This window comes from Ranitomeya imitator, chromosome 2, assembly GCF_032444005.1.
Source record: "Ranitomeya imitator isolate aRanImi1 chromosome 2, aRanImi1.pri, whole genome shotgun sequence".
Classification (NCBI taxonomy): domain Eukaryota; kingdom Metazoa; phylum Chordata; class Amphibia; order Anura; family Dendrobatidae; genus Ranitomeya; species Ranitomeya imitator.
Window position 1 is genome coordinate 338,525,246 of NC_091283.1, and position 72,089 is coordinate 338,597,334.

The window sequence follows — 72,089 nt, forward strand, 5'->3', positions numbered from 1 at the left end:
AATATATACATGAAGACACAAAAGAGCACAGTAAAACCAAAAACACTCCGTTGCAAAAAAAAAAAATCACAGTAATCAGCAAGTTCTTGTAAAAAGATGTAAAAAACAGGGTATTTGGGTGATACGTTCTCTGCAAAAAAGGTATACTAAGCTATAATATATATGAATCGCCCCCCGACACAGGGCCACAGGTTACTCGGTACCGGTCCTTTCTGTCTCAGTTCTGGGGTTGTCACGGTGGCTGGACCCGGTCCGTGACCCTGCTAAGGGGCGTCCAATAAAAGGTGATAGGAGTCTGTCAAGGTTTCGTGACGCCACCTGTGGTGTTCGGTCAGGATGACCGACGCTGCTTGGGGCCCGCTGGGGTGATGGAATGGCAGCTAGATGGTATACCTTCCCACAGGTGAAGTATGTCCCCAGGGCTTCCCAGTGATGTAGATGGCGATGGTGTGAGGTGCAGACAATAACGAGGACACAAGGTTGCAGTCTCTTTACTGAAGACTTCAGGATCCGCAATCCAGAGCACAGTTAACAGGGCTGGCTGAGACCGGCCGGTCTGATGGCACATCCAGAGTTCCCTTTACAGGTGGAAATCGTTGCCTACCAATAGCGCCTGTGTGTTGTAGTGCTACCCTGCTGAGCATTCGGTATAGTCCTCACAACTTTTGTTCTAGTTCGTTCGTTCATTTTTTCTAGTTCTTTCTCTTTCTTTCTATTTCGTTCCAGATGTTACTAGTTTCTCGTCCCCCAGGTATGTTATGGCTAGGACGCACCCATATGACGGGAAGGCTCTGAGCTCTTCCGGGACCCTAGAGACGCCCCTCTCCACGCGTTGCCCCCTATGTCTTCGTAGGAAATTTAAGGAAGACAGCCAACCTATAATTAACTGTCCTGCGGAGTTTGAAGTAAGGCATAGAGTCAGTTACTTCCTCCGTGTTCCGGCCACCGGCTACGCGCCTCAGTAGGATGTTGCCGTTCTCAGGGCACGACTCCTACTGGATCTCCTTTGTGCTGATCTCATTTCTCACTGTTCCACAATATCCTTTGCTTCGTGTCTCTTTCTTAGGATACCGCTGCAAGGTAGTGCAGACGCGGTTCCGTAACGTTCTGTTCTGTTCGCTAGGTACCTGTCAGGTTCCCACGCCTGACAGGCACCCCCCTGAATCTTCTCCCTGCAACACCCCCTGCCATGGGATGTTGCCTGAATCCAACCCAGTCAGCTTCTGAATAACTTCCTATCCAACCCCTAGTTTTACCAGTGTGAGGAGTGGCCCAATAAATAAAGCCTTTTTTCCCCCTAGTGGCCGGAGTGTGAAGTGTAATGTGTGCTGGTGATACCTGGTCAGTAGAATTCCTTCAGTGCCATCAGACGTACCATCACTCCCCTTAGCGGCAGAGTGTCATACTGCAACGACCAGATCTCTGGGGCGCTGCATATACATGACAGCAGCCCGTACAGTCTGCATCTACAATAATATATACCTGACAGGAGGCCATACATTCTGTATCTACAATAATATATACCTGACAGGAGACACAGCCTCCCCCATAGAATATAATATACTCCCCCATAGTATATAACACAGCCTCCCCCATAGAATATAATGTACTCCCCCATAGTATATAATGTGCCCCCCATAGTATATAACACAGCCTCCCCCATAGAATATAATGTAGCGCCCCCCAATAGCGCCACAGTCCAGTACTCACGAATATATTGAAAAAAAAAAACAACAAAAAACACAATCCTCACCTCTCCTCATGCCCTGCACTGTTCGTGGCTCCGGTCTCAGGTGCTGTACTGCCCAGGCCCGGCACACAGTTGGTGCGCGATGATATGACGTCATCGCACACCCGCAGTGTCAGAGGCAGAGGGGAATGATGGGAGAGAGAGCGTCAGCTGACGCTCTCTCCTCCTTCATTGCTTTGAACTGTACCGGCGTCATTGATGTCGGTATAGTTCAATGCGGCGGCAGCGGCCCTGATGGTAGGTAATGGTCCATACACTCCAGACACAAGCTCTCTCTTATGACACAATAATGTTATTGAAAGCAGAAGGATCTATCTGCTGAGAAGGAAACAAACCCGATCTGCCTGCTATAGAAAGAAACCTTATCTGCAGCCCTAGCAGCCATAATGAGATGTAGAACTATGATAGAGGCCATGTTATACAGATACATCATTTCCTGGTAATATCTGGTCCCATCCGTATGTGACTGCACAGACAGATAACGGTAAATGTTTCTCTGATTAATCAGTTGTACAATCTCAGCATCCGGTGACTTGGTTTTCTGTGTAAAGTCACATATTTCATTTCTTTATTGGTTATTTCTTTGGATGAAATTATACATTGTGTCTGCTGCAGAAGGGAATAGTCTGAAATAACTACAAGGTAAGTGACTGGAAACATCATGATAAATAATTAGTTTACATAGAAATTATGGGTATAAATGTTATACCGTATAGAAATAGATTACACTGTGCTGCATATTTTCAAAAGTTGTCAAGATCAGTTATGAAATGAGCCATTTCTTAATGATCTTAAACTCCTGAAATTTTTTATTTGGCTCTTGTTGTTATGATTAGTCATGAGCGAATTTGTTCGAAAACGATTGCCAAACATAAATTCGGCACGAATATGGTATATGGCACACTCGGATTCATGATCGGAAATATGAGCAATATTTTATAAAATCAGTAAAAACGGCAATATTTGGTAAAAAATGCAGGAAAATATTTGCATTGCCACAAAAGTATTTTCAGCACATTAGCAACGATTATGGAGGTGTATCATGAGCGTTTTGCATGTGTTTGATGAGGGGGGGGGGTTTACAGAGCTCAGAGGCGCAGTGTTCTTGTAAAAAAAAATTCCCCTAACTTTATGTATACACATTGTGGCTAGCCAATCAGGGTGCAGGACACATCCACAATGTCCTGATACCACGGCTTGTGTCATTGGCTGCTGAAATTACATGTCCCTCTCCATGTAAAGAGCATACATCTTGTTTTAGTGCCATTTTGACACTGTAACAGCGCAGAGAGGCTGCTCCTGATGCTGGCACTGTTAGCAGCAAGATTTTAGCTATCTAGTGTCCAGTGTGGCTGTTAAATTTACCTTACAGCCTTTTTTTGGCCATTACTGAGGTCCATAGGGAAAGCCAGCAGGGCATATGTCCTACAAATGTGTTGTGCACTGCTTCTATTGTGCTCTATGCACGAGCATAGCATTCTAAATAATATTTTTTTTTTCAGGAGCTAAATGTGAAGCAGCCTGCTGTATCCCACCTTGTCATTTAGTGCTGTGGTGATATGAAACTGTCTGCAGACCTAATGCTCATTAAAAACAAAAAAATTTCTGTTGCAAAAAAATTTGTTCAGACCGCCGTATCACACTTTGTCATTTTGTTGGGTTGAAATTAAGCTGTCTGCAGATCTCATGCACATAACCAAAAATGTTTTCTGGTAATAATGGTCATACAGTAGGAGACCTGACTTTTAAATAGTTTGAAGCATCTAGTGTGTTGTGTGTTGTAGGCCTGATCCATAGGCCACAACAAATTATTCTGTTCCTAGGTCATACAGTAGGGGACATCTGACTTTCAAATTGTTTATAGCATAACTTTTGTCATACAGGCCTCATCCACACCAAATACAATTCTTTCTTCTGTGACTAATGCGATACAGCACGCCATATTTCACCTTGTAATTTACTGCCGCTGAAATTCAGTTGTTAGCAGAGGTAGTGCAGAGTTAAAAATCTAATTTTTTTAGTTGCTAATACTGTGCTCCTACCACATTATCTGAGCAACATGCCTGTAAAAAAGCGAGGCCATGGTGGAAGGGGAATTAGGCTTGCTGTTCAAGGTGTACGTTGGGTAAGTAGTAATGTTTGTGAAAGCACTAGCGAACCAACAATGTCATGTCCTATGCAAAGACAACTGACAACTTCTGTCACTGGGCGGGCTACTCCACTACCTTTCTTTGGCAGACACACAGCAGTACGCCTTCTTGATGAGGCCCAGAAAGAGCATGTGCTCGAGTTGATGGCAAGTGCAACTTCAAGTGGCCTCTCCTTCTCTTCCTCCACCTCAACATCATACCCAATACAGTCCACAGAGGTGTCACCCAAATTACCTTTGCTTTTCCCCGCGTCCCAACTTTCCAACCTTACAACTGACTGTACGGAACCACAGATGGGCGAGTCTGAAGAGCTGTTCACACATTCTATGCCATGGTCATCAGAAGTTTATTCAAAAGCTTCACCGTATGTCGCAGACACGTAGTGATGCAGCTACAACGAGCAATGGATCCTCAGCCACAACTGTGGCTGTGACCAGCAGCATTTGCGGGTCTGCAGCTCGCAGGAGTGGCAAGGGTTGCCTAGCTTGGGCCTTTATTGACAATGCAAAGGATGAGCCAACTCACATGATCTGCCAAATTTGCAAAATATAAAAAGTAATGAAGAGAGGTAAACAGTGTAATAATTTGACTACTACGTGTATGAACCTGCACATGCGCAATCAGCATACGTTACTCTAGGAATCCCACTGCACTAAATGCGGACCAGCGGACCTCAACAACCATCAGCCATCCCATCAATCGCATCTGCTGCTTCTCTGTTACCGTGCCAAACATTGAGTCGCAGGTCTTCAACTGCAGAACCTCGTTTCTTTACCAGGTCCAATCACGCTGACTGAGAACCTGCCGTCATCTGTAATGGAAGCAGACATGTCTGCTGTTTTTGACCGATTACAGAGAACAAGCACACTACAAGATTCTGAATCCACCCTAACAGCTCCGCCTGCACCTCTCTCACGGTCCAGCAATTTGTCCGGTTCATCATACTCCGCCCTCTCACAGCACTGCAGCCAGCCCAAGGTTCTGCAGTTGTGGTCACGTAAAAGATTGTTGAACTCCACCATCTCCAATATGTTGGCCATGGAAATGCTGCTTTTCTGCTTGGTAGATGCAGACGGCTTCCGAAACCTGATGGCCATCGCAGTCCCCCAGTACCAATTGCCCAATCGCCATTACTTTTCTAAGAAAGCTGTGCTTGTGCTACACCAGCATGTAGCAGACATCACCCGTTCCTTGACTAAATCGGTGTCTGCCATTGCATCTCACTGACTGGGCGCTGCTCCAGAAGTTTTGGAATCCCCATGGCTTTCAGGAAAAAACAGAGGAGCATAACTTTAGGATTATCAATATCTACTGTATAAGTTCTGGTCTGCTGTCTCACAGACAGTTGCCATGGGAGAAACAAATGGAGAAGGACCATGAAAAGGACAAGAAGGAAGAGGTGATGGAAGCGCAACAGTTGGGAGATGAAGACGTCTAAAAATGCAGGTTTTTTTTTTAGACGTACGGAGGAGTCGATCCTCACAAGACCTAAGACGACCAGAAGAGTTGGAAGAAAACATCACAAAAGACAAAAAAAAGAGAAAAAGAAAACAAGGGATGGACATTACCTATTAGACAGGCAGCGACAAGGAAATGAATCTTGTGGTAAATTTGTCATCTAAAAAACTTACTGATTGTGATCTATCCATCTTAAATAAGGGTCTGTCTTTTAACCCAAAAAAGCCATATTAACTGGTTGGAGATGGAACTATATAAGTTTTTTAGGAGTATAAAATTGAAACACTGGTACTCAACCAAATCCAATAAAAAAAACTACAGAGTAACACGGATTTTTAATTTGAGCAATTATTTCTTTCAAAAACTAGTAGTTTTGTGCCCCCCACTAATGTACCAGCAAATAGAAGCTTTCATTACTGCGGTTACTGAAGATATTGATGTGTTTAAACAAACTGTTAATAGACATGGCTATGACATACCAAATTTGACTTGTGAAGAAAATACTGTGCTGTGTGAACTGGCCCATGACGGCGACATCGCCATCAAACCTGCGGATAAGTGTGGTGGTGTTGTCGTCATGGATACTAAAGATTATATCTCTGAAATAGAAAACGTATATAAAAAACTTAATGGAGATCTAAAATTTAAAACTATGGCAAAGATTAAAACCATATTAGATGAAGCTGAGAGAGATGGAATTTTAGATGAGGACCTACATAATATCTACTTATTGAACATCCGGTGACTCCGGTCATATATGCCTTGCCTAAAATTCGCAAATGTTTAAATAAACCATCTGGACGTCCGATTGTATCAGGCAGTGACTTCATATTTAGTCTATTATCTATCTATCTATATATATATCTTCTATTATCTATCAATTATCTATCTATAGATCTATTATCTATCTATCATCTATCTATCTAAATATCTATCTATTATCACCTATCTATTATCTATCATCTATTATCTATCTGTTGTCTATCTATAATCTATCTACTGTATCTATTATCTATCTTTTATTATGTTTTTCTTACTGACAAGCAGTTTATTATTACAGTAATTTGCCCCTGATGGAATTTTCTTTCTAATAATTAATCTGTCGGCACAATTCTCCCAGCCCCCAGTCTGTGTATATGGTCGTGTTGTGTCTTTTCAGTATGGTCACAGAGGAACACGACCATATAAACAGTTGGGGAGAGGATTGTGCTGACAGATTCCCATGAGGCATCTCCAGAAGATTTTGCCCTGATTGGTTTGGGTGTTATGTCTCGTGCGACGAGTGATAATGATAAATCTGTAAGACGTCATTCCACAGCAGATAATGGTGTCTTTATTAGTGGTGGGATCCAACTTTTTAATAGCCGATTCCTTTACTTGGAGACCTGCTTGCTGCACATGATACAGGTAGATTTGTGGAAAATTGTCCCTGTCTGCCATAGAAAATAAGAAAATATTAATATTCTAAACATTTCTATGCTTTGCCCACCACCAATATTGTTGTATCCTGTTCCCAAGAACTATAACAATACAGCGTGCAGCTCATCTTACTCCAGCCGGCTTTATATAAACCCCCATAGTGTAAGCTGGAGACCGGGGTGATTACAGGAGCCTCCGATGTGGTTATTGTCCCCCTGTTAGCGATCAGTAATGTGTGTAGAGTGTATTCCATTACTTACCAGCCGCCGTCATCTGCCGTTCACAGCGCTGCTCCAGTCTACTGCGGCTCCACTCCACTTCTCTGTGGCCGAAGGTCACTTTTTCAGTATTAATCGTCAAGACGCAGAACGAGGAAAGGAAAGCTGAAAACGGTAAAAGACGGTGACTGGTCAGTAATGAAATACACTCCTTACACACATTACTGATTACTAACAGGGGGACAATGAGGAAACAATGGCTGGAGAGCGCATTCACCTCAAGAATCCTACTGATACGGTGATTACAAGGTCTGTATTATTATTACTGTAGGTGAATCCTCAGAATGGACGATGCCGCTGATAATCTGACCACATATAATACAACTCTGCGCTACAACGACCGGTAAGTTTATATTCCTAATTCTGTATTTCTCATGAGACATCAGTGCAAATGTAAGATTCTAGCAGGAACGCGGGATGCAGTGATGGACGGGGAGCAGGGGCGGCGTCAGCACCCGGCACAGCGGGCAAATGCCGGGGCCCTGGCAGAGAGGGGGGCCCACTCAGCTGTCATAGATACAGCTGGGAGAGCAGGAGATAACATGCTCTCTCCGCCTACAAAGTCACTGTTGGCTGCGTTCTCTTAACCCCTATGTGCCAGCTCTGACACAAGCATCTTATCACTCAGTGAGTGCAGCCAGGCAGGCACACATAGGGGTTAAGAGAAGGCAGCCAGTGTGACATTGTTTGTGGGGGGAGAGAGCACATTCTCTACTCTGCTCTCCGCCCCTGGCTGGCTGCTGTGCTGCTGAAGTTATGAGGCAGATTCAGGAGGAGCTCCTAGTCCTACCAGTGCATGAGTGAGTGGCGCTGCTATATACTATGTGGGCTGCGCTGCTATATACTACGTGGGCTGCGCTGCTATATACTACGTGGGCTGCACTGCTATATAATACGTGGGCTGCGCTGCTAAATACTACGTGGGCTGCTATATACTACGTGGGCTGTGCTATATACTACATGGGCTGCTATATGCTACGTGGGCTGCTATATACTACATGGGCTGCTATATACTACGTGGGCAGTGTTATATACTACATGGCTGTGTTTATATGCGTTCATGAATCGGGGTATGTGTTAAAGGGGGGGCCCACTGAGACTCTTTCGCCCGGGGCCCTCAAAAACCTGGAGCCGGCCCTGACGGGGAGGCAGAGCAAGGGTAAACAGATTTATTAACAAGGGAATACTCCACGCAGGGAGTGTAAGATAGCGCATAGCAACGGGATTCAGTCACACAGCCACGATTTTCTCCATTAAACAGTCCATGCGGTTTATTTACACGTTATAAACCACCATGTTATACATCACACACACAGTTCATAGTACACGGCTTCCTTTATTTGACACTACACCCGCCAGTCCTCTTCTGACCAGTTCCCGGGGTTGTCCATGCACTGTATCAATGTCTCTACTCACATAGCATTACATGACATTAGATTGCAGTCTCTAAACACACCGGACCTCACTTCGTCCAGTTCCCGTTGGAGTCCACACAGTTAATTAGCTTCCATGGAAAATCATAGGCACTAAGAGTCTGTTCCACTGGCAGATACTGGTTTGCCCATAACCCCCTTTATCTAGAGATACCTTACAGGAGCTCCTGCTCCACACGCTGACTCCTCGTCAGTCCTCTCTCCCTGGAAAACTGCCTTACTGGGATCACCGTCCCGGACCATGCCTTGCTCACAGGCCACCCGACAGTTCCATTTCCTCACCCCATGCTCTTCAGGAATCCAGTCCTACTCCCAAGACATGCCAACACAGAGGCCATTAAGGTCCACGGCCTCTCCATGTACTATTCAGGATGTCCGTCCTACTCCCAGGACCGCCCAACACACAGGCCTTCACGTACGCGGCCTCTCCATGTGCTATTCAGGGATCCGGTCCACACACAGGACCTCCCAACACACAGGCCTTCAGATCCATGGCCTCTCCATGTGCTCTTCAGTAATCCAACACACAGGCCATCCAGGACCTCACACTCCGACCATGTGACCAGACGTCAGTCACATTATATCGCCGTAGCCACTCCCATAGGTGGGAGGTGTGTGGTTATTCAGACCTGCCCAGCTCTCAGACTAATCCTGTAAGCCTCCCTTTGCAACTACACAAACTCTTGTGGGACTACAGAACAACAACATTACTGGCTTACAGGGCAGAGGATCTCCTCTGCGACACATACCGACCATCTATAATATAACGCTGGGAGCGTCACTCTGTCCGAAGCCTTTATAGACTGCGCCGGCGCAAGCGCCGGCGCAGTCTGGGCCTCACAGAGTGACGCTCCCGGGAGATCGCGGTGTGCGTTCACACTGAACGCACACCGCGATCTCCAACAGAGAAGCAGGGACCGCCAGGAGGGTGAGTATCGCCTATATTCACCTGTCCTGCGTTCCACCGCTGAGCGCCGCCATCTTCCCGGTCTTCGGCCTGTGACCTTCAGTTCAGAGGGCGCGATGACGCACTTAATGCGCGCCGGCGCCGCCCTCTGACTGAACAGTCACAGCCAGGAGACAGGGAAGATGGCGGCGCCCAGCGGTGGAACGCAGGACAGGTGAATATAGTAAGTGCTGGGGGGGCCTGAGCTGGCGGCGATACCGGCACCTGACCCCCACAGCGCGCCGGTGTCCCCGCCTGCTCAGGCCCCCGGATGGGTGCAGCACATAACAGGATGGGGACGCAGGATGGGTGCAGCACATGACAGGATGGGGATGCAGGATGGGGACGCAGGATGGGTGCAGCACATGACAGGATGGGGACGCAGGATGGGTGCAGCACATGACAGGATGGGGACGCAGGATGGGTGCAGCACATGACAGGATGGGGACGCAGGATGGGTGCAGCACATGACAGGATGGGGACGCAGGATGGGTGCAGCACATGACAGGATGGGGACGCAGGATGGGTGCAGCACATGACAGGATGGGGACGCAGGATGGGTGCAGCACATGACAGGATGGGGACGCAGGATGGGTGCAGCACATGACAGGATGGGGATGCAGGATGGGTGCAGCACATGACAGGATGGGGACGCAGGATGGGGACGCAGGATGGAGCAGCACATGACAGGATGGGGACGCAGGATGGGTGCAGCACATGACAGGATGGGGACGCAGGATGGGTGCAGCACATGACAGGATGGGGATGCAGGATGGAGCAGCACATGACAGGATGGGGACGCAGGATGGGTGCAGCACATGACAGGATGGGGAGGCAGGATGGGTGCAGCACATACCAGGATGGGGACGCAGGATGGGTGCAGCACATGACAGGATGGGGACGCAGGATGAGTGCAGCACATGACAGGATGGGGACGCAGTATGGGGACGCAGGATGGGTGCAGCACATGACAGGATGGGGGCGCAGGATGGGTGCAGCACATGACAGGATGGGGACGCAGGATGGGTGCAGCACATGACAGGATGGGGACGCAGGATGGGTGCAGCACATGACAGGATGGGGACGCAGGATGGGTGCAGCACATGACAGGATGGGGACGCAGGATGGGTGCAGCACATGACAGGATGGGGACGCAGGATGGGGACGCAGGATGGGGACGCAGGATGGGTGCAGCACATACCAGGATGGGGATGCAGGATGCGTGCAGCACATGACAGGATGGGGGCGCAGGATGGGTGCAGCACATGACAGGATGGGGACGCAGGATGGGGACGCAGGATGGGTGCAGCACATACCAGGATGGGGACGCAGGATGGGTGCAGCACATGACAGGATGGGGACGCAGGATGGGTGCAGCACATACCAGGATGGGGATGCAGGATGGGTGCAGCACATGACAGGATGGGGACGCAGGATGGGTGCACCACATGACAGGATGGGGACGCAGGATAAGTGCAGCACATACCAGGATGGGGATGCAGGATGGGTGCAGCACATGACAGGATGGGGACGCAGGATGGGTGCAGCACATGACAGGATGGGGACGCAGGATGGGGACGCAGGATGGGTGCAGCACATACCAGGATGGGGACGCAGGATGGGTGCAGCACGTGACAGGATGGGGACGCAGGATGGGTGCAGCACATACCTGGATGGGGATGCAGGATGGGTGCAGCACATGACAGGATGGGGACGCAGGATGGGTGCACCACATGACAGGATGGGGACGCAGGATGGGGACGCAGGATGGAGCAGCACATGACAGGATGGGGACGCAGGATGGGTGCAGCACATGACAGGATGGGGACGCAGGATGGGTGCAGCACATGACAGGATGGTTGCAGGATAGGTGCAGCACATACCAGGATGGGGACGCAGGATGGGTGCAGCACATGACAGGATGGGGGCGCAGGATGGGTGCAGCACATGACAGGATGGGGACGCAGGATGGGTGCAGCACATGACAGGATTGGCAGGATGGAGCAGCACATGACAGGATGGGGATGCAGGATGGGTGCAGCACATGACAGGATGGGGACGCAGGATGGGTGCAGCACATGACAGGATGGGGACGCAGGATGGGTGCAGCACATGACAGGATGGGGACGCAGGATGGAGCAGCACATGACAGGATGGAGACCATATACCAATATAAATGCTCGCCACCCGGGCGTAGAACGGGTTCAATAGCTAGTTTACAATAATGCTGGTCACTGTCTCACCATCACAGTTACGCCTGCGACTGCCATGCACTCCCATGGCCTCAATACGCTTCTGTGCGTATTCTGAGGAGAACATAAAGCGCCTGCAAGCTGTAACAGGGTCACTGCATCACAGGAAGTAATGGGTTCAATGGTATAAATGGGAATGGATGGAGGGAGGTAAAGGGTACACAGGGGAATAAAAAGTTTAAATGGTAAAGAATATGTGAGTAGAAGAATGATGTTTAAGGTAATGACAGTTCGCTGAGAAACACTAGTGTCAGGAGCTCCACAAACTGTAACTCCTGCTGGGAACTCAATAGCACCGGCAACGGCTGGCGCGATGTCTTTTCCAGGATGGTCCTGATGATGACGGTGGTCTGTCTTCTGGTAGCAATGGTTGGTCTCTGATACCTTACACTAGTCCATGAACTGCAGTGGCTGATAGAGGCACGGGCCACAGCCCTTTAAGAGCCCAACGTGTCTCTGCAATTATATTCACTGATGAAGTCAGGTCACAAGTGTCTAGGCAAATAGTCACTGGAAACATCTAAGCGCAAGTATCAGTCCCCTATGAGGTCACTCTTATATGGTACGTGTACTGTACTCACAGTCATGAAGCACACAGCACCTCAATCTGTCAGCTACCAGGCACGCTGCACTCTTCTCTCTATGTTGGGAACTGTCTGCTCCCGCCAAGACTGAAGCACTGACAACCACTGGCGCGCTGCTTCTCTGGTGGGGTACTGCACCCGATCTGTCTCTGGCAGCACGCTCTCAGTACTCATTGGTTACTGCTGTGCACTATCTGGCTCTGCATGGCTTCACTCTGCTCTGTGTGCACGGCTCTGCAGGCGATGGGGGCTCCTTCTATACTGCCCGTCGCCATGTCAGTACTCTCTAATGGGGGAAGCAGAGCATGCCGCTCACCGCTCTGCGGCTGCCCTCCGCACTGCTCGGCGGCAGCGCCAGATTCCCTTGCTTCGCACGCTTTTTCCTCTTATGCCTCTGACGCTGCATGACTTTTTTAGACTCTCCCCGCCCCTTTGTCAGGAGGAAGGTCCGGCTTACTCAGGCTTCCCTCCGGCAGCAGGGGAATGTCCGCCCCCTTCAAGCTTCTCCCCGGGAACAGATGATGCAGCCTTTCAAGTTCCGCACCTGGCATGCAGATACCCATGGTCCGGTCGACCTCCCTACATTCCCCTTCTCTTTTACCTTGCCATTCCACGGGCGAGAACTCTTCATACTCCAGTATAGTCTTCTGAGGACCGACAGATGCCCACAATTTTCGCAACCACTCCGGCCTCTCTGGTTCCATCTTCTGCCAGTATGGCTCGTAAGGGGTCACTCCAAACTTCGTGTGGAGTGGTAGAAAATGGGGGTTCATCCAGGTCTCATGGAGCAGCAATCTCCGAGGCCTGTTCATCTTCTGGTCGAGAGATTCTCCCTCTTAATATTCCAGAGCTGTCAGAGGTAATGTCTCAGGAACTTCTTCCTCTTCACAGGCTACCACTTCTGGCGGGGGTACCTCAGGGGCATCTTGTAACTCTTCCATTTGGTCAGAATCCCTTGGGCTGATGGGCGGCAAACTCTCCACTTCGGTAAATGGAGCAATCGGTTCTTTCGCCTCACAATCTGGAACCGTAGGATTGTGTGTTTCTGGAACACTTGGCACTTTCTCCCCTTCTTCAGGAACTTGTGGTAGGCAAGGTAGCGATACACTCCGGTGGACATCCCTTTGAACAGAGTCTCACAGACAGATCCTTCAGATCCAAGTTGGAAATTCACCAGACTCACCTACACACGCCTGACCAACACAGACATCTCACTGTAAACAGACGACACCTCCTCCACCTCTTCTCGGCGTCTGACGTTGTGGCTCTGTCTGGCTCTGGGTGCGGCTTCTCTCTTCTCACCGTACACTTTCTCCCAGGGGCGGCGTTCTCTCAAATTAGCAGAACCTTCGGAGGGGTGAGTGGATTTTCGCCGTCGGCTGTCTTGAGTACGGCAACTTCTAGACAGGTGTCCCACTCCTCCACACGTCCAGCACTCACTTCTGCGCCTGTCTGGTGGACGCTTTGGTCGGGATCGTCGTCCTCTGCGGGAAGCATACCTCTGCAACTCCACCCCACGATATGGGGTCGAATTCTGGAACCGCTGCTGAAGTGATCGGCATACTCCACACCTCTCCTCTGACTTTTTCTATACTACGCTGTGAATTGCCTCGGGGTATGACGTTGGGCTTCAAGACAACAGAAAGGGCTTTCTTAAGGCTTTCGACTTCTTCCCAAATTTTGTTGCATTCCTTTCTGTAATTGCGGAACCACTTCGACTCTTCGTCGTTCGGGGTGGGTACCTCGCAGCTCCGGACCATCCCTATCGAGGCTGTAATATCCTGCTCACCTATGCGCGCCTCTGCCCCAATGTCTGCAAAAGTCATGCGCGTGTTAGCTCGCAGGCACTCACACAAAGCCCATCCAAGAGGCACATCCTTAAGGCCCATCACTAACTGGTCTCGCAGCCCTATGTCGGGGGGGTCCCACACCTACACCGTCTTTCCTAACAATGGCAGCATGAATCTCCTGTAACACGTTCATGAAATGGATCACAGTCTCCCCTTCCCTTTGGACAAAGTGGAAAAGACACATGCGCAATTCTCCCACGTCCGTGGCGTCCCCATGCGTCTCCTCAAGTATCTGTAATACTTTGTCAAAGTTGACCCATTCTTTAGGGGGTCGTAGCATGATGAAATTTCTTGCTTCACCGTCTAAGGCCATCAGGGCAATTTCCGCCGCTAACGCAGGAGTCATGAGGTACATCCTCCCCTGACACGTTCAGTTCAGCTCCATAACAGAATGTTGCTCCCTGTAAACAGATTACTCAAAATTGTTACCAGAGGTATACTGGCCCTTGGAGCTCTCCCAACCGCTTAGTCTGCCACCCCAGCGACCGTAGAATGCATCCTGCCAACAATGCCAAGTGTAAGGTTCTAGAAGGAATGTGGGATGCAGTAATGGACGAGGAGGCAGAGCAAGGGTAAACAGATTTATCAACAAGGGAATAATCCACTCAGGGAGGTAATGGGTTAAATGGTATAAATGGGAACAGATGGTGGGAGGTAAAGGGTACACGGGGGAATAAACAGTTTAAATGGCAAAGGATATGTGAGTAGAAGAATGACGGTTCAGATAACGACAGTTCGCTGTGAAACACTAGTGTTTGGCGTTCCGCAAACTGTAACTCCTGCTGGAACTGTAACTCCTGCTGGGAACTCAATAGCGCCAGCAACGGCTGGCGCGGTGTCTTTTCCAGGATGGTCCAGGATGCTGTCTTCTGGCAGCAATGGCCAGTCTCCGGTACCTTTCACTGGGCCTAGTCCATGAACTGCAGTGGCTGATAGAGGCACGGGCCACAGTCCTGTAAGAGCCCAACGTGGCTCTGCAATTATATTCACTGGTGAAGTCAGGTCACAAGCGTCTAGGCAAATAGTCACTGGAAACATCAAGCGCAAGTATCAGTCCCCTATGAGGTCACTCTTATATGTTACGTGTACTGTATTCACAGTCATGAAGCACACAGTACCTCGATCTCTGTCAGCTACCAGGCACGCTGCACTCTTCTATGTTGCGCGCTGCTGCTCCAGCCAAGGAGGACTCTTGAGAACCCGTTGCCAACATCTGTACTCTGCAGAAGATTACTCAGTTACATCAGAGACACCCAGAGAAACCAGGCCAGGGATCGTCCGGAGGCTGTTGTTAAGGGGGGAGTAATGTAAGGACTCTGGATTCCTTGTTCATCTGTGGTGCTTTATTGCCATTTTCCAAGATGGCGTCTGCTGCCTTAAATTTGCTTATGTGATCTGACCTCCCTGTCTATGTAAGCCTGGTTTGCCTCCTACTCCTTGCTTGTGTATTCTGCCTGAATCCCTGGCTTGTGCTGCAAGAGACTTCCCCTCTTCAGATACTCCGGCTCCGCCTTCTCAGCAAACCTTCTCAGCTCGCAGAGGTTCTCATGCTACAAGCTGTTTTTGCCTGCATTACTCTGCATTCTTCTCCTGTCTGCTGGGACATGAAAGCTCATCCTACTACAACTAATCTTGTTTGGTATCCGTTGCTAGTTTATTTGACTGTTTCTGGACTCGTAGCTCTGCACTGCTTCCGAACTCTTTACTAGTACTGCCAGCCATGGTATGAACTGGGTCTTATGATCTGCATTTCCCCAGAAAGTGCTACATCCATAAGACTTTGCCTGCAGCAGAGCTGCAAATGAACTATTCGTAAGAAGGATCCTGTTTGCCATCCACTTGAACTGTTGTGCACGTGCTGCACCCATGTGCATTGGAATATTGACTTTGCCTACAGTGGAGCTGCAAGGAACTTATCCTGATTTCACCTTATTTGCTGTGTTTTTTAAATTGCTCACGCATTGCACCAGTGTTTGTTTTGAATAATAGACTTACACTTTACTTGGTCCTGCTGCCTTATTTGTCTCAAGCTAAGAGTTTCTTGAGTGTACCACTATAATTGTTACAGACAGCAATTCTGGACCTGGCATACAGGTACCCGCGGTCCAGTCGACCTCCCTACACAGACTCCATTCTCATCAATATCCGAGCCTCTGCCCCGATTACATCCATATTCATGTGGATAAATCAGCTGTCACCAAAACCCTGTCAAATGACAAATGCACAAGCATTATGCAGCAGGCCCCCACTGATAAAAGCTGGAGCAGCACAGGTGCAAGCTACTGATGACAACAACCACCCACTCACCTAAATAATGGAGGTGTTGGCTGCCTAGTAGCAAAAATGCACACAGATGGGGCTTGCATAAGACACAGGTAAGTGTGATGCACACCATTATTTAAGCGACTGGGTGGTTGTTCTCATCAGTGGCTTGCACCTGTGCTGCTCAAGCCTTTATCAGTGGGGGCCTGCTGCACCCTGCTAGTGCATTTGTCATTTGACAGGGTTTTGGCGAGTCTGCTTTTTATGATTTTTTTTTTTTAGTTTTTCCATGAAAGGCTAGTTTCATACTAGCGTTTATCCAGGCTGTGGACGTCCTCCGTGAAGCCCGCCCACTGCTGTGCCTCTTCGATCAGCTCCGCCTACGGCTGCATGCGCACCCTATCTTTAACATTGGGTACGCAGGCCATGCCGCTGCATGTGTCGTTTTGATGGTGCGGTATCTGCACGAAAACGCAACATGTTGCGTTTGGCACAGGTAGTTGCACCGTCAAAAGGACGCATGCGGCGGCATCCGCATACAGCGGCATGGCCTGCGTACCCAATGTTAAAGGTAGGGTCCACATGCAGCCATAGGCGGAGCTGAACGAAGAGGCGTGGCAGTGGGCGGGGCTTCACAGAGGAAGTCCGCATCTCTCTGCAGCCCGGATAAACGCTAGTGTGAAACTAGCCTTAGCTGTGATAAATCTGTTCTACCTGCAGTGTGATTATTCTTACCATAATGATGGAAACCCTGGAAAACCCATCAAGCCCCTCTGCCCTCAATGTCGCCCATCAGGGTCTGTGGGGCAGAGGATTCGGCTCTGCGTTGTGGCTCCAGTATAATAACAGATGTGACCAGAGCCGGACATAGAGAACCGCACTGCAATCATTTATTAGTTCCACCAATAAGCCCCCAAACCGCAGTGCTGGATGAAAGTGCTGTATATACATGATAGGAGGCCGAGTGCTGTATATACACGATAGGAGGTAGCGGAGGACCTCAGAGCTCCCTCTCTCCTTCCCACGTGGCCCTGTGCGCTTTGTGTAAAATATGTTATACACTACTATGTACTGGATTACAGTGTGCATATGTTATGCCTCATATGTTCATTATGTGACGTCATAGGTAAATATCAGTGGCGTAACTACAAAGTTATGGGCCCCGCTGCAAACTTCCAAATGCCCCCCCCCCCCCCCCATTCCAAAATATTTTCCACCCAAATTCATATTTTCCCTATTCATTTTGCACACTATAGCTTTGTTGCAATGCTGTATAGTCTGACTGCAGTGGTGTAACTATGTGGAGCCTCATCCTGGTATATATTTGTCTCCCGTACTGCTGTTGTTCTGTAATGTATCTCGTGTACTGTAGCCCCTTCTCATGTACAGCACCATGGAATTAATGGTGCTATATAAATAATAATAATGTATAAAAGAAAATAAACCATTATACTCATCAGGGGCTTACATGGAAGTCATGGGGATCCATATAAGAAATATAATGCACCCCTATAGTCTTCCATATAATATTATGAGTGTTGTGGGCAGATGCGGCCCACCGCCAGACCACCTATATGGCATTTGCTAGTATTTCCAGATGACCAGTCCGATGTTGATTGGATTGGAGCAGTGGTCTCTTGTGCGCTACCGCTACACCAATGTCTATGGGACTGAAGGAGGTAACCAATCACTTTTCTCGATGGGCTGCCCTGTGTTGAGGACCCCTAGTCTAGAGATCAGTGGGAACCTTGCGATCCCACATATGTCACTGTGTGGAGGGGAGATAGAGGTTACTATGGGCCCACCTTATTGAAACATCCAAAGGAGAATGAGTTACAATAAGGGTATGTTTCCACATTCAGGAAACCCAGCGCTTTGGATTCAACGGCTACCCCGCTCCGTCCAAAGCGCCACACCATGTTGTATGCGCGGTGATTCTGGATGTGTTCAGTGAACACATGCGGAATTACCGCATTGTATTCATAGGCTGTGTTATTTATCTTTGAGACGGAGCGTCGCCGCAAGATAAATAGACATGCTGCGGTGTGGAAAGACACGCCGCATGTCCGGTTACGCAGGGCTGCCGGATGAGGGCCTACACACATAGATAAGGCGGAATTTCATAAAATCCCCTCCACTATGCTGTAACATCTGGATGCTGTGGATTGGATGCTCCGGCTGTACTCAGCGTCCAATCCGCAGCAAATCCTGATGTAATCCGGCACGTGGAAACATACCCTAAGTCATCCCCAGCTCTAGTGAGAAAGGTGGTGACTGTGGAAAAAGGAACCTAGAACTCATCACCTACCATAAGACATAGAGCAACAGGGTCAGCATGCGCCAGGACCACCAGAGTGTGGCACACAGGGGCTTCATAAACATGGCATAAGGGCACAAGGCACTGGACCCCGGGGCTGCACTGCACTGTGTGAGCAGCAGATGGTGCCCTCTCCGCTCTGTTTTCACCTGCTGAGTGTGTGAGCGTTACACCGCCTGTGTGCTCATTACCGAGCCGCTACTCGCTTTACTTCCTGGTGGCACAACTTTGTCATCAGCTCAGCCCTGTCCCCCCTTGCTCTGCTGTAACAACAGCTGCAGGGGCAACTTGTGAAACTTTCCTCAAGGAGTCTGGGGCAGGGGGAGGAGAGGCCGTCACTCACCCCTGGCCAGGTGCCCGCTCTTCCGGCTCCATGTGTTTATGTCCTCTGGACAGGAACAAAAACCTTATAAGAGAAGTTGCTATAAGCCTGGACTATTCATGTCTTGAGGCAGAGGCTTAGCTAGTGCTTTGGTTCAGGGGGATGAAGCTTCAGAGTGGGCCCCTAACCAGGTAACCTTGATAACTGGGTGACGCCCCTAATAGTGAATGAGAACCTCAGCAGATGACCGCACTGTTGCTGAAAATAATATCTATGCAAAGACCCACATAGATATTACCGCCATATAGTCAGTGGTAGATACCAGCCCTACAGAACATGTAAGAGATCACGGCACAGTTACAGATAATGTCTTACCGCTGACGTCCTTTCTGATGGAATCGTTCACTTTTCCGGTCTTTCCCATCTGGCCCAGACCGACACACCTTCTTCCACCCAGGACTTGTCTACAGAGAAAACAAAGACACATTTCACTTCTCATATTTTCAGCATGTCGCCATCAATTCCCAACCTGCACAAACCCCTCATCCTGCTGATACCCCAATACTGAGCCGCTGCTGCCGTATGGGTCCCTATTACTGCACCTGCTGTGTGGTTCTCTGTGCCCTCTAAATACTAAAGCACCCCTCTATAATATAGTAATGCTCGGCATGCAAAAAATAAGCCCTCAACCAACCCCAGATCACGAAAAATGGGTGACGCTACGGTATCGGAAAATTGCGCAACATTTTTTTTGGGGGGGGGAGGTTTGGAATTTTTTTTCACCACTTAGATAAAAAATAACCTAGACATGTTTGGTGTCTACTAACTTGTAATAACCTGGAGAATCATAATGTCAGGTCAGTTTTAGCATTTAGTGAACCCAGCAAAAAAGCCAAAGAAAAAACTGTTGTGGGAGTGCACTTTTTTGCAATTTTACCACACTTGGAATTTTTTTTCCCCATTTTCTAGTACATGACATGGTAAAATCAATGGTGTCGTTCAAAAGTACAACTCCTGCAAAAAATAAGCCCTCACATGGCCATATTGAAGCAAAAATAAAAAGAGTTATGGCTCTGGGAAGAAGGGGAGCGAAAAACGGAAACACAAAAAGAAAAAGGCAGGGTCTCTAAGGGGATAGTGCACCCCCATTGGGCAGCCTGTATAGTATAATGCACCCGATTAAAAAAATAAAATAAAAAATAAAATAAAAAAACAACAATACTCACCTTTCTTCCTCCTTGTTCCCGCAGTGCTATGTCATCTCCAGACAGTGGGCGCCGGGTACTGATATCATCGCTATCCCCTGTCAGTGTCGACATCTATGATGTCAGATGCTGACAGGGGGATGATAGGAGAAGGAGAGTAACGCTCCCATCTCATCAAGCTGACCCTGTGATGACAGTCAAGGGGCCCACTACCGCCTCCTCAGGGGCCGCACAGCAGCCGGCAGAACAGGGAGATCGTGTCTCCCTGCTCTGCCGCAGAATGTAACTGTATCGCGCACTGTGCATGCCGATAGTTACATAGCGTAGCTCCTGGTGGGCCCCCTCAGAGTGCGGGGCCCTGGGCCACTGTAATAGAGTGCAGGGTAGACTGTCACCACGGAACAGACAGACCAACTGTTGAGGGGGGTTTATTAACAGGGGCGATATTCTCCTCGCAGGGAGAAAACAGTAGAATATAAACTGCAGAAATAACGGTGCAAAATATATGGGAAGCAGTATAACAGAAGTAAACGGAAGTTCCAGGGGAAAAACACTTATCAGTCTGATGAGGACTTGCTTGTAGGATCGTCTTCTCCAACGTAGGCGCCAGGAAACAGCGGCACTTTCCGTCCGTCTGCTATCCTGTGTAGTCTCTGGGAACCCGCAACCTGGGGTTTGAGGGGTTACTGTGGTGAGTAGAGGGGATGATAGGCAAACTGGGTCCCCTGTGCTCTGAGTCTTCTGCCTCAACAGTGCAGCCTATCTCGGGAGAACGATGCTCAGTCTATTATTGGGTCTCCCAACAGGAATTATGGGCTCTACACTAATGCCGTGGGTGCTAGGGGCCACTGTCTCTGCACGGGTCAATGTCTTTGCACGGGTCAATGTCTTTGCACGAACATTAGGGCGCACCTCTCCAGTCACAGCAGAGTCCGCTTTCACGTACTCACAAGATGTAGTCCTTCTGGACAATCTTCCTGTCTCAGTCCTCCGACCAGGAGCTCTCTCTCCTCCCCGGAGCGAAGCTGTATGCTGTTCTGTCCGCTGTATCCGCTGCACACTCTGTTCTCCCTGCTGTGCACGCTGCTCTAGCCCTGGAAAGCGCACCCCTTTTCTCTCTAAGCCCAGCTTCCTTCCTGTCCAGGCCTCTAAGTCTGCCCCCAAGGAAACCTGCTGCACAGTTAAGTGGTTCCAGGCACGGAGCAGAGGAGGTAACCCCCTTACACCACCGCACCCACGGTAGCTACTCTACTACTTGAAGGGCAGGTCTGTCTGTTGCGATGCAGGAGGAATCTCCTGCAGAGCAACAGATTTTTAATTTTTGCTTGTGTCGACGTGCATTTGACCCACCGGGCCCCTGATCAGCCCAGTCTGCGACCGTGGTAGTTACGCCCCTGGTAAATATGTTATCCTATTATGTAGTACTGTGTATTACCCTGCAAATATGGTCATATTATTTCATTGTGGGAAGTTCTCCTTTAAAATTGTCCATGAGATATATACGCTCACTATCTGTGTTGGGGACACTCACTTGACCGCGATATTCAGGCACACAGGAACGGTTACTCACTTAAGCAGGCAATCCGGTTTATTTAAATTTGGCATAAACCAGATAGAGTACAGATAGATAGAGTTCCTGGAGACTTACAGGGATCACTGTCCTTGTGACCAGGGCACTCCCGACAGTCCAGGCCCACCGAAGGTCAGTAGATCCCCAACACAGCGCCGTCACTGACTCTGCCCATAGACCACTCTGTAATGTCCAGCCTAGACACATGGAAGTCTGTCCATGTTGACAGACTCCCAGACAACTCCCCATGTGCCAAACATACCTCCTTTATGTAGCTTGTAACCACACACACAGGTGAGGTATGGATCACATGGGCTGGTCACGTGATTCTCACATCACTGCAGGTCCTCAAACACCCGCATTTTCAGCAGGAAAAAGGGGTACAGTGAGCACCCTCACCAAGAGGTGAGGAAAGTGGGTAGCCAGAGCCACCTGTCATGATTCCAATGGCAGGGAATCACAAAAGGACAAGCACCAACGAGCTCTAGGGTGATGGAACCTGAGCTGACCGCGACCCTAAACCTGAACACACAAATAACAATAGCCGGAGAACGTGCCTACGTTGATCCTAGACGTCTCGCACCAGCCGAAGATCTAACTTCCCCTATTAGAAGAAACACAGACCTCTCTTGCCTCCAGAGAAATACCCCACAGAAATAGCAGCCCCCCACATATAATGACGGTGAAATGAGAGGAAGGCACATACACAGTATGAAATCAGATTCAGCAAAATGAGGCCCGCTAAAACTAGATAGCAGAGGATACAAAAGTAAACTGCGCGGTCAGCAAAAAACCCTTCAAAAAACCATCCTGTAATTACTTGAACTCATGTTCCAACTCATGGAACATGAGGAGCAATTACAGCCCGCTAGAGCAACCAGCAGCAAAGAAACAATTATATGCAAGCTGGACAAGACAAAAATAAATCAAAACGTGGAACAAGAAAATCAAAAACTTAGCTAGTCCTGAAGATTACTGAAGCCAGAAGCTGAGGTAACAAAACACTCTGATAACCTTGATAGCCGGCGGGGAAATGACAAGAAAGCCCGGTTAAATAGGAAACTCCCAAATCCTAATAGAACAGGTGGACACCAGAGACAGCAGAACACAAATCACCCAGTACCATCAGTAACCACCAGAGGGAGCCCAAAAACAGAACTCACAACAGTACCCCCCCCCCTTGAGGAGGGGTTACCGAACCCTCACGAGAACCACCAGGGCGACCAGGATGAGACCTATGAAAAGCACGGACCAAATCATCAGCATGAACATCAGAGGCAACCACCCAAGAATTATCCTCCTGACCATAACCCTTCCACTTGACCAAATATTGGAGTTTCCGTCTGGAAACACGAGAATCCAAGATCTTCTCCACAACATACTCCAATTCTCCCTCCACCAGCACCGGAGCAGGAGGCTCAGGCGAAGGAACAACAGGTACCTCATACCTCCGCAACAACGACCGATGGAACACATTATGAATAGCAAACGATGCCGGGAGATCCAAACGAAACGACACAGGGTTAAGAATTTCCAAGATCCTATAAGGACCGATGAACCGAGGCTTGAACTTAGGAGAAGAGACCTTCATAGGAACAAAACGAGAAGACAACCACACCAAGTCCCCAACACGAAGTCGAGGACCCACGCGGCGACGGCGATTAGCAAACTGCTGAGCCTTCTCCTGGGACAACTTCAAATTGTCCACCACATGACTCCAAATCTGATGCAACCTATCCACCACCATGTCCACTCCAGGACAATCAGAAGGCTCCACCTGACCAGAGGAAAAACGAGGATGAAACCCCGAATTACAAAAGAAAGGAGAAACCAAGGTAGCAGAACTAGCCCGATTATTAAGGGCAAACTTGGCCAGCGGCAAAAAGGTAACCCAGTCATCCTGATCAGCAGAAACAAAACACCTCAAATAAGTCTCCAAGGTCTGATTAGTTCGCTCCGTCTGGCCATTCGTCTGAGGGTGGAATGCAGACGAAAAGGACAAATCAATGCCCATCTTAGCACAGAACGTCCGCCAAAATCTACACACAAACTGGGATCCCCTGTCAGAAACAATGTTCTCCGGAATCCCATGCAAACGAACCACGTTCTGAAAAAACAGAGGGACCAACTCAGAGGAGGAAGGTAACTTAGGCAAGGGTACCAGATGAACCATCTTAGAAAAGCGGTCACACACAACCCAGATGACGGACATTTTTTGAGAGACAGGGAGATCCGAAATAAAGTCCATGGAAATGTGCGTCCAAGGCCTCTTCGGGATAGGCAAAGGTGACAACAATCCACTGGCTCGAGAACAGCAAGGCTTAGCCTGAGCACAAACCTCACAAGACTGCACAAAAGAACGCACATCCCTAGACAAGGAAGGCCACCAAAAAGACCTGGCCACCAAGTCTCTAGTACCAAATATTCCAGGATGACCTGCCAACGCAGAAGAATGGACCTCAGAGATGACTCTACTGGTCCAGCTATCCGGAACAAACAGTTTCTCAGGCGGACAACGATCAGGTTTACCCGCCTGAAACTCCTGCAAAGCACGTCACAAGTCTGGGAAGACGGCCGACAAAATCACCCCATCCCTAAGGATACCAGTGGGCTCAGAATTTCCAGGGGAGTCAGGCACAAAACTCCTAGAAAGAGCATCCGCCTTCACATTCTTTGAACCTGGCAGGTATGAAACCACAAAATTGAAACGAGAGAAAAACAGTGACCAATGAGCCTGTCTAGGATTCAGACGCCTGGCAGACTCAAGGTAAATCAGATTTTTGTGATCAGTCAAGACCACCACACGATGTCTAGCACCCTCCAGCCAATGACGCCACTCCTCAAATGCCCACTTCATGGCCAAAAGTTCCCGATTACCCACATCATAATTCCGCTCAGCGGGCGAAAATTTTCTAGAAAAGAACGCACATGGCTTCATCACCGAGCAATCGGAGCTTCTCTGTGACAAAACCGCCCCCGCTCCAATCTCGGAAGCATCAACCTCAACTTGGAAAGGAAGCGAAACATCAGGCTGACGCAACACAGGAGCAGAAGAAAACCGGCGTTTAAGTTCCTGAAAGGCCTCCACAGCCGCAGGAGACCAATCAGCAACATCAGCACCCTTCTTAGTCAAATCCGTCAAAGGCTTAACAACACTAGAAAAATTAGTTATAAAACGACGATAGAAATTAGCAAAGCCCAAGAACTTCTGCAAACTCTTAAGAGATGCAGGCTGCGTCCAGTCACAAATAGCCCGAACCTTGACGGGATCCATCTCAATAGTAGAAGGGGAAAAAATATACCCCAAGAAAGAAATCTTCTGGACTCCAAAGAGACACTTTGAGCCCTTTACAAACAAGGAATTAGCTTGCAGGACCTGAAACACCTTCCTGACCTGCTGAACATGAGACTCCCAGTCATCAGAAAAAGCCAAAATATCATCCAAATACACAATCATAAATTTATCCAGATATTCACGGAAAATATCATGCATAAAGGACTGGAAGACTGAAGGAGCATTAGAAAGTCCGAAAGGCATTACCAAATACTCAAAATGGCCCTCAGGCGTATTAAATGCGGTTTTCCACTCATCACCTTGCTTTATTCGTATAAGATTATACGCACCCCGGAGATCAATCTTAGTGAACCATTTAGCCCCCTTAATGCGAGCAAACAAATCAGTCAACAAAGGCAAAGGATACTGATATTTTACGGTAATCTTATTCAAAAGACGATAATCTATACAAGGTCTCAAGGACCCATCTTTCTTGGCCACGAAAAAAAAACCTGCTCCCAAAGGGGACGAAGATGGACGGATATGTCCCTTTTCCAAGGACTCCTTAACATAATCCCGCATAGCAGTATGCTCTGGCACTGACAGATTGAACAAACGACCTTTAGGAAATTTACTACCAGGAATTAAATCTATAGCACAATCGCAATCCCTGTGAGGAGGAAGCGAACTGAGCTTAGGCTCCTCAAAAACATCCCGATAATCCGACAAAAATACAGGAACCTCAGAAGGAGCAGATGAAGCGATAGAAATCGGAGGTGCATCATCATGAACCCCCTGACATCCCCAGCTTAACACAGACATTGTTTTCCAGTCAAGGACTGGATTATGAGTTTGTAACCATGGCAGACCAAGTACTAGAACATCATGTAAATTATACAACACCAGGAAGCGAATCACCTCCTGATGAACGGGAGTCATACGCATGGTCACTTGTGTCCAGTACTGAGGTTTATTCATAGCTAAAGGTGTAGAGTCAATTCCCTTCAAAGGAATAGGGACTTCCAGAGGCTCCAGACTAAACCCACAGCGATTGGCAAATGACCAATCCATAAGACTCAGGGCAGCGCCTGAATCTACATAGGCATCGACGGAAATGGATGATAATGAGCAAATCAGAGTCACAGACAGAATGAACTTAAACTGTAACGTACTAATGGCAACAGACTTATCAACCTTTTTTGTGCGTTTAGAGCATGCTGATATAACATGAGCTGAATCATCACAATAAAAGCACAACCCATTTTTCCGCCTATAGTTTTGCCGTTCACTTCTAGACTGAACTCTATCACATTGCATTGTCTCAAGTGCCTGTTCAGAAGACACCGCCAAATGGTGCACAGGTTTGCGCTCCCGTAAACGCTGATCAATCTGAATAGCCATAGTCATAGACTCATTCAGACCCGTAGGCGCAGGGAACCCCACCATAACATCTTTAATGGCCTCAGAAAGGCCATCTCTGAACTTTGCAGCCAGGGCGCACTCATTCCACTGAGTAAGCACTGACCATTTCCGAAATTTTTGACAATATATTTCTGCTTCATCTTGCCCCTGAGAGAGAGCTAATAAAGCTTTTTCAGCCTGAATCTCTTGGTTAGGTTCCTCATAGGGCAAACCCAATGCCAGAAAAAACACATCCACATTAAGCAACGCAGCATCCCCTGGTGCCAATGCAAATGCCCAATTTTGAGGGTCACCCCGCAGGAAAGATATAATAATCTTAACCTGCTGAGCAGGGTCTCCAGAAGAGCGAGATTTCAAAGAAAGGAACAGCTTGCAATTGTTCCTAAAATTCAGAAAACTAGATCTATCTCCAGCAAAGAACTCTGGAATAGGAATTCTAGGTTCAGACATAGGAGCATGTACAACAAAATCTTGTATATTTTGAACCTTAGCAGCAAGATTATTCAAGCTGGAAGCTAAACTCTGGACGTCCATGATAAACAGCTAAGGTCAGAGCCATTCAAGGATTAAGAGGAGGAAAAAAAAAAAAAAAAATCAGCCAGGCTGCAATTAGGGCTAGGCAGCAACCTCAGAGGAGAAAAAAAAAAAAACTTCCTCAGACTACTTTTCCTCCTACTTCAGCCCAAACATTTTGGGCCGGCTATACTGTCTTGACTCCAATGGCAGGGAATCACAAAAGGACAAGCACCAACGAGCTCTAGGGTGATGGAACCTGAGCTGACCGCGACCCTAAACCTGAACACACAAATAACAATAGCCGGGGAACGTGCCTACGTTGATCCTAGACGTCTCGCACCAGCCGAAGATCTAACTTCCCCTATTAGAAGAAACACAGACCTCTCTTGCCTCCAGAGAAATACCCCACAGAAATAGCAGCCCCCCACATATAATGACGGTGAAATGAGAGGAAGGCACATACACAGTATGAAATCAGATTCAGCAAAATGAGGCCCGCTAAAACTAGATAGCAGAGGATACAAAAGTAAACTGCGCGGTCAGCAAAAAACCCTTCAAAAAACCATCCTGTAATTACTTGAACTCATGTTCCAACTCATGGAACATGAGGAGCAATTACAGCCCGCTAGAGCAACCAGCAGCAAAGAAACAATTATATGCAAGCTGGACAAGACAAAAATAAATCAAAACGTGGAACAAGAAAATCAAAAACTTAGCTAGTCCTGAAGATTACTGAAGCCAGAAGCTGAGGTAACAAAACACTCTGATAACCTTGATAGCCGGCGGGGAAATGACAAGAAAGCCCGGTTAAATAGGAAACTCCCAAATCCTAATAGAACAGGTGGACACCAGAGACAGCAGAACACAAATCACCCAGTACCATCAGTAACCACCAGAGGGAGCCCAAAAACAGAACTCACAACAGCCACCCAGCTCTCATAGCTACCCGCAACGCGGACCCAGATACACTAAATGACATCTTAGTGTTCATGTGCACCAAAGACAAAATACTCCGGGTTGCATTGCAGGGAGCAGCTCCCCATATCAAGTAAGGTTTACAGCGCAGAAGACCTCCTCCTCTGCGACACATACCGGCCATTCACCACAATGCCGAACACTCTCACTATCCCCATTACACCTCCATGCGTGTCCTGGGGAGCACATACAGCACCCCCTAGCTGTAACAGGGGTCACTGCATCACAATATATATAATGCTCTAAAAAATAAAGGGAACACTAAAATCCCAGATCCTAGATATCACTGAATAAAATATTCCAGTTGTAACTCTTTATTCATTACATAGTGGAATGTGTTCAGAACAATAAAACCTAAAAATGATCAACGTAAATCACAACTATTATCCCACGGAGGTCTGGAGTTGGAATGATGCTCAAAATCAAAGTGGAAAATGACAGTTACAGGCTGATCCAGCTTCAGTGGAAATGCCTCAAGACAAGGAAATGATGCTCAATAGTGTGTGTGGCCTCCACATGCCTGTACGATCTCCCTACAATGCCTGGGCATTCTCCTGATGAGGCGGCAGATGGTCTCCTGAGAGATCTCCTCCCAGACCTGGACTAAAGCATCCGCCAACTCCTGGACAGTCTGTGGTGCAATGTAACGTTGGTGGATGGTGCGAGGCATGATGTCCCAGATGTATTCAATCGGATTCAGGTCTGGGGAACGGGCGGGCCAGTCCATAGCTTCAATACCTTCATCTTGTAGCCAACCGCCCCAGCATATGATTTCACAAGGGGTCTGAGGATCTCATCTCGGTACCTAATGGCAGTCAGGCTACATCTGATGACCACATGGAGGGCTGTGTGGACCTCCAAAGAAATGCCACCCCACACTATTACTGACCGACTGCCAAACCGGTCATGCTGAAGGATGTTGCAGGCAGCAGATCACTCTCCACGGCATCTCCAGACTTTGTCACATGTGCTCAGTGTGAACCTCCTTTCATCTGTGAAGAGCACAGGGCATCAGTGGTGAATTTGCCAATCCTGGTGTTCTGTGGCAAATGCCAAGTGTCCTGCACAGTGTTGGGCTGTGAACACAACCACCATCTGTGGTCGTCGGGCTCTCAGACCATCCTCATGGAGTCAGTTTATAACAGTTTGTGCAGACACATGCACATTTGTGGCCTGCTGGAGGTCATTTTGCAGGGCTCTGGCAGTGCTCCTCCTGTTCCTCCCTCCTTGCACAAAGGCTGACGTAGTGGTTCTGCTGCTGGGTTGTTGCCCTCCTATGACCCCCTCCACGTCTCCTGGTGTACTAGCATGTCTCCTGGTAGCACCTCCATCTGATGGACACTACGCTGACAGACACAGCAAATCTTCTCACCACAGCTCGCATTGATGTGCCATCCTGGATGAGCTGCACTACCTGAGCCACTTGTGTGGGTTGTAGAGTCCGTCTCGTGCCACCACGAGTGTGAAAGCACAACTAACATTTAAAAGTGACCAAAACATCAGCCAGAAATCATTGGTACTGAGATGTGGTCTTTGGTCCCCACCTGCAGAACCACTCCTTTATTGAGTGTGTCTTGATAATTGCCAATAATTTCCATCTGTTGTCTATTCCATTTGCACAACAGCATGTGAAATTGATTGTCAAACAGTGCTGCTTCCTAAGTGAACAGTTTGATTTACTTGGAGTTATATTCTGTTGTTTAAGTGTTTGTTTTTTTTGTTTATATATACAGTATGTATGAATTGCACTGCATATGTCATGTAGTTTTAGTGTGCTGACTTCTGTGTTTGCATTGCTCCGATTGAAATATCCTGTGCTGTGTTTGCCCTGTTTTGCCATGTTCCGGTATGTGTCACTGTTGTAGAATTGGGGAAGGTAAGGAGTTAATGAATGGGCTGGATCAGCAGCAGAAAAGGCGTCAGGAAGCTGCTGCTCCCAGAGTCTAAAGGTACCGTCACATTAAGCGACGCTGCAGCGATATAGACAACGATGCCGATCGATGCAGCGCGCTTGTGTGGTCGCTGGAGAGCTGTCACACAGACAGCTCTCCAGCGACCAACGATGCCGAAGTCCCCGGGTAACCAGGGTAAACATCGGGTTACTAAGCGCAGGGCCGCGCTTAGTAACCCGATGTTTACCCTGGTTACCATTGTTAATGTAAAAAAAAAACCACTACATACTTACATTCCGGTGTCTGTCGCATCCCTCGGCGCCCGCTTCCCTGCACTGTGTAAGCACCGGCCGTAAAGCAGAGCGGTGACGTCACCGATGTGCTCTGCTTTACGGCCGGCCGGCGCTGACACAGGATGCAGGAGGAGTGCAGGGAAGCGGAAGCCGGGGGACGCGACAGACACCGGAATGTAAGTATGTAGTTTTTTTTTTTTTACATTTACAATGGTAACCAGGGTAAACATCGGGTTACTAAGCGCGATGTCACAGCAGGATCCTGATTGCTGCTGCGTGTCAAACACAATGATATCGCTATTCAGGACGCTGCAACGTCACGGATCGCTATCGTTATCGTTCTAAAGTCACTCAGTGTGAATGTACCTATAGGGTTTCCTGTAGTCAATCCATGCTGTGCTGATATGTCTGTCTGGATCTTGAGTCTTGAGTGACTGTTCTAGCTACCAGGAGCTGGTGCTTAGAACCTCTGGTGTCGTTCCCAATTTCTTTCGGAGCTGGATTCATGTACTAGTTCATATGGTTCTGTAGATTGGTGGCTATGATGCCTGACAGGAGTTTCCATGTTGTTGTAAGGCAGGCTATTGGGCAGTAGTCGGATGGAACTGTTCTTTTGTGAGGATCTTTCATGATCAGCACGGTTCTTCTTTGTGTTAGCCAAGATGGGTGGTGGCCAGCTTCTATATACCGTGGGTAAAAAAGTATTTAGTCAGCCACCAATTGTGCAAGTTCTCCCACTTTAAAATATGAGAGAGGCCAGTCATTGACATCATAGGTAGACCACAACTATGAGAGTCAAATATGAGAAAACAAATCCAGAAAATCACCTTGTCTGATTTGGCAAGATTTATTTTGCAAATTATGGTAGAAATTAAATATTTGGTCATTAACAAAAGTTAATCTCAATATTTTGTTATATATCCTTTGTTTGGAATGACAGAGGTAAAACACTTTCTGTAAGTCTTCACAAGGTTGGCACACACTGTTGGTGGTATGTTGGCCCATTACTCCATGCAGATCTCCTCTAGAGCAGTGATGTTTTGGGCCTGTTGCTGGGCAATACGGACTTTCAACTCACTCCAGATGTTTTCTGCAGTATGGGGTTGAGATCTGGAGACTGGCTAGGCCACTCCAGGACCTTCATATGCTTCTTACGAAGCCACTCCTTCTTTGCCGCAGTGGTGTGCTTGGGATAATTATCATGCTGAAAGACCCATCCATGTTTCATCTTCAATGCCCTTGCTGATGGAAAGAGATTTCACTCAAAATCTCACGATATATGGCCCCATTCATTCTTTCAGGTATACAGATCAGTCATCCTGGTCCCTTTGCAGAGAATCAGCTCCAAAGCATGATGTTGCCACCTCCCATGCTTCACAGTAGGTATGGTGTCCTTTGGATACAACTCGGCATTCTGTCTCCTCCAAACAAAAGGAGTTTTGTTTCCACCAAACAGTTCTACTTTGGTTTCATCAGACCATATGACATTCTCCCAATACTCTTCTGGATAATCCAAATGCCCACTAGCAAACTTCAGATGGGCCCGGACATGTACTAGCTTAAGCAGGGGGACACATCTGGCACTACAGGATCTGAGTTCCTGGTGGCGTAGTGTTACTGATGGTCACCTTTGTTACGGTGGTTCCAACTCTATGCAGGTCATTCACTAGGTCTAACCCCCCCCCCCCCCCTCTTGTTGTGGTTCTGGGACTTTTACTCATCGTTCTTGTGATCATTTTGACCCCACGGGGTGATATCTTGCGTGGAGTCCCAGATCAAGGGAGATTATCAGTGGTCTTGTATGTCTTCCATTTTCTTATTATTGCTCCCACAGTTGATTTCATCACACCAAGCTGCTTTTCTATTGCAGATTCAGTCTTCCCAGCCTGGTGAAGGGCTACAATTTGTTTCTGGTGTCCTGCGACAACTCTTTGGTCCCATAGTGGAGTTTGGATTGTGACTGTTTGAGGTTGTGGACAAGTGTCTTTTATAATGATAACAAGTTCAAACAGGTGCCATTACGACAGGTAATGAGTGGAGGACAGAGGAGCCGCTGAAAGAAGAAGTTACAGGTCTGTGAGAACCAGAAATCTTGCATGGTTTTAGATGACCAAATACTTAATTTCCACCATAGTTTGCAAAATAAATCTTGCCAAATCAGATAAGGTGATTTTCTGGATTTGTTTTCTCATTTTGACTCCCATAGTAGTGGTCTACCTATGATGTCAATGCCAGGCCTCTCATCTTTTTAAGTGGGAGAACTTGTAGAATTTGTGGCTGACTAAATACTCTTTTACCCGCTGTAAATCAGTTTTTATTGTCATGAGAACATAATAAAAAATACATTATTTACTTTATGGTTTTGGATTTATTTTAATACATAAATGGTTAGAAAAGGTGATTTTTAACTTTTATTAGGAAACTAGCTGAAGAGCCCGGCGCTGACTGGGCATAGTAAATATCTGTGGTTAGTTATAGCACCTCACTTCTCTTATTTTACCATCACGCCTCTCATTTTCCCCCTCACATCTCTCATTTTCTCCCTTACACCTCTCATTTTCCCCCTCACTCCTCTCATTCCCCCTAATACTTGTCATTTCAACCTCACATCTGAAATTTTCCAATCACTCCACTATTTTCCTTCACTCCTCTCATTTTGCACTCACACCTTTTCATTTTCACCTCACACCCCTCATTTTCACCTCACACCTCTCATTTTACCCTCAGTATATACATGTTTGTCATCTCCCTTATATATAGTATACACCTGTATGTCATCTCCTGTATATAGTATATACCTGTATGTCATCTCCCCTGTAAATAGTATATACCTGCTGTATGTCATCTCCTCCTGTATATTGTATATACCTATGTGTCATCTCCTCCTGTATATAGTATATACCTGTATGTTATCTCTTCTGTATATACTATATACCTGTATGTCATCTCCTATATATAATATATATACCTGTATGTCATCTCCTGTATATAGTATATACCTGTATGTCATCTCCCCTGTATATAGTATATACCTGCTGTATGTCATCTCCTCCTCTATATACCTATGTGTCATCTGCTCCTGTATATAGTATATACCTGTGTGTCATCTCCTCCTGTATATAGTATGTACCTGTATGTCATCTCCCCTGTATATAGTATATACCAGTGTGTCATCTCCTGTATATAGAAGATACCTGTATGTCATCTCCTCCTGTATATAGTATATACCTGTGTCATCTCTCCTGTATATAGTGTATATACCTGTGTGTCATCTGCTCCTGTATTTGCAAATTGCCTCTTCTGAGAAAAAGAGGACTTAAACTCTATACTTTTTCTCAGAAGAGGCAATTTGCATATTATATTTCCCAGAGGAGCATTGCACGGCGAATAAGCCTCCTTACCTTGACAAGCCAGAGATGGTATGTCACTCTCCATAAGGAGAAACGATACCCCTTATACAGTATTTGTAAGCTAAATTGGCAGCCTGATAAATCCCCAGCCAACAGGAAGCCCTCCCCCCTGGCAGAATATATATATTAGCTCACACATACACATAATAGACAGGTCATGTGACTGAATTGGAACGCGCGGGGTTAAGATTTCGCCTCACAACATAGCCTATGACGCTCTTGGGGTCCAGACGTGTGACTGTGCAAAATTTTGTGGCTGTAGCTGCGACGGTGCAGATGCCAATCCCGGACATACACACATACACACACACACATTCAGCTTTATATATTAGATACACCTGTAAGTCATATCCCCTGTATATAGTATATACCTGTATGTCATCTCCCCTGTATATAGTATATACCTGTATGTCATCTCCTCCTGTATATAATATATAGCTGTATGTCATCTCCTCCTGTATAAAGTATATACGTGTATGTCATCTCCTCCTGTATATAATATATAGCTGTATATCATCTCCCCTGTATAAAGTATATACCTGTATGCCATCACCTCCTGGCTGTCAATTTGCCTCCAACACTTTTCCTTTCACTTTTTTCCCCATTATGTAGATAGGGGCAAAATTGTTTGGTGAATTGGAACTCGCAGGGTTAAAATTTCGCCTCACAACATAGCCTATGACGCTCTCGGGGTCCAGACGTGTGACTGTGCAAAATTTTGTGGCTGTAGCTGCGACGGTGCAGATGCCAATCCCGGACATACACACATACACACACATTCAGCTTTATATATTAGATACACCTGTAAGTCATATCCCCTGTATATAGTATATACCTGTATGTCATCTCCTCCTGTATATAATATATAGCTGTATGTCATCTCCTCCTGTATAAAGTATATACGTGTATGTCATCTCCTCCTATATATAATATATAGCTGTATATCATCTCCCCTGTATATAGTATATACCTGTATGCCATCACCTCCTGGCTGTCAATTTGCCTCCAACACTTTTCCTTTCACTTTTTTCCCCATTATGTAGATAGGGGCAAAATTGTTTGGTGAATTGGAACGCGCGGGATTAAAATTTCGCCTCACAACATAGCCTATGACGCTCTCGGGGTCCAGACGTGTGACTGTGCAAAATTTTGTGGCTGTAGCTGCGACGGTGCAGATGCCAATCCCGGACATACACACACACACACACACACACACACACACACACACACACACACACACACACACACACACACATATACACACACACACATTCAGCTTTATATATTAGATTAGTGGAGGGATGTTCCTATTTCTGTTAGTCTATTACAGGGGTGGGGAACCTCAGGCCCCAGGGCCATTTACGGCCCTCGATTACCTTTTATTAGGCCCCGAGGAGATTCTCAGGGACCGCATTCTTGGGCAGGCAGCTATATTTTGATTGCCACAAGCTCATTAATTTCTTCTTGCCCTGTAAGCACAGACAGTGTTCACTACTGAACACTAAAGGGCATGCAATGAAAGATTACGTCCTGAAACCAGTGCCAGAGTCAGGATGTACTTTGTGGGCAGACTTTGTTCGGCCCCCGAAGAATGGTATAAATATCCAAATGGCCCTTTGCAGAAAAAAAGATTCCCCACCACTGGTCTATTAGGTAGGGGAGAGTAATGACAGAGAGCTGGAGTGGCATGAGAATTTCTGGCAGTTCTCCTCTGGGAGATGTCTGTGCTGTGTCTTCTCCTGTGATTACCTAGTGGCTGTGATGTGTATTGCAGCCTGTCAGGGATTTTCTGGCCTGGTGCAATGTTTTATTGTTTTATTACATTTATATTGTAGAATCTTTAAAGTTAATGGAAAGTTAAGAATGGAGACATATGTAGGCAGGGCTGGACTGGCCGTCTGGCAAATGCCAGAAGGGCCTGTCTGGTTGTGGGCTGCCTTGTTTGCTACGTTGTTAGCAGAATCTGTGTTCTCAAGACACTCATACTGTTAAGAGTTGTGATGGAGCACAAAGTTGCTGACTTCGTCACCTACCCTAGAGGCCACAGGTATCATTAGAAATATTGGTCTTGTAGGAAATCTTGCTTTCCACCATCCAGGGTAATATTAGTAATATATCCCATCTGGTGCTCTGGGGCGGGGACACCATGGGCCTGTGTGATTTCAAACGCCAGGGCTGAATTTCAGTCCCAGTCCGTATCTGTATGTAGGTACTCTCATGAATGTGTAGTTCCCAACCATCCCGGATTTGGCAAGCATTTCTGATTTGAGGGCTCAGTCCCACATCCAGTCACGTCACAAGCTTCTATACTCATTTATGACAGCTTCATTGCTCCCTCCCAGTGGCTCCTCCTCGGGGGGCTGGGCTGCACTCTGCATAAACTGAAGGAGATCAATCACAATGTTTCCCAGAGGCGTAGCTAGGGTTTTGGTCCAGGGGGGCAAAGCTTCTGAGTGGGCCCCTAACCAGGTAACCTTGATTACAACTCAGTGACGCGCCCTAATACTGTAGGAGAACCTCAGCAGATGACTGCACTGTTATTGAAGATAATCTCTATATAAAGACCCACATAGATATTCAGCGTCGGACTGGAGTACCTTGGGCCCACCAGAGAAAAATCATTCTTGGGGCCTACCTTGCAGTTATATAGAAATAATACCAATTATGTTAAAAAATGATGTAATATCAAACGTAGTGTTTATTAACCAATAAATAACCAATTTAACTTAATGTATAAGTAGCAAACTAAAGAAACACTCCAATACTTTGACAACAATACTTTCAAGGTACATTTCCTTAAAGTAGAAGTCCCACAAATGGAACTTGCATCTAATTTGAGCACGCGGCCCTGTCACACAGTGATGTAAGTGGTGAGGTAGTCAAAATTCTGGCCATCTCTCCACTAACCGCAAAACAGATGCCTGTTCCATTTGTGAGAACCACATCTACTATTCTGGCACATCCTGGAAATATGGGAGCACCCATTAAAGTGCAGTAACAAAAAATGAGTATTGTTTACTAGATAAAAATAAATATTATATAACACCGATTTTACTAAACAAAATGTATAATTCCCAAAGAAATAGGAATTTCACTTCTCCCAATTTTAAAAATTGGAAATCAAATTTGCCTACAAGCCATCTCAGCATATTCTTAGAATTTACTCAGTAATGCAAATAAGCAACATTAGCTCTAAGCATGATGAGAATAAGCTGGGAATCGGGAATCACCCAGCAGCACCATTGAAGCAGCACATCAAACTTGCCCCACTGGGAAACGGTTTAAAAATTATATGAACATTGTCAACTTTAGTTTTGCATGATTCCTATATTGCCCAGCCACGTAGTATATTGCCCAGTCACGTAGTGTATTGCCCAGCTACGTAGTATATTGCGCAGCCACGTAATATATTGCCCAGCCACGTAGTATATTGCCCAGCCACGTAGTATATTGCCCAGTCACGTAGTATATTGCCCAGTCACGTAGTATATTGCCCAGCTACGCAGTATATTGCCCAGCCACGTAGTATATTGCCCAGTGACATAGTATATTGCCCAGCTATGTAGTATATTGCGCAGCCACGTAGTATATTGCCCAGCCACGTAGTATATTGCCCAGTGATGTAGTATATTGCCCAGCCATAGTATATTGCCCAGCTACGTAGTATATTGCGCAGCCACGTAATATATTGACCAGTGACATAGTATATTGCCCAGTGATGTAGTATACAGCACAGAGCCACGTAGTATATTGCCCAGTGATGTAGTATATTGCCCAGCTACGTAGTATATTTCCCAGTTATGTAGTATATTGCCCAGCCACGTAGTATATTGCCCAGCCACGTAGTATATTGCCCAGTGATGTAGTATATTGCGCAGCCACGTAGTATATTGCCCAGTGACGTAGTATATTGCGCAGCCACGTAGTATATTGCCCAGTGATGTAGTATACAGCACAGAGCCACGTAGTATATTGCCCAGTGATGTAGTATATTGCCCAGCTACGTAGTATATTGCCCAGCCACGTAGTATATTGCCCAGCCACGTAGTATATTGCCCAGTGATGTAGTATATTGCGCAGCCACGTAGTATATTGCCCAGTGACATAGTATATTGCGCAGCCACGTAGTATATTGCCCAGTGATGTAGTATACAGCACAGAGCCACGTAGTATATTGCCCAGTGATGTAGTATACAGCACAGAGCCACGTAGTATATTGCCCAGTGATGTAGTATACAGCACAGAGCCACGTAGTATATTGCCCAGCCACGTAGTATAATGCCTTCCTCACTGTGTCACGTCACCTGATTTCCTGAGGACCCCTTCCCCACTGTGTCACCTAATTTCTTGAGGGCCCCCTGTGTGCCCCTTTTTGGCCCTTCCCCAGAGGTGAAATGGGGGGAGAGGTGACCCCACAGTAAATTAGGAGACAGTGGGGAAGGGGGACCACAGGAAATTAGAAATTTTCTATGGGGGCCGGACCCCCACCTTGTGTCACCTTTAGATTGCAGGGGGGCCTCCCATAATAACTGTCTCAGTGGCTGTGTAGAACTATGCTGCAGGGTGCAGGCTGCCTGCAGGCATATTTTACTGTAAGTTACACGTTACATTAGTGTTAGTGACAATGTACATTACATTAATTAATACTGACTCAGTAGTAATCAGCAAATGTCCGGACCCTCATCTCCAGCCTTTCCGACTCCGACTGTATGATATTGCAGACAGTGCGCCTGTGCTGCTTGGGCAGGACAGCCAAGCCGACCAATCACAGCACAGCTCATTGTCTGAGGTGTGCTGTGAGCCGAGGTCACACAAAGAAAACTAATGCTGATTGGCTGCATGTCAGCCAATCAGCATTAGAAAACCATAGTCCACACACAGTTTTGGATGATGAAGAGGAGGCGAGGCGGAGTCTAGGTCATGATGCAATGCATCATGGTATGGTTTGTGACTGGTGGTGGGTCTGCTGAGCGGCGAGCCTGAGCCAGTGTTGTGTGCTGTGCAGTGCGTGCGGTGCGTCCGTGTGTGTGCCAGTCTCTCTGTTCTCTCTCAGCTCAGCCTCACACAGTCAGGCTGCCGTCACACTAGCAGTATTTGGTCAGTATTTTACATCAGTATTTGTAAGCCAAAACCAGGAGTGGAACAATTAGAGGAAAAGTATAATAGAAACATATGCACCACTTCTGCATTTATCACCCACTCCTGGTTTTGGCTTACAAATACTGATGTAAAATACTGACCAAATACTGCTAGTGTGACGGCAGCCTCAGTCAGCTGTTCCTCTGACTGTCCTGGCTGGCTGAGAGGTCGGCATGCACACACCCGCACGCTGCGCACGGGCCGCTCCTATGAATGAACAATAGCAGGCTAGCAGCACTGTCTGTGGGCGTCGGCAGCAGAGCAAACAGCAGCAGGCATTGAGTGAGGTGATGAATCATGTGGTGAGTCATGTGAAGAAGGAGCTGCCGCGTGGCTGCACTTCTTCACATGATCACATTCACATCATTTCTTCCGTGCGCCGGGCCCCGGCTATTCAATAAAGTATGCACCGCTTGGTGCACAGTCAGACTCAGCTGTGAGCACACTATGCATGATGCAGCCTGGGCAGAAGCCAGGGACAAATGAAGGAGGCAGGCAGGGCCTGGGGGCGGGGCCCACCGGAGGATTCTCCGGTGTCCCGGTGCCCCAGTCCGACACTGTAGATATTACCGCCATATGGTCAGAGGTAGATACCAGCCCTACAGAACATATAAAAGATCACTGCACAGTTACAGATAATGTCTTACCGCTGACGTCCTTTCTGATGGAATCGTTATGGGGCAGCACCCCCATAGTCAAACCCTGTAATAAGGCAGCCCCCATAGTCAGACCCTGTAATAAGGCAGCACCCTGTTGTGAATTCTGTGGCAGAGCTCCCTCCTGTGGTCACAAGTGGTACTTTGGCGGATTCTCTCTGGGAGCTTCCGTTTGTGGAGGAAAGTGGTACTGCGGCTTCTGAGTTTCCTCCCTCAGGTGATCTGGTGAGGTCGTTAGGTGCTTCTCTACTTAACTCCACCTAATGCTTTGATCCTGGCTTCCTGTCAATGTTCCAGTGTTGGACTTGTTTTTCCCTGGATCATTCCTGTGGCCTGCTGCTCTGCATAGCTAAGTTCTTCTTTGCTATTTGTTTGCTATTTTTTCTGTCCAGCTTGTCTAATTATTTTTGCTGGAAGCTCTGGGACGCAAGGGTGTACCAAAGTGCCGTTAGTTCGGTACGGAGGGTCTTTTTGCCCCCTTTGCGTGGTTTTCTTTAGGGTTTTGTGTAGACCGCAAAGTTATCTTTCCTATCCTCGCTCTGTTAAGAAAGTCGGGCCTCACTTTGCTGAATCTATTTCATCCCTACGTTTGTCTTTTCATCTTAACTCACAGTCATTATATGTGGGGGGCTGCCTTTTCCTTTGGGGTGTTTCTCTGAAGCAAGGTAGGCTTATTTTCTATCTTCAGGCTAGTTAGTTTCTCAGGCTGTGCCGAGTTGCATAGGCAGAGTTAGGCGCAATCCACGGCTGCCTCTAGTGTTGTTTGGAGAGGATTAGGGATTGCGGTCTGCAGAGTTCCCACGTCTCAGAGCTCGTTCTATGATTTTGGGTTATTGTCAGATCACTGTATGTGCTCTGACCGCTATGTCCATTGTGGTACTGAATTGCATATCATAACAGTACAGGAAGCCAAAAGTACTAATGATTCTCAATAGAGGGAAAAAAGAAGTTCTGAGACCATTTTTTTTTCTTTGCACTGTGTTTTGCCTTTTTTTTCCCCTAGATATTTGGGTGGTTCAGGACACAGGTGTAGCAATGGACATTAAAGGTCTGTCTTCATGTGTGGATCAGCTCACGGCAAGAGTTCAAAATATTCAAGATTTTGTGGTTCAGAATTCTTTGCTAGAACCGAGAATTCCTATTCCAGATTTGTTTTTTGGAGATAGAACTAAATTTCTGAGTTTCAAAAATAATTGTAAACTATTTCTGACTTTGAAACCTCGCTTTTCTGGTGACCCAGTTCAACAGGTTAGGATCGTCATTTCTTTTTTGCGTGGCGACCCTCAGGACTGGGCGTTTTCTCTTGCGTCAGGAGATCCTGCATTGAGTAATATTGATGCGTTTTTCCTGGCGCTCAGGTTGCTGTACGATGAGCCTAATTCAGTGGATCAGGCAGAAAAAAATTTGCTGTCTCTGTGTCAGGGTCAGGATGAAATAGAGGTATATTGTCAGAAATTTAGAAAGTGGTCCGTACTCACTCAGTGGAATGAAGGTGCGCTCGCAGCTATTTTCAGAAAAGGTCTCTCTGAAGCCCTTAAGGATGTCATGGTGGGATTTCCTATGCCTGCTGGTCTGAATGAGTCTATGTCTTTGGCCATTCAGATCGGTCGACGCTTGCGCGAGCGTAAATCTGTGCACCATTTGGCGGTATTACCTGAGCTTAAACCTGAGCCTATGCAGTGCGATAGGACTTTGACCAGAGTTGAACGGCAAGAACACAGACGTCAGAATGGGCTGTGTTTCTACTGTGGTGATTCCACTCATGCTATCTCTGATTGTCCTAAGCGCACTAAGCGGTTCGCTAGGTCTGCCACCATTGGTACAGTACAGTCAAAATTTCTTCTGTCCGTTACCTTGATCTGCTCTTTGTCATCGTATTCTGTCATGGCATTTGTGGATTCAGGCGCTGCCCTGAATTTGATGGACTTGGAATATGCTAAGCGTTGTGGGTTTTTATTGGAGCCCTTGCAGTGTCCTATTCCATTGAGAGGAATTGATGCTACAACTTTGGCCAAGAATAAGCCTCAATACTGGACCCAGCTGACCATGTGCATGGCTATTGCACATCAGGAGGTTATTCGCTTTCTGGTATTGCATAATCTGCATGATGTGGTCGTGTTGGGGTTGCCATGGCTACAAGCCCATAATCCAGTAGTAGATTGGAAATCCATGTCGGTGTCCAGCTGGGGTTGTCAGGGGGTACATGGTGATGTTCCATTTTTGTCAATTTCGTCATCCACCCCTTCTGAGGTTCCAGAGTTCTTGTCTGATTACCGGGATGTATTTGATGAGCCCAAGTCCGATACCCTACCTCCGCATAGGGATTGTGATTGTGCTATCAATTTGATTCCTGGTAGTAAATTCCCAAAAGGTCGACTGTTTAATTTATCCGTGCCTTAGCACGCCGCTATGCGGAGTTATGTGAAGGAATCCCTGGAGAAGGGGCATATTCGCCCGTCATCGTCGCCATTAGGAGCAGGGTTCTTTTTTGTAGCCAAGAAGGATGGTTCGCTGAGACCTTGTATAGATTACCGCCTTCTAAATAAGATCACGGTTAAATTTCAGTACCCCTTGCCATTGTTATCTGATTTGTTTGCTCGGATTAAGGGGGCTAGTTGGTTCACCAAGATAGATCTTCGTGGTGCGTATAATCTGGTGCGTATCAGGCGAGGCGATGAATGGAAAACTGCATTTAATACGCCCGAGGGTCATTTTGAGTATCTAGTGATGCCATTCGGACTTGCCAATGCTCCATCAGTGTTTCAGTCCTTTATGTATGACATCTTCCGAGAGTACCTGGATATATTCCTGATTGTGTACTTGGATGATATTTTGATCTTCTCGGATGATTGGGAGTCTCATGTGAAGCAGGTCAGAACGGTTTTTCAGGTCCTGCGTGCTAATTCTTTGTTTGTGAAGGGATCAAAGTGTCTCTTTGGTGTGCAGAAGGTTTCATTTTTGGGGTTCATCTTTTCTCCTTCTACTATCGAGATGGATCCTGTTAAGGTCCAAGCCATCCATGATTGGACTCAGCCGACATCTCTGAAAAGTCTGCAAAAGTTCCTGGGCTTTGCTAATTTTTATCGTCGCTTCATCTGCAATTTTTCTAGTATTGCCAAACCATTGACCGATTTGACCAAGAAGGGTGCTGATGTGGTCAATTGGTCTTCTGCTGCTGTGGAGGCTTTTCAGGAGTTGAAGCGTCGTTTTTCTTCTGCCCCTGTGTTGTGTCAGCCAGATGTTTCTCTTCCGTTCCAGGTCGAGGTTGATGCTTCTGAGATTGGAGCAGGGGCTGTTTTGTCGCAGAGAGGTTCTGATTGCTCAGTGATGAAACCATGCGCTTTTTTTTCCAGGAAGTTTTCGCCTGCTGAGCGAAATTATGATGTGGGCAACCGAGAGTTGCTGGCCATGAAGTGGGCATTTGAGGAGTGGCGTCATTGGCTTGAAGGAGCTAAGCATCGCGTGGTGGTATTGACTGATCATAAGAACTTGACTTATCTGGAGTCTGCTAAGCGTTTGAATCCTAGACAGGCTCGTTGGTTGCTGTTTTTTGCCCGTTTTGACTTTGTGATTTCGTACCTTCCGGGCTCTAAAAGTGTGAAGGCGGATGCTCTGTCTGGGAGTTTTGTGCCCGACTCTCCGGGTTTGTCTGAGCCGGCGGGTATCCTCAAGGAAGGAGTAATTGTGTCTGCCATCTCCCCTGATTTGCGGCGGGTGCTGCAAAAATTTCAGGCTAATAAACCTGATCGTTGTCCAGCGGAGTGACTGTTTGTCCCTGATAGGTGGACGAATAAAGTTATCTCTGAGGTTCATTGTTCGGTGTTGGCTGGTCATCCTGGAATCTTTGGTACCAGAGAGTTAGTGGCTAGATCCTTTTGGTGGCCATCTCTGTCGCGGGATGTGCGTACTTTTGTGCAGTCCTGTGGGATTTGTGCTCGGGCTACGCCCTGCTGTTCTCGTGCCAGTGAGTTGCTTTTGCCCTTGCCGGTCCCGAAGAGGCCTTGGACACATATCTCTATGGATTTTGTTTCAGATCTTCCCGTTTCTCAAAAGATGTCAGTCATTTGGGTGGTCTGTGATCGCTTTTCTAAGATGGTCCATCTGGTACCCTTGTCTAAATTGCCTTCCTCCTCTGATTTGGTGCCATTGTTCTTCCAGCATGTGGTTCGTTTACATGGCATTCCAGAGAATATCGTTTCTGACAGAGGTTCCTAGTTTGTTTCGAGGTTTTGGCGAGCCTTTTGTGGTAGGATGGGCATTGACTTGTCTTTTTCCTCGGCTTTCCATCCTCAGACTAATGGCCAGACCGAACGAACCAATCAGACCTTGGAAACTTATCTGAGATGCTTTGTTTCTGCCGATCAGGATGACTGGGTGTCCTTTTTGCCTTTGGCTGAGTTCGCCCTTAATAATCGGGCCAGCTCGGCTACCTTGGTTTCGCCATTTTTCTGCAATTCTGGGTTCCATCCTCGTTTCTCTTCAGGACAGGTTGAGTCTTCGGACTGTCCTGGTGTGGATACTGTGGTGGACAGGTTGCAGCAGATTTGGACTCATGTAGTGAACAATTTGACCTTGTCCCAGGAGAAGGCTCAACGTTTCGCTAATCGCAGACGCGGGTGGGTCCCCGACTTCGTGTTGGGGATCTGGTTTGGTTATCTTCTCGTCATATTCCTATGAAGGTTTCCTCTCCTAAGTTTAAACCTCGTTTCATTGGTCCGTATAGGATTTCTGAGGTTCTTAATCCTGTGTCTTTTCGTCTGACCCTCCCAGATTCTTTTTCCATACATAACGTATTCCATAGGTCATTGTTGCGGAGATACGTGGCACCTATGGTTCCATCTGTTGACCCTCCTGCCCCGGTTTTGGTGGAGGGGGAATTGGAGTATATTGTGGAGAAGATTTTGGATTCTCGTGTTTCAAGACAGAAACTCCAGTATCTGGTTAAATGGAAGGGTTATGCTCAGGAAGATAATTCCTGGGTTTTTGCCTCTGATGTCCATGCTCCCGATCTTGTTCGTGCCTTTCATGTGGCTCATCCTGGTCGGCCTGGGGGCTCTGGTGAGGGTTCGGTGACCCCTCCTCAAGGGGGGGGTACTGTTGTGAATTCTGTGGCAGAGCTCCCTCCTGTGGTCACAAGTGGTACTTCGGCGGATTCTCTCTGGGAGCTTCCGTTTGTGGAGGAAAGTGGTACTGCGGCTTCTGAGTTTCCTCCCTCAGGTGATCTGGTGAGGTCGTTAGGTGCTTCTCTACTTAACTCCACCTAATGCTTTGATCCTGGCTTCCTGTCAATGTTCCAGTGTTGGACTTGTTTTTCCCTGGATCATTCCTGTGGCCTGCTGCTCTGCATAGCTAAGTTCTTCTTTGCTATTTGTTTGCTATTTTTTCTGTCCAGCTTGTCTAATTATTTTTGCTGGAAGCTCTGGGACGCAAGGGTGTACCTCCGTGCCGTTAGTTCGGTACGGAGGGTCTTTTTGCCCCCTTTGCGTGGTTTTCTTTCGGGTTTTGTGTAGACCGCAAAGTTATCTTTCCTATCCTCGCTCTGTTAAGAAAGTCGGGCCTCACTTTGCTGAATCTATTTCATCCCTACGTTTGTCTTTTCATCTTAACTCACAGTCATTATATGTGGGGGGCTGCCTTTTCCTTTGGGGTGTTTCTCTGAAGCAAGGTAGGCTTATTTTCTATCTTCAGGCTAGTTAGTTTCTCAGGCTGTGCCGAGTTGCATAGGCAGAGTTAGGCGCAATCCACGGCTGCCTCTAGTGTTGTTTGGAGAGGATTAGGGATTGCGGTCTGCAGAGTTCCCACGTCTCAGAGCTCGTTCTATGATTTTGGGTTATTGTCAGATCACTGTATGTGCTCTGACCGCTATGTCCATTGTGGTACTGAATTGCATATCATAACAGCACCCCCATAGTCAGACGCTGTAATAAGGCAGCACCCCTATAGGCAGACCCTGTAATAAGGCAGCACCCCCATAGTCAGACCCTGTAACAAGGCAGCACCTCCATAGGCAGACCCTGTAATAAGGCAGCACTCCCATAGTCAGACCCTGTAATAAGGCAGCACCCCCATAGGCAGACCCTGTAATAAGGCAGCCCCATAGTCAGACCGTGTAATAAGGCAGCCCCCATAGTCAGACCCTGTAATAAGGCAGCCCTCATAGTCAGACACTGTAATAAGGCAGCACCCCCATAGTCAGTCCCTGTAATAAGGCAGCCCCCTCAGGCAGACCCTGTAATAAGGCAGCACCTGTTAAAAAATAAATAAATACTCCCCTCTCTTCTTCCTGGTTCCTGCGCTGCTCCCGCTGATCTCCTGTCAGCGGGCGCCGGGCAGTGACGTCATCGCGCCCACTGTCAGAGTCGGCCACGTCAGACACCAACACTGACAGGGGGATGATGGGAGGAGGAGCTTAACGCCGATACAGCTGATCTTCTGATTACGGTGGGGGGGCACACTGCTGGCGCTGGGTTCCCCCCACCAGCTCAGGGGCAGCCGGGCTGCAGAGCAGGGAGATCGATTCTCCCTGCTCTGCCGCAGAAAGTAACTGTATCGGCGCGCTGTGCGCACCAATACAGTTACAGCAGCGTAGCTCCGGGTGGGCCCCCTCTAAGAACCGGGCCCGGGGCACCCGCACGCTCTGCCCCCCCCTAACCCAACCCAACCCAACCCCCCCGGTGGCTACGCTACTGGTGTTTCCTAAAATTGGGTGAATATTTCAGATAACACATTGCGTTCTGGTCTCCCCAGTACACAAACTCGCATCTCTGCTTTCCCAGGATGTTGCTTTGCCACTGAGCTACAGCCACTATGACATAGTTAGGAGAATTTGGCTATCTTGACCTGTATTGCAGGCAATGAATCCTTAAGCAGCTTATACAAGCTCATTAGAGATACATTGTGTAAAACAATGTATATTTATGGTCCCGGTATACTGATGCGAAGAACAATATCTTTTGGTTCTATTAAAGTAGTAAAAATAATAAGCAATTACAAAAAATACATTTTTGTTTTCACTGTGTCTCCCTGGTTTCCAACCCACAACCTGAAAACATTTCAGACAGGCGTTTTAACCCCTTAACCCCGGAGGTATCTTCGTTTTTGCGTTTTCATTCTTCGCTCCCCAAAGCCATTTTGTTTTTTTGTCAATATGGCCATGTGAGGGCTTATTTTTTGCGGGACAAGTTGTACTTTTGAATTACACCATTGGTTTTACCATGTCGTGTACTAAAACCAGGAAATAAATTCCAAGTGCGGTGAAATTGCAATAAAAGTGCAATCCCACACTTGTTATTTTTGTTAGGCTTATTTGCTAGGTTCACTAAATGCTAAAACTGACCTAACATTATGATTCTCCAAGTCATTACGAGTTCATAGATATCAAACACGTCTAGGTTCTTGTTTATCAAAGTGGTGAAAAAAAAACCAAACTTTGTTAAAAAAAAAAAAAAGTGCCATTTTCCAATAGTAGCATCGTGATCGTTACTAATTATACCATTTCGGTGTCATGCCGACCCACCGCGATCACGTGACGGGGGTCAAAGGTGGACGGATTTCCAGCGCGATTGCCGGAAGTGCTTGTTAAATGCCGCTGTCAGCATTTGACAGTGGCATTTAATGGACTGATAACCACGGGTGGATTGTGATTCCACCTGCGGCTGTTCCGGGCACATGTCAGCTGTTCAAAACCGCTCACATGTCCCAGAAAAGATGTGGGCTCACCGCCAAAGCCGACATCAAATGGAGGGAGTCCGACATTGGCGTACTATTATGCCGTATGTCAGAAAGGGGTAAAGCTGGTGAGCCACAAGCTCTGATATTATCACAGGGAGAATTCTGTGAATTTGATCTGTACTATAGGCAGATTTTACTGATAGAAATATGCTGCTATGTACATCGGATGTATTTGTATTTTAGTGAGGTAAAAAGAGACTATTCAGCATATAACACTGACATATTTGGTGTCCCTGTAATCGTAACGACCCGCACAACACAGCGATCAGATTATTTGCAGGGATTGGCAAATGACGTTAAAAAATGATGTGATTGATATCTTTTGCTATTAAACCCATAAAAAGTAATAAAACCGTAATGCTGAGGCTGTGTTTACAGGTAGTGTAAATGTTGCGTTCTTTCTGCTTTTTTTCCTGCAGGTGTTCGCACCAGACGACGCAATATCCATCTTTTCTGATTATTCCTGCTTGCTGTGTTTCTTTTATGTATTTTCCGCCTTATTTGATGCTGGGGCAGAGATGAAGCAGAATTTAGCACTTTTTTAATAGTACAGAAAAGCTTTGATTATGCGCATAAAAATGCAACAGTGCTTTTTTTTTCAGAAGAAGCCTATAGAGAAAAAATGCACCAAAATCGCAGAATTCAGCAGCGTCTTCAGACCACAGAGAGCGGAGATTTCATGGAATCACGTCCACTCTGCTTGGACATAAATGCTGCATGTTTTTGCACAAAAATTCTGCTGTGTTTAACTGTCCAAGCAAAGTGGATGTGATTTCATGAGAACTGCGCCGCTATTAGGATCCAACAAACATTATCTCACATTATGTAACAGTCAGTATTTCTCTATATTCTTGTCTGTTTACGCTGTTCTTCCTTTCCTTCTTTCCTTCCTTGCTTTTCTTATTCCTTTTCTTCATAAGGTAGTGGGAAAAGGAGACTGAGTGGGAGTGTGGATAAAATTAAACTTTATTGTAAGTCTTAAATTAAAATAGTTTATAATCAACCCCTTCACCCCGAAGCCTGTTTTCAACTTCCCGACCGGGCCATTTTTTAAAATTCTGACCACTGTCACTTTATGAGGTCATAACTCTGAAACGCTTCAACGGATCCTGGTGATTCTGAGTCTGTTTTCTCGTGACATATTGTACTTCGTGTTAATGGTAAAATTTCTTTGATTTGACTTGCGTTTATTTGTGAAAAAATTGGAAATTCGGCGAAAATTTTGTCAATTTTGCAATTTTTAAACTTTTAGTTTTTATGCCCTTAAATTTGAGAGTCATATCATACAAAATAGTTAATAAATAATATGACCCACATGTCTGCTTTACATTAGCACAATTTTGGAAACATAATTTTTTTGTTAGGAAGTTATAAGGGTTAAAAGTTGACCAGCGATTTCTCATTTTTACAACAAAATTTGCAAAACCATTTTTTTTAGAGACCACCTCACACTTGAAGTCACTTTGAGGGCTCTATATGACAGAAACTGCCCAAAAGTGACACCATTCTAAAAACTGCACTCCTCAATGTGCTCAAAACCATGTTCAAAAAGTTTATTAACCCTTCAGGTGCTTCACAGGAATTTTTGGAATGTTTAAAAAAAATTGTTTAGAATTAAAGATGCGGTATATTCTGGTATCCTCCATTTTGATACAGGAAAGAAATATATCTTGGCACCGTGTTAGCCAGTGGATAGAAAAATATTTAGAATAAAGATGCGGTATATTCTGGTATCCTCCATTTTGATACAGGAAAGAAATATATCTTCTAAATATTCTAAATATTTTTCTATCCACTGGCTAACACGGTACCAAGATATATTTCTTTCCTGTAAAAAAAATTGAACATTTAACTTTTTTTCACAAAATTTTTACTTCAGATCCAATTTGTTTTATTTTACCAAGGGTAACAGGAAAAATTGGACAACAAAAGTCATTGTACAATTTGTCCTGAGTACACCAATACCCTATATGTGGGGGTAAGCCATTGTTTGGGCGCATGACAGAGCTCGGAAGGGAAGGAGCGCCATTTGACTTTTCAATGCAAAATTGGCTGGAATTGAGATTGGAACCCATGTCGCATTTGGAGAGCCCCTGATGTGCCTAAACAGTGGAACCCCCCACAAGTGACCCCATTTTGGAAAGAAGACCCCCTAAGGAACTTATCTAGTTGTGTGGTGAGCACTTTTAACCCCAAATTGTTTCACTAAAGTTTAGAAGCATTATACACGAAGAAGTTCATCTTCTACATGCTGTCTGGTATGCCCATGGGTTTTTCTGAGCCAAAAACTTTACTACCCGTTCTGGTCTGGAGACCCAGCAAGGTGCTTTGTTTGGAACAACCAAGTCACGAGAAGTGTCTGGTTCCCATGTCAGTCAGTCAGCAGTGTCGTTGGGCCGAAAGAGATTTGGCATTTGGGATTCCTGATATCACGCCTACCTCAATCTACCCTAAGGATGTAGTGATGGGCTGGACTGTGTGTGGTCCTATACTCCTGCAGATCATCTTAGCGGGCTTGAAGATGAGGGGGCATAAAAGGGGGTACTGTAACATCCCTACCGGCATCACTGCATGGCTTCTCATCTCCCATCTTACTCACCACTAAGAGCCGTGCTGCGAGTTCTGTCCTTTGCCAGCTCCTTGCTGTGGACCTCATGTCCTTGCTTGCTGCATACTTCCTAACTGTATGCTTAGGGCAGCATCCCCGGCACTTATTGAGTCTTATAGAGAATGTATGCACACTCCTAATATGTCCCCAGCCTACTGCTAATAGGTATTGGGTACTTAAGGCATCTCGACCCACTAGGAGATGTCTGAGCAACCAATTATCTCAGTCTGCTTTCTGCTTCTGAGTTACCAGGTCCTGTCCTGTCTTTGCAACCCTGGTGGCTGCATACGCAGGCCCGTATCTGTATTCTTTGTGTCTCATTTCTACCACCCTGAGGGCTGTATACCCAGGCCTGAATCTTTGTCCTGAACTTGGATAGGAGTCAGGACGAAGATTTTATTTTGTTCCCTGCTGGTCTTTTCATCTTTATCATAATTAATAATACTCCTAATATGCTCCCTTATGCAAGTTTTTAGATCCTTTGTGGTTTTCCCTACATATTTGAGCCCACAGGTGCATTTCAAACAATAGATTATGCCAGTGGATGAACAATTAAGATGTTGATAGATTTTAAAGATTTTTCCAAAGTCACCCACACAAGATTTTTGGGGACCAAAATTTCACACGCCTTTACACATTTTACAGAGAAAAAAAACCCGGATCTCTTGTTACTGTCATTCTTTCGGTATGTTTGAAATTACTTGACACCAGAAGACTTGAAATCGAGGTGGTTTTTCGATACCCAGAGGAGGCCCTTGGTGCTAGACATCTCCGACGATTCTCATCTGATCTCAGAATGTCCCAATGACTGTTTAGACTGTTTGCCAATCCTCATGGTACTCGATAATAAATTGAATCTGATCATTTTGATCCTGACTCTGATATTTTGGAATCAAAAGATCTTTTCTGTCTGTTCTCAAAGCGATGTTACAGGCTTTCTTTGTGGACTTCTTTGAGTTATTTCTCTCAAGGAGTCTCCCTCTTAATTTGATAGCTCTTTATTTGAAACCTTCAAATGTAGAACAATTCGGACAGTGTTTTTGTGAGAATAATGATGTATTTTTTAAAGAACTATCTAATATTTGTACCACTTCTTACTTGAAGGTATCATGTAATGTCTAATCATGTACTACTTACAATCTACGTGTTTTATTAAATATTGTGTTTAATAAAGAATTGTTGATTTTATTAAGAAGTTCTCCAAGCTTTTTTGATAGGATAATTTATTCTTGTACTTTGTTTTATGAGTAATGGACTCCTTTTCCATTTCTTTTCTTCCCCTCCGGCCTCTTAAATGTTTTATATATAAGGTATTATATATTTACCGTAACCCCTTTCCCTGCCTGTCCTGTACAGACCAATCTTTTTCATTTTCCTTCTATCCTTTTTTTTCCCTTTTTTCCATTTTCCTTAATAAACCATATTTTTCCTTCCTCGTCTCATCCTTAACCCTTTCCACCCTTTATTTTACCACCCTTTCATCCCCTTAAAATTAGATTTTGTTTTTGCTTTTATTTTGTTCTTGTTTGCTTCTATATTAGTCCACGTTCACACATTGCTCCTTTGAAGCGTTTTTTCTTGGCAATAAGAAACTTGCTTCAAAAAATCAGGTTTTGCTGCGTTTTTGTCAGGGTACATTTATGTCTTGTGCATGCTGATAAAGTTTAGTGCATAAAAAAAAATGTGATTCTGCTTCATCAGGTTTTGGCACCAAAAACGCAACAAAACCTAATACCTGCATTTTTGCAGTGCTTTTGCACCATTGTTAGCCCAAGGACGCGGCTGATCTGTGCGGTTTTGGGGCTTTTTTCTCTCGTCTTCTTTGTAGAGCCAGAAGAAAAACTCATGTAAAAAACTGCGGATGCTTTATTACATGCAGAATCAAAGCTTTTCTGTACTTTAAAAAGCGCATTAAGAACACGGTTTCACATCTGCACCAAAAACGCATCAAATAAGGGGAGAAGATTGTTATTGTGTAGTTTGGTGCGGATCCTGCCGAAAACAAAACACACAGAATTTCTGCAATGTGTGAACACGGCCGTCCAGACACAAAAAAGCCAGGTGTCATATAGTGACGCTACTTAAAGATGAGAAAGTTCTGGGGGCTCCGACTGTGAATGAAGGAACAAAAAATAATCCCCAGGTTCCAAATAGAGATGAGTAAGATGCAGAGAATACGTCGTTCCGGCCCTGGGGGATCAAAAACTGTGTCAGGGATGCTTGGTTAAAGATTCATGGCCTCCTGTCCAGCCGCCAGGTAGTGCTGACCTGGACAAGAGACCTGGGAATCCATCCGCTCATGTCTAGTCCCAACTGTCCCGGATTCAGAGGACAGTCCCGGATTTGGGTCCACGCATTCAGTCTCAGGCGTCTGCTGAATGTCCCTCACTGCCACCGCCCCTCTGACAACTCTTCATGCCTGGGGAGAAAGAAGTGGCAAGTGGGCGTGGATTGGGATGTGGCCAAAATGTGTTTGGCCTATCCATCTTTCTGTTCTTCAAAAGTTGGGAGGTATCTGGATATAAGATCAGGGGCGCCGCTATTATGGGGCAAGTTGAGCCCTTTGCTTCAGGCGGCAGTCGTAACTGAAAGACAGGGGGTGACAGAGCGGCAGTCAGAGCACCTGGTGCCGACTCTCCATAATCTCTGACATTTGCTGTCACTAGTGCGGTGCGCGCGCCCCTGCTCACAACTCAGTGTGCAATATCAGCTGGTGTACTAGGTGTACGGAGCGGAGCCATGTGTGTGAGGTGTATGGAGCGGAGCCGTGTGTGTATGAGGTGTATGGAGCAGCGCTGAATGTGTACGAGGTGTACGGAGTGGAGCCGTGTGTATATGAGGTGTACGGAGCAGAGCCGGGTGTGTATGAGGTGTACGGAGCGGAGCCGTGTATGAGGTGTATGGAGCGGAGCCATGTGTGTATGAGGTGTATGGAGCAGAGCCGTGTGTGTATGAGGTGTATGGAGCGGAGCTGAATGTGTATGAGGTGTATGGAGCGGAGCCATTTGTGTATGAAGTGTATGGAGCGGAGCCATGTGTGTATGAGGTGTATGGAGCAGAGCCGTGTGTGTATGAGGTGTATGGAGCGGAGCAGAATGTGTATGAGGTGTATGGATGGAGCCGTGTGTGTATGAGGTGTATGGAGCGGAGCCGGAGCCTTGTGTGTATGAGGTATACGGAGCAGAGCCGGGTGTGTATGAGGTGTACGGAGCAGAGCCGGGTGTGTATGAGGTGTGCGAAGTGGAGCCGGGTGTGTATGAGGTGTACGGAGCGGAGCTGCATGTGTATGAGGTGTACGGAGCGGAGCCGGGTGTGTATGAGGTGTAAGGAGCGGAGCCAGGTGTGTATGAGGTGTATGGATCAGAGTCGGGTGTGTGCGAGGTGTATGGAGCAGAGTCGCGTGAGTACGGAGTGGAGCCGTGTGTGCAAGGTGTACAGAGCGCAGCCACGTGTGTAGGAGTAACTATATGTGGCCATTATACAGTATGGAGCATCATGTGGGCCCATTATACAGTATGGAGCATCATTTGAGGCCATTATACAGTATGGAGCATCATGTGTGACCATTATACAGTATGGAACATTATGTGTGGCCATTATACAGTATGGAGCACTATGTGTGGCCATTATACAGTATGGAGCACTGTGTGGCCATTATACAGTATTGAGCATAATGTGTGGCTATTATACAGTATGGAGCATCATATGTGGCCATTATACAGTATGGAGCACTGTGTGGCCATTATACAGTATGGAGCATCATGTGTGACCATTATACTGTATGGAGCACTGTGTGGCCATTATACAGTATTGAGCATAATGTGTGGCTATTATACAGTATGGAGCATCATGTGTGGCCATTATACAGTATGGAGCACTGTGTGGCCATTATACAGTATGGAGCATTATGTGTGGCAATTATACAGTATGGAGCACTATGTGTGGCCATTATACAGTATGGAGCACTGTGTGGCCATTATACAGTATTGAGCATCATGTGTGGCCATTATACAGTATGGAGCAATATATGGGGCTCATTATACTGTATGGAGCAATATATGGGGCATGTTATTCTGTATGGGGCGCTGTGCGGTGCCCACAATACTGTATGGAGCAATATATGGGGCTCATTATTCTGTAAGGAGCACTGTGGTGCCCAGAATACTGTATGGGAGGACTATACTGTCTGATTTATGACCTATTGTATAATGTGCAATAGTTATTACTCATGTAAAGTATGGGGGGACTGTATATGAGACGGGAGCCCTATAGGGGGCTGTACTGTATATGTATTTGGGGGGGGAGGGGCGTTGTTTTGAAGTTCGCCTCAGGCAGCAGTGTGGCTAGGTTCACCCCTGTGTAAGATCATACTGTATGTATTACAGGTTAGTCTTAATACCCTTCCTACATTTTCTCACAGGAATTGTAAAAGGTTCTTAGGTTTTTATGGGCAAATAGAGTCACAATGATTCCTTTGACCTCCTGTTATACAATGGGGGGGGATATGGTGGGGTGACCTCTAGCTCCACATTGTGATCTCACTTTGATGTCCCTCCCCGTGCTCCGTGTACAAGGGAGAAACTGATGAAACTATAAATTCTCCATTTCCCTAATGTTTGCCCTATTCTATCTTCTCAGGTCACCTGATGAATACTACAAGAGAGATTATTATGAGAACATTATGCATAAGTCGTCCATTACATTATTCGGCATTGTTTTTGCTCTCGGGATTATCGGTAATGGATTAGTCATCTGGATTGCCGGATTCAGGATGAAAAACACAATCAGCGCCGTGTGGTTCCTCCACCTGGCCATCGCGGACTTCCTGTGCTGCTCATCTCTCCCCCTGAGAATTGCTGAGTGGGATGCAGATTTCTTACAACACACAGATATTGCATATTGTACAGTGAACATTGTTCTGTTTAATGTGAACATGAGCGCCAGCGTTCTCCTCCTGACGGCCATGAGTATTGACCGCTGGGTGTCCGTCATGTGGCCATTTTGGGCCAAAGTTCATAGATCTCGTAACCTGGTGAGAATCAGTGCAGCGATCATCTGGGGACTGAGCTTTACTGTGTCCGGGGCTGTGTATTACGTACATAGATACCGTGTAGGTATTCTAGATGAATGGTGTGTACGTTATTACACATCTCCTTATAACGAAGAGTTACATCTGACCATTCAGTGGATCAGATTGGTTATAATGTGTGTGATCCCGTTTCTCATCATCGTCGCCTCTTATGTCACCATTTTCTACAAACTTAGAAAAAGTAAGAGTTCCCAGAGATCTCAGAGATCCTCCAGGATCATCACCGCTGTTATATCGTGTTTCTTCATCTGCTGGATTCCATATTACATCTCACCACTAATATTACGGTATTATGGAAATTACACAACACCTGATTATTGGTATTACATAACATACTATACATTACACACTATCACTACCAGCCTGGCTTGTCTGAACAGTTGCCTGAATCCAATCATTTACGTATTTATGGGCTCGAATTTCCAACAAAGTTTCCTCAGATCCATCCCCTCCAGGCTAAAAAGAGCCTTAGGTGACCATCCTAATGACCTGTGCAGGGAACGAGGAGATGTGGGAAGCACTCACTCTACTGATGCTCAATGTATAATCCTGGGATCTCCTGTAGGTGACACCTCTTAATCCCTTGGAGATTGGGATCATTTTCATTCCAAGTTCTTTCCTTTTTCCATTCCAAAAATCATAAAATATTATTTTCCCATGAAGGACTCCTTTTTGAAGGATGAAATGTAATTATAAAAGTTCCACCATATTAATAAAGTGACTCAGTATTTTCTGCAGATCACATTAATTAAACCCTATACCAACTTAGGAGTTTCCATTTTTTTGCTCCCCTTCCTTCCCGAGCCATAACTTTGTTATTGTTCTGTCAATTTGGCCATGTGAGGGCTTCTTTTTGGCGGGAGCAGTTGTACTTTTGAATGACACCATTGGTTTTGCTATATAATGTACTGATAAATGGGAAAAAATAAACTGCGGTGAAATTACAAAAAAAAGTGCAATTCCACAATTGTTGTGTTTTTTTTTTTTTTTACCATAATCACCAAATGCTAAAACTGACCTTCCATTATGATTCTACATGTCGTTGTGAGTTCATAGACACCAAACATGTCTAGGTTCTTTTTTATTTGGCTATGTGCACACGATCAGTATTTTTTGCGCTTTTTTTACGTTTTCTTGGCAGAAAAATGCTAAAAAAGCTTACATGAAGCATCCCATCATTTCAATGTATTCCGCAATTTTTGTGCACATGTTGCGTTTTTTTCCGCCAGAAAAAAAACGCATAGCGGTAAAAAAGGCAGCGTGTTCATTAATTATGCAGATTTTTCGCATTTTTGCCGCTATATTATTGCATTCGGAAGCTCCGGAAAAAAATGCGAAAAATCCGGAAAAAAAACGCATGCTGATTTCCTGCAGAAAAAAAGTCCAGGTTTGTTCAGGAAAATTCTGCAGACATTCCTGAACGTGTGCACATAGCCTTTAAGTGGTGAAAAAAAAATCCAAACTTTGCAAAGAAAAACAGTCACCATTTTTCGTGATTTGGGGCCGAGTGAGGGCTTATTGCTTGCGTGCTGAGCCGTAATTTTAATTGATACCATTTTGGAGTAGATATGATCTTTTGATCGCCCGTTACTGTGGCGACCAAAAAAATGTAATTCTGGATACTTGATTTTTTTCTTGTTGCGTCGTCTACCATTTGGGCTAATAATTTTTATATATTAATAGTTTGTGCGTTTCTGCATGCGGCAATACCAAAGATGTGTATTTTTAATTTTTTTATGGTTTTATTTTGAATGGGGTGAATGGAGGATGATCAACTTTTATTTTTTAAACTAGATGGTGGCCCGATTCTAACGCATCGGGTATTCTAGAATATGCATGTCCACGTAGTATATTGCACAGCGATATAGTATATTGCCCAGCCATGTAGTATATTGCCCAGCCACGTAGTATATTGCCCAGTCATGTAGTATATTGCCCAGCCACGTAGTATATTGCCCAGTCACGTAGTATATTGCCCAGCCTTGTAGTATATTGCCCAGCGACGTAGTATATTGCCCAGTCACGTAGTATATTGCCCAGCGACGTAGTATATTGCCCAGCAACGTAGTATATTGCCCAGCCACGTAGTATATTGCCCAGCGACGTAGTATATTGCCCAGCGACGTAGTATATTGCCCAGCCACGTAGTATGTTGCCCAGCCACGTAGTATGTTGCCCAGTCCTCGCCACGCTCCGGTGACCGCTCCATTGCAAGCGGCAGCTTGCGGTCCCAGGGCTGGTGTGAGCAGGACCTATGATGACGTCGTGGTCACATGACCGTGACGTCACGGCAGGTCCTTGTCGCACAACAGCCCTGGTACCGGAAGCTGCCGCTTGCAATGGAGCGGTCACCGGAGCGTGGCGAGGAGCGGGAAAGGCGGCAGATGGTGAGTATAGCAGCTTTTTTTTTTTTTATTATTTTTAACATGACATATGTTTACTGTTGATGCCGCATAGGCAAGATCAATAGTAAATAGTTGGGGACACACAGGGTTAATAGCAGCGGTAACGGAGTGCGTTACACCGTGGGCCGTTACTGCTGCCATTAACCCTGTGTGAGCGGTGAGTGGAGGGGATTATGGATCGGGCGCCGGGCAGTGAGTGCAGGAGAGTAGGGGAGGGACCAGGGCCGCCATCATGGCATTACAGCCGTGACTGGCGTATGGGGCCCGGTGAGCAGAGGGCCCCATCTCATCTGCTCACCGGGCCCCCCCCTGCAGGCGCGCCCGCACGTCAATAGTTAACAGCCGCCAGCCAGTCTGAGGCTGGCAGCTGAATAGGGCCGCAGTGTGCACTCGCCGGCATCTCCGGCGTCTGATGTCATTGTCAGCCGCCGGGCCCGGCGAGTGCGTCTGTGTGGAGCCTGGAGGGATCTTCGCCCGGCGCAGGAGCATGGCCAGGTGAGAACTCGTGTTGTTGTTTTTTTCTTTGAGAGCAGCGATCCAGGGGGGTCCGGGGGGCAGAATGCTGGACACAGTGGGGCAGAATGCTGGACACAGTGGGGCAGAATGCAGGACACACAGTGGGGCAGAATGCTGTACTCACAGTGGGGCAGAATGCTGTACTCACAGTGGGGCAGAATGCTGGACACAGTGGGGCAGAATGCAGGACACACAGTGGGGCAGAATGCAGGACACACAGTGGGGCAGAATGCAGGACACACAATGGGGCAGAATGCAGGACACACGGGCAGAATGCTGGACATAGTGGGGCAGAATGCTGGACACAGTGGGGCAGAATTCTGGACACAGTGGGGGAGAATGCTGGACACAGTGGGGCAGAATGCTGGACACAGTGGGGCAGAATGCTGGACACAGTGGGGCAGAATGCAGGACACACAGTGGGGCAGAATGCTGGACACACAGAGGGGCAGAATGCTGGACACACAGTGGGGCAGAATGCTGGACACACAGTGGGGCAGAATGCAGGACACACAGTGGGGCAGAAAGCTGGACACACAGTGGGGAAGAATGCTGGACACACAGTGGGGCAGAATGCTGGACACACAGTGGGGAAGAATGCTGGACACACAGTGGGGCAGAATGCTGGACACACAGTGGGGCAGAATGCAGGACACACAGTGGGGCAGAATGCAGGACACACAGTGGGGCAGAATGCTGGACACACAGTGGGGCAGAATGCTGGACACACAGTGGGGCAGAATGCTGGACACACAGTGGGGCAGAATGCAGGACACACAGTGGGGCAGAATGCAGGACACACAGTGGGGCAGAATGCTGGACACACAGAGGGGCAGAATGCTGGAGACACAGTGGGGCAGAATGCTGGAGACACAGTGGGGCAGAATGCTGGAGACACAGTGGGGCAGAATGCTGGAGTCACAGTGGGGCAGAATGCTGGACACAGTGACAGGGGCAGTATGCTGGACACAGGGGCAGACTGTGAGACCCGGGGGCAGAATGCTGACACAGTGGGGCAGAATGCTGGACACAGTGGGGCAGAATGCTGGACACAGTGACAGGGGCAGAATGCTGGACACAGTGACAGGGGCAGAATGCTGGACACAGTGACAGGGGCAGAATGCTGGACACAGTGACAGGGGCAGAATGCTGGACACAGTGACAGGGGCAGAATGCTGGACACAGGGGCAGACTGTGAGACCCGGGGGCAGAATGCTGGACATTGGGGAAGAATGCTGGACATTGGGGCAGAATGCTGGACATTGGGGCAGAATGGAGACACGGGGCATGATTGGAGACACGGGGCAGGATGAAAGACATGGGGGCATGACTGGAGACAGATGGGGGAGGATTGGAGACAGATGGGGCAGAATGGAGACACAGGGGGCATAATTGGAGACAAGTGGCAGGATTGCAGACACGGGGGCATGGTTGGAGACATAGGGGGCAGAATGGAGACATGGGGCATGATTGGAGACACTGGGGGCAGAATTGGAGACAGATCATGCAGGATCATGGGGCAGGATGGATATGATGGAGACAGATGGGGCCGGATGGAGAGATCACATGGGGCGATCATATGGGGCAGGATGGAGCGATCATATGGGGCAGAATGGATACTCATGAGGGCAGGATGGGAGAACATATGGCTGACGCCAGGAATGAGACACACGGTGGCCAGGATGGGGAATATTATTACCATAGGGGCTAATTTAGGGGTTATTATTACTGCAGTGATGTATTTATTTTATTTTTTGAGTATACTGTTTTAAATGAGGGGGCGGTCCTGTTACTGTATAGAGTGATACTATGTTGCCTCTTTTTCTTCATGTGGTGTAATGTAGAAGTTGTGAAAAAGTAAGTAATGTATTCTACAAGCGGAGCTTGAGATAACTGTGTTATTTCCTGCAGAGACGAGCCCTGGCTGGATGAAATGATGGCGGTCTGTGCTGGATAAAAGATGAAGGACTTCACCTAGAGACGTCACTGGTGAGTCAGTGTGTTACCTATACACTGACACTATACACTATATACTATATACAGAGCTCCTGTGTATAATTTCACTGGTGATCACTGTATTATCTGTACACAGACACTGCATACTAAGTACAGATCTCCTGTGTATAATGGCACTTATGGTGATAGTATGGTGCTTTTTTTTAATTACTAATCAGAATTGTAGTATTCAGTCACTATGTGGTGGTAATATGCGGTCTGGTCATGGTCTAGCGGTATTTGTTCCTTGTATGTGATATTATTCGATCACTGTGGTGGTAATATGTCATCTGGTCATGGTGTAGCGGTATTTGTTCCTTGTATGTGATATTATTGGTCATTTTAAAAATTGAAAAATAAATAAAAATATACCTAACTTGTATTGCATATTTTAACAAATATTTAATAGGTTACAGTACAGTAGGGCCCGGCCAAAAGTGTCTACCGTGTTATGGTGGCAGCTTAAAAAATCCTTTGGCCAAAACAAAAGCTGCCCGGCTATATGTGTGATCTGGTGATGGGAACTGTTAATGTGTGATAGGTGAGAAGTGGAGTTTTTCCAAGAGAGAGCGGTGGGACTGTGGACAGTTCGAGGAGTGGAGCGTGGAGGCGGGGCTGGGGTGGAGCCTGGGCGGAGTCTCAAGGGGGCCCCGAAAATTTTGCCAGTATGGGGCCCCGAAATTTCTAGTGGCAGCCCTGGGAGGGACTAATTGGACTGTGGCCGTCGCTGATTGGTCGCGGCAGCCATGACAGGCAGCTGCCGAGACCAATCAGCAAATGAATAACCATGACAGAAGGACAGACAGACAGACGGAAGTGACCCTTAGACAATTATATAGTAGATATTTGTAAAAACTTTTTTTACTTACTTTAACCCCTTTACCCCCAAGGGTGGTTTGCACGTTAATGACCAGGCCATTTTTTACAATTCTGACCACTGTCCCTTTATGAGGTTATAACTCTGGAACGCTTCAACGGATCTTGGCGATTCTGACATAGTTTTCTCATGACATATTGTTCTTCATGATAGTGGTAAAATTTCTTTGATATTACCTGCGTTTATTTGTGAAAAAAATGGAAATTTGGTGAAAATTTTGAAAATGTTGCAATTTTCCAACTTTGAATTTTTATGCAATTAAATCACAGAGATATGTCACACAAAATACTTAATAAGTAACATTTCACACATGTCTACTTTACATCAGCACAATTTTGGAGCCCAAATTTTTTTTTGTTAGGGAGTTATAAGGGTTAAAAGTTGACCAGCAATTTCTCATTTTTACAACACCATTTTTTTTTAGGGACCACATCTCATTTGAAGTCATTTTGAGGGGTCTATATGATAGAAAATAACCAAGTGTGACACCATTCTAAAAATTGCACCCCTCAAGGTGCTCAAAACCACATTCAAGAAGTTTATTAACCCTTCAGGTATTTCACAGGAATTTTTTTAATGTTTAAATAAAAATGAACATTTAACTTTTTTTCACAAAAAAATTTACTTCAGCTCCAATTTGTTTTATTTTACCAAGAGTAACAGGAGAAAATGGACTGCAAAAGTTGGTGTACAATTTGTCCTGAGTACACCGATACCCCATATGTGGGGGTAAACCACTGTTTGGGCGCATGGCAGAGCTCGGAAGCAAAGGAGTGCCGTCTGACTTTTCAATGCAAATTTGAAAGGAATTGAGATGGGACGCCATGTTGCGTTTGGAGAGCCACTGATGTGCCTAGACATTGAAACCCCCCACAAGTGACACCATTTTGGAAAGTAGACCCCCTAAGGAACTTATGTAGATGTGTGGTGAGCACTTTGACCCACCTAGGGCTTCACAGAAGTTTATAATGCAGAGCCATAAAAATAAAAAAAATTTAAATTTTCCCACAAAAAATATGTTTTAGCCCCCAGTTTTGTATTTTCCCAAGGGTAACAGGAGAAATTGGATGCCAATTTGTCCTGAGTACGCTGATAACCCATATGTGGGGAAGGAACCACCGTTTGGGCGCATGGGAGGGTCCGGAAGGGAAGGAGCGCCATTTGGAATGCAGACTTAGATGGAATGGTCTGCAGGCGTCACATTGCATTTGCAGAGCATCTAATGTACCTAAAGAGTAGAAACCCCCCACAAGTGACACCATTTTGGAAAGTAGACCCCCTAAGGAACTCATCTAGATGTGTTGTGAGAGCTTTGAACCCCCAAGTGTTTCACTACAGTTTATAAGGCAGAGCCGTGCAAATAAAAAATATTTTGTTTTTCCACAAAAATTATTTTTTAGCCCCCAGTTTTGTATTTTTCCAAGGGTAACAGTTGAAATTGGACCCTAAAAGTTGTTGTCCAATTTGTCCTGAGTATGCTGATACCCGATATGTGGGGGAACCACCGTTTGAACGCATGGCAGAGCTCGGAAGGAAAGGAGCATCATTTGGAATGCAGACTTAAATGGATTAGTCTGCAGGCGTCACATTGCGTTTGCAGAGCCCCTAATGTACCTAAACAGTAGAAACCTCCCACAAGTGACCCCATATTGGAAACTAGACCCCCCAAGGAACTTATCGAGATGTGTTGTGAGAACTTTGAACCCCCAAGTGTTTCACTACAGTTTATAACGCAGAGCCGTGAAAAAAAAAAAAATTCCCACAAAAATTATTTTTTAGCCCCCAATTTTGTATTTTCCCAAGGGTAACAGGAGAAATTGGACCCCAAAAAGTTGTTGTCCAATTTGTCCTGAGTACGCTGATACCCCATATGTTGGGGTAAACCCCTGTTTGGGCACACGGGAGAGCTCGGAAGGGAAGGAGCACTGTTTTACTTTTTCAACGCAGAATTGGCTGGAATTGAGATCGGACGCCATGTCGCGTTTGGAGATCCCCTGATGTGCCTAAACAGTGGAAACCCCCCAATTATAACTGAAACCCTAATCCAGACACACCCCTAACCCCAATCCCAAAGGTAACCCCAATCCCAAAGGTAACCCTAACCACACCTCTAACCCTGACACACCCCTAACCCTAATCCCAACCCTATTCCCAACCGTAAATGTAGCCCCAACCCTAACTTTAGCACCAACCCTAACCCTAACTTTAGCCCTAACCCTAACTGTAGCCTTAACCCTATCCCCAACCCTAACTCTAACCCTAGCCCTAACCCTAGCTCTAACACTAATGGGAAAATGGAAATAAATACATTTTTTTTTTTTTCCCCCAACTAAGGGGGTGATGAAGGGGGGTTTGATTTACTATTTATAGTGGGTTTTTTAGCGGATTTTTATGATTGGCAGCCGTCACACACTGAAAGACGCTTTTTATTGCAAAAAAATATTTTTTGCATTACCACATTTTGAGAGCTATAATTTTTCCATATTTGGGTCCACAGAGTCATGTGGGTCTTGTTTTTTGCGGGACGAGTTGACGTTGTTATTGGTAACATTTTTGGGCACGTGACATTTTTTGATCGCTTTTTATTCCGGCAGAATGACCAAAAACCAGCTATTCATGAATTTCTTTTGGGGGAGGCGTTTATACCGTTCTGCGTTTGGTAAAATTGATAAAGCAGTTTTATTCTTCGGGTCAGTACGATTACAGCGATACCTCATTTATATCTTTTTTTATGTTTTGGCGCTTTTATACGATAAACTATTTTATAGAAAAAATAATAATTTTTGCATCGCTTTATTCTGAGGACTATAACTTTTTTATTTTTTCGCTGATGATGCTGTATGGTGGCTCGTTTTTTTGTGGGACAAGATGGTGTTTTCAGCGTTATCACGGTTATTTATATCAGTCTTTTTGATCGCGTGTTATTCCACTTTTTGCTTGGCGGTATGAGAATAAAGGGGGTTTTTTTTGCCTCTTTTTTTTTTTTTTTTAACGGTGTTCACTGAAGGGGTTAACTAGTGATACAGTTTTATAGGTGGGGTCGTTACAGACGCGGTGATACTAAATATGTGTACTTTTATTGTTTTTTTTTTATTTAGATAAAGAAATGTATTTATAGGAAGAATATTTTGGGGGGGGAATTTTTGGGGGAATTTTTTTACACCTGTGAATATTTTTTTTTTGCACTATAACATTGCCCCGAGGAAGGGGCATCATGTTATAGTGTAAGATCGCTGATCTGACACTTTGCTGTGCACTGTGTCAGATCAGCGATCTGATGTGCTGTTCTCCTGGCTTCCCGACACCTGCTCTGAGCAGGCACAGTGAAGCCACCTCCCTACAGGACCCGGATGCCGTGGCCATCTTGGATCCGGGCCTGCAAGGAGGAGGAGGTAAGAGACCCTCGCAGCAACGCGATCACATCGCGTTGCTCTGGGGGTCTCAGGGAAGCCCACAGGGAGCCCCCTCCCTGCGCGATGCTTCCCTATACCGCTGGCACACCGCGATCATGTTTGATCACAGTGTGCCGGGGGCGGTCCATGACCCTTAGGAAACTTGAAGATGCAATCTTCTGATCGCTTGTGCTACACATAGCAGGCCTTTAGCCCTGCTACGTGTAGCTAAAATGCTCATCAGCTATGAGCACCGTCCGCTGGGCAGTGCTCATAGCTATCCGACCTTGACAACCACAGGGGTCTCCTACACACCCTGGTTTGTCATACCAACCAATCAGCGACCTTCAGTCATGTGACACGAGAGCCAATGGGCAGGGTTTGTGACTCGCTTCATCATATTAAATGCCGCTGTCAGAGATTGAAAGCAGAATTTATCTTAAAGGGAACCTGTCACCCTGTTTTTTGAGATTGAGATATAAATACTGTTAAATAGGGCCTGCGCTGTGTGTTACTATAGTGTATGTAGTGTACCCCGATTCCCCATGTATGCTGAGAAATAACTTACCAAAGTCGCCGTTTTCGCCTGTCAATCAGGCTGGTCAGGTCGGGAGGGCGTGTTCACAGCGCTGGTTCTTCCTCAGCTTTACGTTGGTGGCGTAGTGGTGTCCGCATGTTGAGGTGACTAATCCACTGTGGGCACGTGAACAAGCAGCGCGCGATCTGCGCTGTCATCCCTTTCGTCGGTGGGGGCGGCCATCTTCCTGGGGCCGCGCGTGCGCAGATCGAGTGCTCTGCTGCACGGGGCTTCAGGAAAATGGCCGCGGGATGCCGCGCGTGCACATTAGAGATCGCGGCGGCCATTTTCCCAAAGCCGAGATGCAAACTCGGCTTTGGGAAAATGGCCGCCGCGATCTCTAATGCGCACGCGCGGCATCCCGCGGCCATTTTCCTGAAGCCCCGTGCAGTAGAGCACTCGATCTGCGCACGCGCGGCCCCAGGAAGATGGCCGCCCCCACCGACGAAAGGGATGACAGCGCAGATCGCGCGCTGCTTGTTCACGTGCCCACAGTGGATTAGTCACCTCAACATGCGGACACCACTACGCCACCAACGTAAAGCTGAGGAAGAACCAGCGCTGTGAACACGCCCTCCCGACCTGACCAGCCTGATTGACAGGCGAAAACGGTGACTTTGGTAAGTTATTTCTCAGCATACATGGGGAATTGGGGTACACTACATACACTATAGTAACACACAGCGCAGGCCCTATTTAACAGTATTTATATCTCAATCTCAAAAAACGGGGTGACAGGTTCCCTTTAACAGCTGTGGGTGGATCGTGATTCCACACGCAGCAGTTAGGGGCACATGTCAGCTGATGAAATCAGCTGATATGTGCTATAAAAGTTGCAAGCTCATTGCCGGAGCCCGCAGCATAGAGGAGAAGGCCACCTTGGACGTACCTATACATCTAAGGTGGGAAAGTAGTTACGGTAAGTATATATATTAGAGATGAGCAGATTGATCCACAGAGGATCGAGTTTGAGTCCAATTTAGTGATATTCCTCGTTTCACATGAATTCATACTCTTTTAAATATGATTAGTTCACAAGAAAAATCCCCAAAAACTTGCATGACAACATTTCACGCACTGACGTAGCATCAGAGAGAGATAAAATATTGCAACGTGGATCTTCTAAAAACACCACACAGCTATGACATCTGGTGGATTATCACACCTGGAACAATGCTGTAAACTCTTAGGCCGGCCTCACACTAGCGAGTTTTACGGATGTATGAGAGGTGCAGAAAATACGGATTGCATACGGTACAATGATTCTCTATGCCCCAGCTCCTATCTGTCGTATTTTACTGATCCGTATTATACGGTCTTCTACGGCCATAGAAAATCGCAGCATGCTGCGTTTGTCACCGTATTGTGCAAAAAATACGCCAATGAAAGTCTATGGGGGCGAGAAAAATACGGATTACACACGGACCAACAGTGTGACTTGCGAGAAATACGCAGTGGTGTTCTATAGAAAAGACGGCAATTCAGCGCAGTGTACAGTAAAATCACACTGACAGGTTAGACTAGAATAGCTAAAATAAATGTCTACACATAGTATAGGGGTATATATACAGTACAGACCAAAAGTTTGGACACACCTTCTCATTTAAAGATTTTTCTGTATTTTCATGACTATGAAAATTGTACATTCACACTGAAGGCACCAAAACTATGAATTAACACATGTGGAATTATATACTTGACAAAAAAGTGTGAAACAACTGACATTATGTCTTATATTCTAGGTTCTTCAAAGTAGCCACCTTTTGCTTTGATGACTGCTTTGCACACTCTTGGCATTCTCTTGACGAGCTTCAAAATATTGTCACCGGGAATGGTCTTCCAACAGTCTTGAAGGAGTTCCCAGAGATGCTTAGCACTTGTTGGCCCTTTTTCCTTAACTCTGAGGTCCAGCTCACCCCAAACCATCTCGATTGGGATCAGGTCTGGTGACTGTGGAGGCCAGGTCATCTGGTGTAGCACCCCATCACTCTCCTTCTTGGTCAAATAGCCCATACACAGCCTGGAGGTGTGTTTGGGCTCATTGTCCTGTTGAAAAATAAATGATGGTCCAACTAAAAGAAAACCGGAAGGAATAGCATGCCGCTGCAAGATGCTGTGGTAGCCATACTGGTTCAGTATGCCTTCAATTTTGAATGAATTCCTAACAGTATCACCAGCAAAGCACCCCCACACCATCGCACCTCCTCCTCCATGCTTCACGGTGAGAACCAGGCATGTAGAGTCCATCCGTTCACCTTTTCTGCATCACACAAAGACACGGTGGTTGGAACCAAAGATCTCAAATTTGGACTCATCAGACCAAAGCACAGATTTCCACTGGTCTAATGTCCATTCCTTGTGTTCTTTAGCCCAAACAAGTCTCTTCAGCTTGTTGCCTGTCCTTAGCAGTGGTTTCCTAGCAGCTATTTTACCATGAAGGCCTGCTGCACAAAGTCTCCTTTTAACAGTTGTTGTAGAGATGTGTCTGCTGCTAGAACTCTGTGTGGCATTGAGCTGGTCTCTAATCTGTGCTGCTGTTAACCTGCGATTTCTGAGGCTGGTGACTCGGATAAACTTATCCTCAGAAGCAGAGGTGACTCTTGGTCTTCCTTTCCTGGGGCGGTCCTCATGTGAGCCAGTTTCTTTGTAGCACTTGATGGTTTTTGCCACTGCATTTGGGGACACTTTCAAAATGTCCTAATTTTTCTAACTGACTGACCTTCATTTCTTAAAGTAATGATGCCCACTCGTTTTTCTTTACTTAGCTGCTTTTTTCTTGCCATAATACAAATTCTAACAGTCTATTCAGTAGGACTATCAGCGGTGTATCCATCAGACTTCTGCACAACACAACTGATGGTCCCAACCCCATTTATAAGGCAAGAAATCTCACTTATTAAACCTGACAGGGCACACCTTTGAATTGAAAACCATTCCCGGTGACTACCTCTTGAAGCTCATCAAGAGAATGCCAAGAGTGTGCAAAGCAGTCATCAAAGCAAAAGGTAGCTACTTTGAAGAATCTAGAATATAAAACATAATTTCAGTTGTTTCACACTTTTTTGTTAAGTATATAATTCCATATGTGTTAATTCATAGTTTTGATGCCTACAGTGCGAATGTAAGCACAAAAACAGGATTCAAAAATCCTCCAAAAATTCCAAAAAATATCAAAAAGGGCAGGAGATGCCACCACCTCCATTCATTTGGTAGGTTGTGAGTGGCTGCCTCATTGGTATTTCTGCACCTGTGTTGCCATCTTAACCATATGGGTCCACTGCATTCTGTTTGGAGGCCTAGGCACGTAAGCATCTCCTGCCCTTTTTGCTATTTTACAGTGCGAATGTTCAATTCTAATAGTCATGAAAATACAGAAAAATCTTTAAATGAGAAGGTGTGTCCAAACTTTGGTCTGTACCGTATATATATATATATATATATATATATATATATATATATATATATATATGTCAGTGAGACACATATATGTATATATATGAATATTTCATAGAGCGCTAGATAGCTTAAAAGCCGGTAATTCAATTGCCGGCTTTTCCTATCTCCTTCTCAAACCCGACATGATATGAGACATGGTTTACATACAGTAAACCATCTCCTATCCCTTTTTTTTTTGCATATTCCACACTACTAATGTTAGTAGTGTGTATGTGCGAAATTTGGGCGTATGTGCAAAATAATCAGCTGACACCCCGTGAGCACGGCTGATCGCCCATGACATACTATCCCGTCCTTGGGAATTAAGTCCCAGGTCACCTCGACTGGATAGTATGTCATATAGCAGAAAGGGTTAAAATTATTGTAAATAAATACAGTATGTCTTCAAAAATCCCCATAAATAAATTTGCGCATGTGGGTGCGACCTTTGAACCAGGTACGGACTGGGGCTGAAATTACACAGCCTTACTCACCCTGTCCGTGGCTCCAGACGATCAGCGGCTCCTTTCTCTACTAAGAACCTGCATCCTCTTGGCAGGTCTCCTGGAAATGCTCGTAGGAGCTGCGCCCCGCTTCCTGCCCATACTTGAAACAGCAGGGCACCTGTTTGCTATTAGGCCTGTCTGTGCTATGATGCTCTGTGCATAAAAATCATCCTCCCCTTTAGGGAGGTGCCAGGGCAATGTGTTCATTCTCTGGATTGCTGCCTCTGCTTCAGGCCACACTCTGCTGTGCTCTGCAAAACTTTCATGTCTATTTCCACAGAGTCCTCTTCTGGCATTTCCCATCCTGGACTCCTCTGGTCTCTTCAGTTCCCACTCCAAGTTGTCTTACCTCTTCTCACGGAACCGTCCAGACCCTGCTACTGGTGGATTTAACCTTTCTGGATTTCATGGAGGTTCTGGGATTCTCTCCACCAGCAAGTCCAAGTATTTTACAGTATTGCTAGTTTGTCAATACGGGTCGTCCTCTGGTCCTGGCTTCGTGGCATTCAGACCACTTGGTGTTGTGACGGGGGAATCCCTGTATAGGGGTACACCTTGCCTGGTGCTCCACCATGTGGTACAGTGTCATGATCCAGAGGTTCCTCCCTCCGACACCTTTTCCCTTTTTGTTTTACCTTGTTAATAAATATCTTTTGGTTTATGAGATCCACTCTCCTGTCTTTTGAGTATTGGGTATACAGCCGCCACTGCAACATCAGTGGTCTAGTGAGTCCACTATACCTTGTGACACCCTGTGGGCATTACACCTGGCATTTGAAGTGACACAGGCCCATGTTGCTCCCATCCCCATGCATCAGATGGGATATATTACCCTGTATGGAGGAAAGGAAGATTTTCTACAAGACCAATATTTCTAATGATACCCATGGCCTGCTGGGGTAAGTGACAAAGTCAGCAACTTTGTGCTCCATCACAACTCTTAACAGTATGGGTATCCTGAGAACAATGGTACTGTTAACAAAGTAGCAGACAAGGCAGCCCATGACCAGACAGGCCCTTCTGGCATTTGCCAGAATTTCCAGTCCGGCCTAACTTTGAACCCATTGCGGTCCCAAGTCGCTGATACTAGAGTTCTCCTTGGAATGTAAAAAAATTATTATGTAAGATAAAGGATGGACTTTCATATAAAAAGTCTATCTGATGTTCAGAAAGTCTTAAATCCATAGTCAGATATTTCTTGAAACACATAAGACCAATATCATGCTGCGTATTCGAGTGCAGTGAGGCCACGTCCACTATCATGAAAACATAAGTGGGTTTCCATTCAATATCCTGCAATATTTGAATGAAAATGAGAGGTTATCCCTGATATGACTTTCAAGGTTAAGAACAGAGATTTGCATAATTGTATCTGTGTATTCCAATAGATTGTAAGGGAACCAACACCTGAAATAATTGGTCTCCCAGGGGGATTATTAAGGTGTTTTATGGATCTTGGAAAGGGGATAAAAAAGGGGGTTGATAGATTTTTAACGGATAGGAATCTTGTCTCAGCTTGACAATACCCCATTCAGAAGCGCTTTGGTAATTAGAGCGTTATATTACGGAATTGCTTTAGTAATTGCGTCAGAGGTTGTTTTAACATAATAATTGTTATCCAAGAGGCTTCGTAGCGCTTCCTTACAATAATCCTCACGATTCTGTAAAGCAATACCACCACCCTTATCAGCCGATCTATTACAAGAGTTTTGTTCTCACTTAATGACCGGAGGGCTTTCCTTTCTCCTTTAAGGTACCGTCACACTGAGCGACGCTGCAGTGATACCGACAACGATCCGGATCGCTGCAGCGTCGCTGTTTGGTCGCTGGAGAGCTGTCACACAGACAGCTCTCCAGCGACCAACGTTGCCGGTAACCAGGGTAAACATCAGGTTACTAAGCGCAGGGCCGCGCTGAAGTCACCGCTCTGCTTTCCGGCCGCTGGGCTTACACAGGGCAGAGGAGCAGAGCGCCGAGGGACAGACAGCGGAAGGTAAGTATGAAGTGTTTGGTTTTTTTTTACTTTTACGCTGGTAACCAGGGTAAACATCGGGTTACTAAGCGCGGCCCTGCGCTTAGTAACCCGATGTTTACCCTGGTTACCAGTGAAGACATCGCTGAATCGGTGTCACACACGCCGATTCAGCGATGTCTGCAGGGAGTACAGCGACCAAATACAGTGCTGGACTTTCTGCAGCGACCAACGACATCACAGCAGGATTCTGATCGCTGCTGTGTGTCAAACTGAACGATATCGCTAGCCAGGACGCTGCAACGTCACGGATCGCTAGCGATATCGTTTAGTGTGACGGTACCTTTAGTCAGGTTATGTGTGTTTTTTATTTTGTTCCTCAAATTTTCCATGATAGATTTAAATGTATTAAGCACTAGGTTGAGATTGAAAGTTTTAAGGTGATGACCTTTATTTTCTGTGGGATAAAAATTGGACTTCCTATTAGATCTATATGGTAACCAGTATTATCCTGTGGTATGGGAAGAGTGGATTTTGATTTTTCACTATCAGTAATAAAAGTGTCATTTCAGTGTCTTTTTCCTATAGAATACTTGTAGGTGAAGAAAAAGGTCAAAATCTTTAGGATAGAAAGTGGGGCAAAAGGAGAAACCTTTAGAAAATGAGGATTCTACAGTTGTTAACTCATATACTGATATATTATTAGAAGGCTGAACTATTTGTGGTTGGAAGAGCAGGTTATTTTCCCTTTCTTTTGTTCACTTTCTTCCTTCCCTGGATCACCTACAGTGGGGCAAAAAAGTATTTAGTCAGTCAGCAATAGTGCAAGTTCCACCACTTAAAAAGATGAGAGGCGTCTGTAATTTACATCATAGGCAGACCTCAACAATGGGAGACAAACTGAGAAAAAAAAATCCAGAAAATCACATTGTCTGTTTTTTTAACATTTTATTTGCATATTATGGTGGAAAATAAGTATTTGGTCAGAAACAAAATTTCATCTCAATACTTTGTAATATATCCTTTGTTGGCAAAGACAGAGGTCAAACGTTTTCTGTAAGTCTTCACAAGGTTGCCACACACTGTTGTTGGTATGTTGGCACATTCCTCCATGCAGATCTCCTCTAGAGCAGTGATGATTTTGGCTTTTCGCTTGGCAACACGGACTTTCAACTCCCTCCAAAGGTTTTCTATAGGGTTGAGATCAGGAGACTGGCTAGGCCACTCCAGGACCTTGAAATGCTTCTTACGAAGCCACTCCTTCGTTGCCCTGGCAGTGTGCTTTGGATCATTGTCATGTTGAAAGACCCAGCCACGTTTCATCTTCAATGCCCTTGCTGATGGAAGGACGTTTGCACTCAAAATCTCACGATACATGGCCCCATTCATTCTTTCATGTACCCGGATCAGTCGTCCTGGCCCCTTTGCAGAGAAACAGCCCCAAAGCATGATGTTTCCACCACCATGCTTTACAGTAGGTATGGTGTTTGATGGATGCAACTCAGTATTCTTTTTCCTCCAAACACGACAAGTTGTGTTTCTACCAAACAGTTCCAGTTTGGTTTCATCAGACCATAGGACATTCTCCCAAAACTCCTCTGGATCATCCAAAT

The 72,089-nt window shown here is 46.2% G+C and overlaps 1 protein-coding gene across 2 annotated transcripts; it reads left to right on the top strand.

The window, feature by feature from the left end:
- Window positions 1–2,338: 2,338 nt before the first annotated feature.
- Window positions 2,339–55,759, top strand: LOC138663662 (N-formyl peptide receptor 3-like). 2 transcript variants are annotated; one of them, XM_069749946.1, is made up of 3 exons: window positions 2,345–2,392; window positions 7,327–7,398; window positions 54,351–55,759. In XM_069749946.1, exons 2-3 carry the CDS (start codon window positions 7,340–7,342, stop codon window positions 55,378–55,380), a joined length of 1,089 nt encoding a protein of 362 aa, XP_069606047.1. In that variant the 5' UTR covers window positions 2,345–2,392; window positions 7,327–7,339; the 3' UTR covers window positions 55,381–55,759. The 2 variants fall into 2 exon arrangements, with proteins under 2 accessions (XP_069606048.1, XP_069606047.1); XM_069749947.1 differs by lacking the exon at window positions 7,327–7,398 and having other exon boundaries at window positions 2,339–2,392.
- Window positions 55,760–72,089: the final 16,330 nt, after the last annotated feature.

What these genes read in the sequence shown, in the direction of transcription:
- LOC138663662 (XM_069749946.1), top strand. Translation starts at nt 7,340, where the DNA reads ATGGACGATGCCGCTGATAATCTGACCACATATAATACAACTCTGCGC. An exon ending in ACTCTGCGCTACAACGACCG is followed by an intron (nt 7,399 to 54,350) that starts GTAAGTTTATAT and finishes CTATCTTCTCAG; the next exon opens with GTCACCTGATGAATACTACA.